Here is a 56779-nt window from a genome sequence, read left to right as displayed (position 1 = left end):
AGATCAAGAAACAGGGCTGACATTCAAGGACGCAAGCATCATGGAGGGATGTCCCTTCCCCACCCCCTCACCCCCACCATAAACTACTTCCCAAGGGCCACACATCATTCAGTGTCTCCAGGAGGATTTTCTCCTATTTTTAAATCTAGCTCTCAGGACTCCTGGCTCTCTCTGCCTCCCTGGCAAGCCTGTCTGCCCTCCAGGCCATAGCCAATCTCTTCCTTGCTCTTCACTTTCCAAGACTGCTGATGAATATCTCTATCTGTTACTGGTTGTCTGCAGAGGGTGTGTGGGAGGAAGAGCCCCAATCCTGGGTCCAGCTCTGCCCTATCTGAAGAATGGGCAAGGATGGGCTCAGGGCTCGTGTGCAGAGATCAGGCACCAACACGGCCCAGGGATTCACCCACACTAAGCTGGGCAAAGATCCTGGAAACATTTGCGCTGTCCATGGTCCTGAAAGGTTCTCCTACTGGGCTGTAGGGCCTGAAGACCCTGAAGTCTCCTGAATGCACAGACTTGCTGGGGGCTTTCCCAAGGTCCCCTAGCATTGACGGTGTCTGACCACATTGCCAGGATGTGAGGTTATCCTTGTGACTGGTCTCTAGGAAATGCAGCTGGTCAGCCTTATAGGAAGCGGAGTTTCATCACAGTGGCTCTGCTCTGACTTGTCTAAATAGTATTGTCTTTTCTTCTCCAATGTCTGAGGCATCATATTACTTTTGAGCTTGTCCTTTGAAAGCAAAATGAAATTTTACTTTGAATAAAAAGAGAAGATGATTAAATAAGGGGAGGGGGGGAATGAAATGACTGCCAGTCATGGAGAATGTTCTCATAGTATTTGGATAACCACCCTCCTCTCTCCCTGCTGAAATGAATTGCAAATTACCTTCTGTATCACAGGCATTCACAAGGTTGTTACAACTCTGATTTCTGGATCTAAACCCAAGTGAATCCAGGGAGAGACCCACAATGTGATTTCTGGCTTCCCAACTGATGCCAATCCTGCTAGTACAGGCACCAGACACGGAGAAGTGAATCCTGGGGCATCAGCCAGATGGAACTCAAGGATAGAAAGTTCCAGGTCATCACCCAGTACCAATTCCAAACTTGCCCCTCCACCATCCTCTTAAAGAATGTTTTCACCTTCCAATCTCTGTCACTGTCAACCACACACATGGTGATACCCCCAAATCCACCAATATTCAGACAAAGAGATCACAGGGTTCTTTGAATCCCAAGACATTACATCTTCACTTCTACCCCCAACTCCCTTCTTCACTCAAGTATTCCCCTGCACCATACTCTCATCACCAAGCTCCTTTTTCCCACTATAAATAACCATTTTCACTCCCTGACTCTCTTCCTCCCCTCCTCCTAACCCTCTCTCCCCTATCTCACTTAATGATCGATGCTTCTTAGAAATTGGTTCTGTTCTCACATCTGTTCTACATCTTCACCTTTTTCCAGGCAATCCCCTCCATTTCCCTGGCTTCAGTAACATTCATGAACTAGAAATGCTCACAGATTCATCCATTGGCTTCAGCCTCAAGACCCGAATATCCATCTGCCCACCCACCACATCAGTCATAATATTTGTGACTCAACTCTCACTGAGCAGATCCCAAGTTGAACCAATTAGTTTTCCAAATACACCACCCATATCTCAGTGTCCCCTAAACTCACTTTTCGGTATTAATATCCTATGCCACTGAGTGTCATTCTGGATTCCCTGCCACTCCATGCTTCTATCAGTTAACCCTCCATTTTCCTTTTTGAGGGGTTCCCTGGATAACTTAAAGTGATTTTACAAAAGGGAAAAAAAAAGGTACAAAGGATCACTCTTGACATCAATATGGATTCCTCACTCACCAGAAGAGGCTGGCTTGGAACACTTGTTGGTGTGGCTCAGTAGGTAAAGAATCTGCCTGCCATGTGGGAGACCCAGATTCAATCCCTGGGCAGGGAAGATCCCCCTGAGAAGGGAACAGCTACCCACTTCAGTATTCATGCCTGGAGAATTTCATGGACAGAGGAGCCTGGCAACTACAGTCCAAGGGTTAACAAGGAATCAGACATGACTGAGTGACTAACACTTTCACTTTTCCTTTCTGAATCCACCTAAACGTTGCAGCTTTTCAAATAATTCTTGAGTATCTTTCAATTTTCATCATAATACCATTTCCACTGAGTGAACTTTTCCATTTTTAAATCTTATGTACTATTATTTTGTGTGTGTGTGTAGATTTTCTTACTAAGTTGGATACTCAATAATGAGATGAATAATGGGAACTTTAATGTTTAATACTTATTGCTTTGCTCTTTGAAAGTGTTCAGATATCTTTTTTGAAAGAAATTCTGCAAACTCAACTGAAAAAAAAACTTTTTTTTTAATTTTAATTTTTAAATTAAACTTTTTTTTTAATTTTTCGAATAAATTTACCCAACTACAAAGCATAAAATGACATAATCTCTTTTGTGGTAAACTGCAATAAATTGTCACTAAGATTTTAAATTCTCTATGCCTGTAATCCATTTTAAGACTCTACTCACAATAATCTTTTTAAACTGTAAACCTAATAAGTGCACAGTTCCTCACAAATCTCTCATTTCTCTCCTCAGAAGATTTTTTAAGGAAAAACAAGCTTCATTTCATTCTTTTTGTCATGCCATAATTATTAATACTACTCCTCTTATAAGCCAAAATGTCCCAATTTGGTGGGGAGATCACTGCTGCTGCTGCCATTTAGTCACTAAGTCATGTCTGATTCTTTGTGACCCCATAGACTGTAACCTGCCACGCCCCTCTGTCCATGGGGTTCTCCAGGCAAGAATGCTGGAGTAGGTTGTCATTTATTATGCCAGAAGATTTTCCTGACCCAGGGATTGAACCCATGTCTCCTGCTTGGCAGGCAGAATCTTAACTACTGAGCCACCTGGGAAGCCCAGGGAAATTATTAGATCCTCCAATTTACAGAGCACTTATTATATATCAAGCTGTGTATTCAAACTCCTGACTCAGAATTTCAAACAATTTCACTTCTCTAGTTTATTTTAATCTTGGTAAGAGGGAAAAATTAATAGAGCAATGAGCGTTTAATGCAGTGTTGGGTATAATTTGGTCCTGTGATAAACAATAAGACCAACTCAAGAGACAGAGAGAAAAAGTAGATGGGATGGAGGAAGAGAGATCAGAAGGAATAAACAGAGAAAGAAATTAACTGTAGTGATGAATGATGAGATTAGAGAACTAAGGACATATTTGAGTAAAGAATTGAATTTTAAAAAAAGAAGAAAAGACCAAATACATTATGCGTAAAGAATTTTCCAGAGCAGAGAACAGTTTAAACACTCTAAAGTCAAAAGGTATTTCCACTTCCTAGTAACTTTGGTCAAAAAGGAAAACACATTTTGTCTGTTATTCTAAGAAAACCTTATATACAAAAATATACAAAATCTTAAATATGTCTTAACAAACATTAACCCCAAGGAAATAACCTTCAAAAAATATCTTCTTGTGTTAACAATTACCATTTGCTAACAAAGTGATTTCACAAAAGGAAAAGAAAGATACAAATGGCCGCTTTTGACATCAATATGGACTTCTCACTCACCAGAAGAGGCTAGCTTGGAACACTCATTGGTGTGGCTTCTCCCATTTTGGAAATTGTCCTCTGACCCACTCACTACTCAGATGCAGGCAGTCTGTGATTTGCTGGAAAACATGCTTCTGGTCCCCCTTTTATGGAGAGTGAGTAATCCAATCAGTGCATAATCCGAAGAAGATATCCTATCTCACACCACTGGAATTGAAGAGATTTTTAAATCACATTCAACAATACACTAAAAAGATGATACACCACTATAAACTGGGACTTATTCTGAAGATGCAAACCACTCACAAATCATTCAATGTGATCCACCACATTATCAAAACAAATGATAAAAATCACATGATCACCTCAATAGATGCAGAAAAAGCATTTGATGAAATTTAACACCCATAGAGACCATTATACCAGCTCCTTAAAAAATCTAAGCCTAGAACCACTATATGACCTAACAATCCCACTCTTGGGTGTATACCCTGAGGAAATCACAATTCAAAAAGACACATGTACCCCAATGCTCATTGCATCACTATTTACAATAGCCAGGACATGGAAGCAGCCTGAATGTCCTTTGACAGATGAGTGGATAAAGATGATGTGGTACAATGGAATATTACTGAGACATAAAAGGGAACAAAACTGGGTCGTTTGGAGCAACATAGATGGGGACGACAGAGGATGAGATGCTTAGATAAAATCACCAACTCAATGGACAGGAGTTTGAGTAAACTCCGGGAGTTGGGGATGAACAGGGAGGCCTGGCATGCTGCAGTCCATGGGGTCACAAAGAGTCAGACACAACTGGGTGACTGACATGAACAGAACTGAACTGAGATGGACCTAGAGTCTGTCATACCGAGCGAAGAAAGAGAAAAACAAATATGTCAGAAAGAGAAAAACAAATATCATATCTGAATGAATATATGTGGGATCTAGAAAAATGTCACTGGTTTGCCATGCCTAGTCGCTCAGTGTTGTCTGATTTGCAGAGCAGGAATAGAGACGCAGATACAGAGGATGGACGTGGGAACACAGTGGGGGAAGAATGAAGGAGGGGGTGAGAAGTTGGGATAGTAGAAATGACATATAGACACTATAGTGTGTAAAACAGATAGCTAGTAGGAAGCTGCTGTGGCTTCCCTGGTAACTCAGCTGGTAAAGAATCTGCCTGCAATGCGGTAGACCCTGGTTCAATTCCTGTGTTGGAAAGATCCCCTGGAGAAGGAATAGGCTACCCACTCCAGTATTCTTGGGCTTCCCTAGTGGCTTAGCTGGTAAAGAATAAGTCCGCAGTGCAGCAGACCTAGGTTCAATCCCTGGGTTGGGAAGATCCCCCGGAGCAGGGCATGACAACCAACTACAGTATTCTTGCCTGGAGAATCCCCATGGACAGAGGAGCCTGGAAGGCTACAGAGCATGGGGTTGCAAAGGGTCAGACAACACTGAGCAATTAAGCATGGCAGAGGAAGCTGCTGCATAGCACAGGAAGCTCAGCTTGGTGCCCTGTGATGACAGAGGGGTGGGAGGGAAGCTCAGGAGGGAGGGGATATGTGTATATATATGTATATATATATAGCTGATTCACTTCATTGTACAGAAGAAACTAACACAACATTGTAGAGCAATTATACTCCATTTTTTTTAAGTTTGTAAAGAAAGATGTGCCTGCAGGCTCAGTCGTGTCCAACTCTTTGTGACCCCATGGACTGCAGTGCACCTGGCTTCCTTGTGCATAGGATTTCCCAAGGCAAGAATACTGGAGTGGGTTGCCATTCCCTTCTCCAGGGGATCTTCCCAACCCAGGAATCAAACCCGAGTCTCTTATGTCTCCCGCATTGGCAGGCAGGTTCTTTACCACTAGAGCTGTCTGAGATGCCCTTCTAAAGAAAGATAACAAAGAAAGTGTGTCATTAGAAAAATATTTTGAGAACATTTTTGATGAAACATGGTAGAAAAAAAAAAGAGATGACAACAGAAGGGAAATGTGGGATAAAGAACAAAGTTCTTTTTCATTGTGACACATTAAAAAGTTTGATGCTGAGTGCTTGATACCAGAATTATACTCAGCACAGAACATCAGGCTGAGTGCATGAATGCTAAGCCACTTCAGTCGTGTCCAATTATTTGTGACCCCATGGACTATAGGCTGCCAGCCTTCTCTGTCCATGGGATTCTTCAGGCAAAAATAATGGAGTGGATTGCCTCCTCCAGGGGATCTTCTCCATCCTGGAGAGAAACATGTAAAAGAGAAAAAGACACAACATTCTAATCTAAATCACAACCTAGAGACCTTAAAAGTAGCTGTTACATGAGATAGAAACTTGAAGACTTCTGTATCTCCAACATCATAAAATATAAAGTACAGAAGGGTTATAGTGCTTTTATTTGTTAAAATATAAACAATATTGAATGACTTGAATTCTTCCATCAATACTGCACAGTTCCAATCATCTTAACAGTAAGATTAATTAGGTTTCCATCATTTGGCAGATAAATAGGTAGGTATGAATAAGCTAACTTTAAAATAGACTTTTCTTGCTCATGAACTTACTGAAGGATTGCAACATCAAAGTAGTGTTTAAAACAAGAGAGAAATAAAGAACATGGGACTTGAGAACCCACAATAAAACATACATGCATTTGCAGGTACCAAGCTTGTCTCTGAAATGACAGAGAGAGAGAGAGGCCAGGAGCAGTTTTTGGCTCTAAGAAGAGAGAATGGATACCTGGGGAAATAAGTTCACAGGATTAAGAATCCACATCCTTGGTGACATCACTGAGCCAGCCTAGACCCACCATATGCTGAAGATTCAGGCTCCAGGCTGACTGTGTCTTGTCTTACCTGTAGCTGAAAGCATTCTTTCTATGTTATGAATACAGAATCTTAATCTTGTATCTGAGTATTACATCATAGGCAGTCTGTCTATACAGTGACCACAAAGGTGACCATGTTAAAAAAAAAAAAAAACAGGCCAAAAATGAAGAATTTCTGAAACTGAAACACCGAGTCTTTGCTTTTTCCCCAGCTGCAGAGCAGCCTAATGCTCTGTATCCAGTGCCCAGCCTAAGAGTATCCAAACAGTGAGAGAAATCACTGCCTCCCTCCCCAAGGACTTGACCTTCCTGGCCTTTGATGATTCTCTAGGGATGTCACTTACTTGTTCATCTCCCTCCTCCTGTGCTTTCTCTGCTCCTTACTCTTTATCAGTCGTCCCCACACAGCCACCTGCGTCCTCCGACAGACCACATTTGGAGCTGTGTTCACTGTGGCTGTGGCCACTGTTTGGGCCAAAATTGCAACTGTGATCTTGGCGTTCAAGGCCAGGAAACCAGGAAGAACCATGAGGCGATTGCTGGTAACAGGAGCTGCTATGTCTTTCCCGTGTGCTTCTGGATCCACGTGATTATCTGTAGAGTCTGGCTGGGAGTCTCTCCCCCTTTTCTTGAGATGGACACTCACTATGAGCCCAAGGAGCTCCTCATCATGTCCAACAAGGGCTTGGTCACTGCCTTCTACTGTGTCCTGGGCTACCTGGGCTCCTTAGCCCTGGGGACCTTGTCCTTGGCTTTCCTGGCCAGGAACCTGCCTGACACCTTCAGAGAAGCCAAGTTCCCGACCTTTCGCATGGTGGTGCTCCTCAGTGTCTGGGACACCTTCCTCCCCGTGTCTGCCACAGCACCAAGGGCAAGGTCACGGTGGCCATGGAGAACTTCTCCATCTTGGCCTCCAGGGCTGGGCTGCATCTTTGCCCCAAAGTACCACATTGTTCTTATAAGAACTGATTAAAAACTCTTCGAAAAGTTTAAAGAATAAGTTAAGTTCCAAGGGAAATAAACATCTCATGAGTCTCTATCACATTTTTAGGATTTTGAACAACAAAATGTTTAAATATTATATACAACGTATAATATCTGAGTGCATTAAATCAAATTTACCATTATATCAAATGTTCATTCAGATATCAAAAAACAACCGAAATTGCTTTACCTCTATTTGTCAGTGGATTCTACTCTCTCTTTTCCAGAGTGTCTGTGTATAACCGCACTGTCATCAAGACTTACACAGAGGTTTTCTCTCAGACTAACGGCAACCCACAGGTTTTCTGCCTCAGACTAATACAAAAACTATTGAATCTAACCATTTCTTCCATCCTTAAATATGCACAGCCTCTATTTTTCCAGCCTCTCCTCTATCCTAGTAAAAGGTATCTCATAACTAAGAACTTTTCAGAGCATTCTTTGTTGTATCTCCTCCTACTACTTCCTTTTTCTGGAAGAACACAGTGCCCCAAATTTCTTTCCTGTACCTTGTAAGAAATATCTGTGTATCTAAGGCCGAACAAATCCTCAGGCTCCTCAGGCCACCCAAATGGTGCGGGCCACAGAGACGAGGATGGGGGAGAGGTTCACCACTACCCCAAGGCCTGGGTCAAGGTCAGTGAGGGTTCTGGAGCTCTGTATGACACAGGCCCCAGCCTGATCCCTGGGCACCCACCCCCCACCCCCAGCTCACCAGCTGGCCAAAGGCTGGATGAGCTAGAGTGCCCCTGGGAGAAGGCCAAGCTCTGCCTGTTACCTCACTCTCCACCTCATGACCACCACTCCATCAACCGGTGGCTGAATGAGCCAAGTAAGAGTCACTGCTTGGGGGAAGGGCCCACTGTGGTGCCAACCAATGACTGAGCAGGACCACTAATGGCCCCACCTTAACCGTTGCTTGGTAACAGGGTGGGGCAAGTAATGGCACTGAGCAGCAGCTCCAGGCTAAGGGCTGCACTCAGCGAACTCTAATACAGTCTTAAATGGAGGAGGACCTCTCCCCATCCCCATGGCCTCTGTGACCTACTGGCAGCAGCAATGTGCATGGGTTGCAGGCCAGGGGACATGGCCCCTACTGTGTGGGAGGACCAAAGAACCTGAGGGCCAGCTGAGTCCTGGGTGACTGGCTCCTTCAGTATGACGGCTGGACAGCGGTCTGGGGACTTGGCCCTGAGGAAGCTGCCCACCAGAGATCTTCCTCTTCAGCCTGGCCTGGGTACTGGTAGGAGGATCCAGACTGGGTGCTGGACAAAGGATCTTGGGCAGGGTAACAGGCCCTTGCAGGGAACCCCACCTCTTAGCCACGACATGGACCTCAGAGGGTGAAAGCTGTGACTTGGGACAGCTTTGACTTATCCTTTCTTGTCAGAACAGAGAATAACATTTGTTTTGTGGCAATTTACAAGAACCCCTGGAGAAGGGAATGGCTACCCACTCCAGTACTCTTACCTGGAGAATTCCATGGATAGAAGAGCCTGATAGGCCACAGTTCATGGGGTCGCAAAGAGACACTACTAAGTGACTAACACTTTCACTTTACAAGAAAATCATTACCTAAATGTGACCCTGACGTTAAGATCTGACAACAAGAAGTTTGCAACAACTTACCACGCCCCTCCCTCACCTTTCCTAGAAAAGGGCTTTATTGAAAACTTTCAGGGAGTTTGGGGGGTTAAGGCATGAGCCACCCATCTCCTTGCATGCTTCTGCAATCAATCTTTCTCTGCTACAGACTCCCACATTTTGGTATTATTTGGCCTCACTGTGCTTACAGCGCGTGGACTTGTGGTCAGTACAGTTAGCACTGCTGTTGATATCTAGAAAAGATATTCAGAGAGTAATCTTAAGAATTCTCATCACACGCACAAAAATCTCTTTTTCTTTATCTTTTTAATACTATTTGAGATGATGGATGTTAAATAATATTATTATGGTAATCTCTGCATGATACAGATGTCATACCATTATGCTACACATTTTCAAAATATATAGTACTATATGTCAATATCCCTGAAAGTAGAGAAAATATTACAAGGTAAAAATTTAAAGTACAAAAAGCTATAAATGAAAGCAGACAAACTATAATTGTTTTTCTTTTAGAATTGTTTTATTAAATAAAAAATCTACAACTGCTTCTATACTCTAAAATTTAATGAATAACATTATTTCTTATTACAACATACTTCTGGCTAACAGCTTTTCAAAACTTGAGTAAAATCTTTAAAAAGTTTTCTCATGTCACCTGAAACTTGCAAATTTAATGTTATCAAAGAAGGAATGCTTCTACAATCTCACAAAGACCACGACAACAAAGAAACAGGAAGAAGCTGAGAAACTATCTCCAAGGCATTTTTTTCTTGGTAGAAAGCCTTCTAAGTTTAAATATAATTTCATTATATAATATAAAATTATTTTCTTTTACCCCTCCAGGAAGAGGACAAGTAACTTGTCTTTTACTAAAAAAAAAAAAAAAAGTCTATTTCATCAAAGTTTTCAAATTCACTTGCATAAAATTCACAAGTGTCTTTTTATACAGCCTTCCAATCCACCAACAGAAAAGCTCTCTGGACCTGTTCTGTTGTCTTCTGCCGCATCACTATCTATTCATGACTGAGATAAGAGTTTCCTTAATATCCTTAATTCAAAAGCCTGAAAGTGTTTATCTGGGCTCTCATCCTCTGCTATTTAGACAGTGAAGCCCAGGGCAAACAGGAAGAAGCTCAATACCCACTTCTCTCTCCATAACCCCCACGTCCTCCACTGCCTCCTGGGCCATAATTTCCTCCACAGTATGGGGCTGCCTTGTTCCTGCCAACGCCAAAGTTTCCACTTCTCATTGGACCATAGTTAGAAGGTTGCTCGTCATAATTTCCAAAATTGTCATAACCACCTCCAGAGAACCCACCACAGTTGCCAAACCCAGAGCCTCCACCACCATATTCTCCACCTCCTCCTCCATAACAAGGGTAACCTCCAAAATTCCCACCTTCAGGTCCTCCTCCATACCCATGACAGCCATCCCTAGATCTGGGGCCATCTCCATATCCATCAGCTTCTCCTCTAAATTTAGTTCCCAGCCCTTGTCCAAAATTTCCACCCCCACTACAAGAAACACTAAAATCAAAAGGGTCTCCTTTTCTACTTCTAGATCCTTGGACTTGCTGCATTTCCCATATTGACAAAGCCTTCCTGACTTCTGCGTGATGACCATTGATGGCATGGCATTTCTGCAACACTATCTTATCCACGGGATCATAGTCATCAAAAGTCACAAATCCAAAGCCTCTTTTCTTGCCTGACTGCCTATCAGTGATGATCTCAATGGCATCGATTTTTCCATATTTCTCAAAGTATTCTCTAAGATGATGCTCCTCAGTATCCTCCTTAATTCCACCAACGAACAGCTTCTTCAGGGCCCAGTGGGCCCCTCGCTGCCCAGATGCCTCTCTTGGGACAGCACGTCTGGGTTCAAGCACTCTGCCGTCAATGGAATGGGGTCTGGCCGCCATGGCAGCATCCACCTCGGTCATGGATGAAAAGGTGACAAAACCACATCCTCTTGATCTTTGACTGGCAAAGTCCCTCAGGACCACACAGTCTGTGAGTTCTCCCCACTGCTGGTAGTACTTCCTCAGACTTTCTTCTGTGGTTTGAAAGCTCAAGCCGCCAATGAACAGTTTACGGGTTTGTTCAGCCTCTTTCTTTTGCCTTCTCATAGGAACAGATTTCCAGGTTTTCTCCATCACGGAGTCGGTTGCTTCAGCCTGATTTCCCATAGCTGAGGGAGATGAGAGAGATCTCAGGGATGAATGCAGACCAGACATGTCCTGGCTCTGCGGTGAGAATCTCTGCTACCCCAGGAAAATGCCTCTAGGAGCACCTCCACGGGGACCCAGCAATGCTGCTATGACCTCTAGGCACGTTTCCGCCTTCCTGCAAAACACCATTTCCATGAGTGACCTTTCCAGACCCAGTCATCAAATTAACAATGCATTTTCTCTATTAGTTTCCAATTTTGAAATGTATGTTTTATCAGCTCTTCATTTTGTGTTGATTTTCTCACTAAGTTGGATATTCAATGGTTTACAATTAGTCACTGTTCACTTAGTCACTTTGCTCTTAGAAGGAGCTCGAATATATTTTTTTGAAAAAAACTATTCAAACTCCCAAAAACACTCTCTGAAGTTTTCTCAGAAAATCAACTTCAGTTGTACAATGATATCACCTTTATCGTTATCAATCAACTTTCAGTAGGATTTCAACTCCTTTCTCTGTTAATCCATGTAAGAATCTGATCATCACAATCTACTTAAAATGTAAACCTAATCAGGGTATCCTTTCTTTTACACCTAACACTTCTTTCCTCAGAAGATATTTTTAAAGAAGAAAATACAAATACCATTTCATTTCTGTAGTCCCGCCATAGTTATTCATATTACCCCTCTCAACATCTAAGATGCCACAGTTTGGAGGAAAAAGGCACTTGAACCTCCCATTTACAGAGCATCTATTATATGCCAAGTTGTGGACTAAAATCCACGATTTAAAATTTCACTTAACAAAATCATTGCCCCAGTTTATTTGAATCTTGATGCAAGAAAGGGGATCATAGACGAAAGAATGTTTATTACAGCGTTAGGTACAGTAAAGTGCTGTGATAATAAGGACAACACAGTAACAGAAAGAGAAAGATGAAGATGTGGGAGAAGAGAAATAAGAAAGAAAAATATTAATGACAAGTATTAATGACGAAGAGATTGGGAAGGGTCAAATTGATGATATGTGAAGCAGAGAAGTGAAGTTTTGAAGAGAAAAAGACCAAATACCTTGAGGGTAAAACATTTTTTTCAGAGAGAACTATTTAAACAGAGCCTAGGCAAACACTACATCTACCTCATACAGAAAGATTTTACAAAAGACAAAAGTAGACAGACAGACACTCTCTTGCCATCACTCACCAGAAGAGGCCAACTTGGAAATCTGGTCAGTGCAGGTTCCTCCAGTTCTAGGAGTTGTCCTCTGACCACTCCTGAGATGCAGTCAGGCTGTGGGTCCCTGGAAAGTCCACTGGACTCCGCCTCTGACTCTTCTTTTATAGGGGAAGAGAGTGGATAACCAAATCAGTAGACAACCCAATCAGCAGACAACCCAATCCAGAGGACATGGTCTCTCTCAAATCCAAGGTATTGGAGAGACTCCTAAATCTGTACTCTCAAACACAAGAATTTGAGGCTACTGACACCATCAGATACTATTGTAAATGAAAAACCTCAGGGCCCAGACAAATACCACTGCCACTTCATAGTGATCTTGTTTTTTAAAAATTAGCTTATTATCCCCAAGAAAACTTCATACACATAAATACACAAAACTTTTAATCTTTCTTTTTTTTACCTTTTCACTTGGTGCTTTTTATTCACTGTATTTTTTAATTTACTGTATTTTTAATATAAATGTATTTATTTTAATTGGAGGTTAATTACTTTATAATATTGTACTCGTTTTGCCATACATCAACATGAATCCACCACAGGTATACATGTGTTCCCCATCCTGAACCCCGTCCCTCCTCCTTCCCCGTACCATCCCTCTGGGTCGTCCCAGTGCACCAGCCCCGAGGATCCTGTATCATGCATCAAACCTGGACTGCCAATTTGTTTCATATATGATACTATACATGATTCTCCCAAATCATCCCACCCTCTCCTTCTCCCACAGAGTCCAAAAAACTGTTCTATGCATCTGTGTCTCTTTTGCTGTCTCGCATACAGGGTTATCGTTACCATCTTTCTAAATTTCATATATATGTGTTAGTATACTGTATTGGTGTTTTTCTTTCTGGCTTACTTCACTCTGTATAATAGGCTCCAGTTTCATCCACTTCATTAGAACTGATTCAAATGTATTCTTGAGGTACCATTTCATGCCAGTCAGAATGGCTGCGATCCAAAAGTCTACAAGCAATAAATGCTGGAGAGGGTGTGGAGAAAAGGGAACTCTCTTACACTGTTGGTGGGAATGCAAACTAGTACAGCCACTATGGAGAACAGGGTGGAGATTCCTTTAAAAACTGGAAATAGAACTGCCTTAATTTTTCTTAATACTAACACCAAAGAGTATAACTTCCAATTAGGTGACATCTTGTCTTAAGGGCTACTGTTTGCTAAATTAAAGAGATTTTACAAAAGGCAAAAGTAGACACACAAACACTCTCTTGCCTTCAATATGGATTCCACACTCGCCAGAAGAGGCTAGCTTGGAAATCTGGTCAGTACAAGATCCTCTATCTTCTAAGAGCTGTCCTCCGACCACTCCTGAGATGCAGACATCTTGTGACTTGCTGAAAAGTCCACTGACTTCTGCCTCTGATTCTCCTTTTATAGGGGAAGAGAATGGACAATCTAATGAGTGGACAATCCAATCCAGAGGACACTCTCTCAGGAGGAAGGCACGGGAGAGATTCCTAAATCTGTACCCACAAACATAAGAATTCGAGGTTACTGACTCCATCAGATACTATTGTAGAAATACAAAAAACCTTGAATAGCCAAAACAATCTTGAGAAAGAAGAATGGAACAGGAGGAATCAACCTGCCTGACTTCAGGCTCTACTACAAAGCCACAGTCATCAAGACAGTATGGTACTGGCACAAAGACAGAAATATAGATCAATGGAACAAAATAGAAAGCCCAGAGATAAATCCACACACCTATGGACAACTCATCTTTGACAAAGGAGGCAAGAGTATACATTGGCGAAAAGACAATCTCTTTAACAAGTGGTGCTGGGAAAACTGTTCAACCACTTGTAAAAGAATGAAACTAAAACACTTTCTAACACCATACACAAAAATAAACTCAAAATGGATTAAAGATCTAAACATAAGACCAGAAACTATAAAAACTCTTAGAGGAGAACATAGGCAAAACACTCTCCGACATAAATCACAGCAGGATCCTCTATGACCCACCTCCCAGAATACTGGAAATAAAAGCAAAAATAAACAAATGGGACCTAATTAAAATTAAAAGCTTCTGTACAACAAAGGAAACTATAAGCAAGGTGAAAAGACAGCCTTCAGAATGGGAGAAAATAATAGCAAATGAAGCAACTGACAAAGAACTAATCACAAAAATATACAAGCAACTCTTGCAGCTTGATACCAGAAAAATAAATGACCCAATCAAAAAATGGGCCAAAGAACTAAACAGACATTTCTCCAAAGAAGACATACAGATGGCTAACAAACACATGAAAAGATGCTCAACATCACTCATTACCAGAGAAATGCAAATCAAAACCACAGTGAGGTACCATTTTACGCCAGTCAGAATGGCTGCTATCCAAAAGTCTACAAGCAATAAATGCTGGAGAGGCTGTGGAGGAAAGGGAACCCTCTTACACTGTTGGTGGGAATGCAAACTAGTACAGCCACTATGGAGAACAGGGTGGGGATTCCTTTAAAAACTGGAAATAGAATTACCTTATGACCCAGCAATCCCACTACGGGGCATATACACCGAGGAAATCAGAATTGAAAGAGACATATGTACCCCAATGTTCATCACAGCACTGTTTATAATAGCCAGGACATGGAAGCAACCTAGATGTCCATCAGCAGATGAGTGGATAAGAAAGCTGTGGTACATATACACAATGGAGTATTACTCAGCCATTAAAACAAATACATTTGAATCAGTTCTAATGAGGTGGATTAAACTGGAGCCTATTATACAGAGTGAAGTAAGCCAGAAAGAAGAACACCAATACAGTACACTAACGCATATATATGGAATTTAGAAAGATGGTAATGATAACTCTGTATGCGAGACAGCAAAAGAGACACAGATGTATAGAACAGTCTTTTGGACTCTGTGGGAGAGAGGGTGGGATGATTTGGGAGAATGGCATGGAAACATGTATAATATCATATAAGAAATGAATCGCCTGTCCAGGTTCGACACAGGATCCTTGGGGCTGGTGCACTGGGATTACCCGGAGAGATGGTACAGGGAGGGAGGTGGGAGGGGGGTTCAGGATGGGGAACACGTGGCGTATTCATGTTGATGTGTGGCAGAACCAATACAATATTGTAAAGTAATTAGCCTCCAATTAAAATAAATAAATAATTTTTAAAAAAGGAAAAAGAAAAAACTCAATACGTTTGGAGGGGTGATATTTGTAGTTTCTACCAACATGTAATGTTTTTCTTTTACTCAGTTGGTAGCCAATATTTTATGTGAATAACCTTTAAAAAGGCATTTTTATACCATATTTCCTTCACAGTAAGGGGTGTGTGTGTGTGTGTGTGTGTGTGTGTGTGTGTGTGTGTGTGTTCAGTTGCTCAATCTTGTCGAACTCTTTGCGATCCTATGGACAAGTGACAGACTTTATTTTCTTGGGCTCCAAAATCACTGAAGATGGTGACTGCAGCCATGAAGTTAAAAGACACTTGCTCCTTGGAAGAAAAGCTATGAAAAACCTAGATAGCATATTAAAAAGCAGAGACATTACTCTGCGGACAAAGGTCCATATAGTCAAAGCGATGGTTTTTTTCCAGTAGTCATGTATGTATGTAAGAGCTGGACCATAAAGAAGGCTGAATGCTGAAGAATTGATGCTTTTGAACTGTGGTGTTGGAGAAGACTCTTAAGGGTCCCTCGGACTGCAAAGAGATCAAATCAGTCCATCCTAAAGGAAATCAATCCTGAATATTCATTGGAAGGACTGATGCTGAAGCTGAAGCTCCAGTACTTTGGCCACCTGATGATGAAAAGCTGAATCCTTAGAAAAGACCCTGATGCTGGGAAAGATTGAAGGTGGGAGAAGGGGACGACAGAGGATGAGGTGGTTGGATGGCATCACTGGCTCAATGGACATGAGTTTGAGCAAGTTTCGGGGAGATGGTGATGGACAGAGAAGCCTGGCATGCTGCAGTCCATGGAGTCACAAAGAGTCGGACACAACTGAGCAACTAAACAACAATGGACCATAGCCTACCAGGATCCTCTCTGTCCATGGGATTTCCCAGGCAAAATACTGGAGTGAGTTGCCATTTCCTACACTAGGGGATCTCCCTGAACCAAGGATCAAACTCGAGTCTCTGTATTGGTAGATGAATGAGTCACCTCATTCATCGGAGTCACCTGAGAAGCCCCCACAGTAAGGTAATATTCTTAAATAAGTTGATGGATTCACAAAATGACTCTCTGCAGCTGCTCTGGTGAATTGGGTAGATTGGTGTTTGTTACAGGACATTTCAGGCACAGTGTTCTTTCAGGGAAAGGAAGGTCTACTCTGTTGCTGAGGCAGCTCGTGAGTTGTAAAGCAGACCTGGAGCCCTGGTCCTTCCAAAGCTACTATGAAGTGCAGAGAGCAACTTCCATTCTTGTATTTGTAGATTGTATCCCAACCAAGGGAAAGAAAACATTACAATATCGGTAGACATTGCAAATACCTACCCAGGCACAAATGTTTGTTGTTGTTTTTTTTTTTTTTTTGATCTATGACAGTATCTGATGGTGTTAATGGCCTCAGAATCTTGTGTTTATGGGTATAGATTTAGGAATCTCTCCAATGCCTTGGATCTGAGAGAAAGCATGTCCTCTAGATTGTGTTGTCTAGTCTCTCCCCCTATAAAAGGAGAGTCAGAGGCAGAAGTCAGTAGACTTTTCAGGGAGTCACAAGCTGTCTACAACTCAGGCATAGTCAGAGGACAGCTCTTGGAACTGGGGGAAACTGCATAGACCTATTTCCAAGCTGGCCTCTTCTGATGAGTTTGGAATCCATATCGATGGCAAGAGAGTGTCCCATTTATCTACCCTTGTCCTATGTAAAATCTCTTTAATTGCCTGGAGAATCCCAGGGGTGGCGGAGCCTGGTGGGCTGCGATCTATGGGGTCGCACAGAGTCGGACACAACTGAAGCGACGCAGCAGCAGCAGCCCTTAAGACAAAAAGTTACCTTACTGAAAGTTTTTTCTGTGGTGTTAGTATTAACAAAGATTCAAGGGTTCTTACATCTGTATGTATGAAGTTTCCTTGGGGTAAAAAGCCAGATTTTTTTAAACAAAATCACTTTGAAGTAGAAGTAGTATTTGCCCGGGGTCTGTTTAAATATTTCTCTCTGAAAAATGTTTTACCCACAAGTTTCTTGGCTTTTTTTTTTTCAATTAATTTTAATTGGAGCTAATTACTTTACAATGTTGTGGGTTTTGCCATACATTGACATGAATCAGCCATGCTGTAGCCCGGCCATGTGTCCCCCCGCGCCCCAAACCCCCTCCCACCTCCCTCCACATCCCATCCCGCTGGGTCGTGCCAGTGTTGAGTGCCCTGTTTCATGCATCGAACTTGGACTGGTCACCTATTTCACATATGGTAATACACTTTCCAATGTTATTCTCTCAGATCATCCCACCCTCACCTTCTCCCACAGAGTCCAGAAGTCTGTTCTTTATATCTTTGTCTCTTTTGCTGTCATGCACATAGCGTCGTCATTACCATCTTTCTGAATTTCATATATATGCATTAATATACTATATTAGTGTTTTTCTTTAGTGTTTACAATAGGCTCCAGTCTTATCCACTTGTTAGAACTGACTCAAATGCGTTCTTTTTCATAGCTGAGTAATATTTCATTGTGTGCATGTACCACAGCTTCCTTATCCATTTGTCTGCTGATGGATATCTAGGTTGCTTCCATGTCTGAGCTATTGCAAACAGTGCTGCAATGAATGTTGGGGTACATGTGTCTCTTTTGACTCTGGTTTCCTTGGTGTGTATGCCCAGCAGTGGGATTTCTGGGTCGTATGGCAGTTCTAGTTCCAGTTCTTTTAAGGAATCTCCACACTGTTCTCCACAGTGGCTGTACTAGTTTGCATCCCCACCGACAGTGTAAGAGAGTTCCCTTTTCTCCACATCCTCTGCAGCATTTATTGTTTGTAGACGTTTGTCTGGAGAATCCCAGGGATGGGGGAGCCTGGTGGGCTGCCCTCTATGGGGTTGCACAGAGTCGGACACGACTGAAGTGACTTAGCAGCAGCAGCAGCAGCAGCAGCAGCAGACGTTTTGATGGCAGCCATTCTGACCAGTGAGACATAGTACCTCGTTGTGGTTTTGATTTGCATTTTTCTGATAATGAGTGATGTTGACCGTTTTTTCATGTGTTTGCTAGCCATCTGTATGTCTTCTTTGGAGAAATGTCTGTTTAGTTCTTTGGCCCATTTCTTTGATTGGGTCGGTTTTTTTTTTTTCTAGTATTTTCTTTCTTTCTTCCTTTTTAATTCAGCTCTCTGCTGCTCCATCCCAGAGTCTCTGATTCATCACATCTGGGAGCAAGGCCTGAGACTCTGCATTTCTAGTAGTAATTCCCCAGGCTTTGTTGCTGCTTATGGTCCAAGGATTCATTTTCTCACTCTGAAAATCACTGGTCTAGCCTGGTGAGGTGGAGAAGCTTTTTGAGACTTGACAGGAGGGTCCTTATTACAGATAGAGGCCTGGTTGACCCCTTGGCAGAATGCACAGGCGCTACCCCAGACTCTGCCATACTGGGTCTCAGATTTCTTTCTCTTCTTATTAATAGTGCTTATAATGTGGGCTGAAGAGGCAGTGCTCCCATGAAAGGCAGTTCTGAACTAAATGACACTACAAAGCCCAGACTATCCCATTTTTAAGCTGGAAGAAGACAGAATGTTCCAGCCATCTGCCTGATACATCTGGACAGGGTCTGCTTCTCGGGGTTTAGTTTCCCCTGTGGTGGCCCTGAGCTGCAACAAAGACAGCACAGATCGGAAGTCCATGGGCCCTGGGGGTGACAAGGCGGTGAGGTGCTAGGACTTGTGGTAAGGGTTTTGTCTGTGATTTGCCTATATCACTCACACCAGGGTCAAGGTGACTTTTATTTTACAGTGTCTTTTCTTTTTTTCTCGCTTTTTGATTCCTCTACCTGAGATATCCTCTGAGGCTATATCTAACTGTACCTTATTTCTCTTCCAAATTAATCCAGTACCTTTGTGCATTTTTATGTTTCTATAAAGCTCCTGATGTTCAAGCTGGTTTTAGAAAAGGCAGAGGAACCAGAGATCAAATTGCCAACATCTGCTGGATCATCGAAAAAGCAAGAGAGTTCCAGAAAAACATCTATTTCTGCTTTATTGACTATGCCAAAGCCTTTGGCTGTGTGGATCACAATGAACTGTGGAAAATTCTGAAAGAGATGGGAATACCAGACCACCTAACCTGCATCTTGAGAAATCTGTATGCAGGTCAGGAAGCAACAGTTAGAACTGGACATGGAACAGACTGGTTCCAAATAGGAAAAGGAGTACATCAAGGCTGTATATTGTCACCCTGCTTATTTAACTTCTATGCAGAGTACATCATGAGAAACGCTGGACTGCAAGAAACACAAGCTGGAATCAAGATTGCCGGGAGAAATATCAATAACCTCAGATATGCAGATGACACCACCCTATGGCAGAAAGTGGAGCTAAAAAGCCTCTTGATGAAAGTGAAAGAGGAGAGTGAAACAGTTGGCTTAAAGCTCAACAGTCAGAAAATGAAGATCATGGCATCCAGTCCCATCTCTTCATGGGAAATAGACGGGGAAAACAGTGGAAACAGTGTCAGACTTTATTTGGGGGGGGGGCTCTAAAATCACCACAGATGGTGACTGCAGCCATGAAATTAAAAGACGCTTACTCCTTGGAAGAAAAGTTATGACCAACCTAGATAGCATATTCAAAAGCAGGGACATTACTTTGCCGACTAAGGTCCGCCTAGTCAAGGCTATGGTTTTTCCTGTGGTCATGTATGGAGGTGAGAGTTGGAGTGTGAAGAAAGCTGAGCGCCAAAGAATTGATGCTTTTGAACTGTGGTGTTGAAGAAGACTCTTGAGAGTCCCTTGGACTGCAAAGAGATCCAACCAGTCCATTCTGAAGGAGATCAAACCTGGGATTTCTTTGGAGGGAATGATGCTGAAGCTGAAACTCCAGTACTTTGGCCACCTCATGCAAAGAGTTGACTCATTGGAAAAGACTCTGATGCTGGGAGGGATTGGGGGCAGGAGGAGAAGGTGACGACCAAGGATGGGATGGCTGGATGGCATCACGGACTCGATGGACATGAGTCTGAGTGAACTCCGGGAGATGGTGATGAACAGGGAGGCCTGGCGTGCTGCGATTCATGGGGTCGCAGAGTCGGACCCGACTGAGCGACTGAACTGAACTGAACTGATAAAGCTTTGTTTAATGTCTACTGCTTCCCAGGTGGCGCTACTGGGAAAGAACCTGTTTGCCAACGCAGATGTAAGAGACTCCGGTTCAATCCCTGGGTCTGGAAGATCCCCTCAAGTGGGGGAATGGCAAACCACTCCAGCGTTCTTCCCTGGAGAATCCCATGGACAGAGGAGCCCGGAGGGTTACAGTCCATAGGGTCGCAGAGTCGGAAACGACTGAAGTGACTCAGCACGCACACAACGTCTACTGCATTGCCAACAGATTCTTTAGCGTCTGAGCCACCAGGGAAGCCATCTTTGTACATTTAATGTTGTCTAAAACAACCTGGAACCTGCTTTGATGTTGGGCTAAAATCTAATACATCACTGGCTCTTGTATTTCTGGGAACATTTAGCAAACAACAGAATGTTTTTAAAAATTCAGCTCTCTGATCCATATGTGTCATCAGTTTGCCCTTCTCCAGTCTCTTTATCATCGATAATTGTCATTAATATTTTCTCTTTCTTCTTACATCTCTTCCTCCCTACCTCCCTCTTTCTCTGCCTCTGTGATGGCCGTACTGATGATCACAGCACTCTATCGTACCTAACACTGTAGGAAACATCTTTTAATCTATTAACCCCTCTCTCTCCTGAGGCTGAGGAGCGCGGAGGCGAGATGACTCCGTCTCCCATCCTACGCAAAGAGCGCTCTGACGAGCAGTCCGCGGATCGCTGTAAAGATACAGGCGCTGCCCAGCAGTCCGGCGAGAAGGACCGCGGCAGGGATAAAGCTCGGAAGCGGCGCAGGGCCTCGGGCGGTAGCAGCAGCTCGGGGGCTCGGTCCCGCGCGGGCTCCAGCCGCGGCTCCAGCTCGCTTTCAGCATCTGGCCGCTCCGGACGCTCCAGTGGGTCCCGCAGCTCCAGCTCCAGCAGCTCCTCCGACTTTCCGAGGCCTTGGTGCCCCCGAGACCACGGGCCGCGGTCCCGTTCCAAACCCAAACCACCCAGACGAGATGAGAAGAAAAGGAGACGGCACAGCCCCGCCCCTAAGCCCACCAAAGTGCACGTCGAGAGGCTCACCCGGAAGGTGACCAGGGAGCACATCCGGGAGATATTCTCCACCTTCGGGAGAGTTAGAGAGATCGACCTGCCCAGAGAAAGGATGCGCGCGCATCCGTCTCAAGGCCACGCCTACGTGGAGTTCAAGAATCCGGAAGAGGCTGCGAAAGCGCTCAGGCACATGGACAGAGGGCAAATTGACGGCCGGCAGATCACGGCCACAGCCGTGCTGGCCCCCTGGCCCCAGCCACCGCCAGGCGACTGAGCCCTCCCCGGAGAATGCTGCTACCACCCCCGGCATGGCACAGGCTAAGGAGGAGCAGGTCGCGTTCCCCTTGGGGCAGATCCCCCGAGCGCCGGCGAACCTGCTTCCCCGGCCGCCCCCGCCACTGGAGCGGCTCCAGCTCCAGCTCCTGCCAAAGGTGAGGGCAGCAGTTGACACGTGTCCCCGAGCAGTTAGAGCTCAGGCTGCGGGGGTGTTGCTGGTTTAGGGTTGTGATTGTAAAGATGCCCTCCAGTGTTCTGGCTGGAAAACTTCCAAGTTTCTATAGTTAGCAAATCCAGCAGGGATGAGCCAGGGGGCTCCAGGTGGAGGGACATCCCCAGCCTGGGAACACGTTTTCCCATGTCCCAAATGAGCTGGGCTGATCTGATGGCCCGGTCCTGCCGTAATGCCATTCCTGTTATCCTAGCCCTGCTCCCCTGCTAGGGTCCTCTTCTGACCTCTAGGGTCAAATGCCCCATGTTATCTGCCCCAAATAGTTCTTTTCACGTGTGTACACACACACACACACAGACACACACACACACACACTCCCCTCCCTTTCTCTGAAATTGGCAAGTTGTGAGCCAGATCTACCAGCTCATCACAGAACCACCCCTACCAGGGGCAGTTGTGTTGCTGTTCATGGTCCTGCAGGCTACCTTGGCAATATGTACATTGCTTTTTTGGTTTTTATTGTACAGTCAGTACTATTTATTTTCTGTTTGGGGTTTTGTAACTTTGTGTCATTTTAGATGATGTTGTGGTGGTTCTTTGTTGTGTAGAGTTAACCTAGGATTAGAACTTTTAAAAAAATCTTTTCTGTCACAAAGATTCAAATAAATTGGGGCAACGACTTTGTTCAGTGACATTTTGAATCATGGGTCTTAGTCCACAACTTGGCATATAATAGGTGTAAACTCTGTAAACATAAGGATCACATAATTTTCTTTCCAAACTGTGAAATACTGGGTGTTGAAAGGTATTGTGTTACTAATTATGGCAGGACAACAGGATTAAAATATTTTTATTTTCTCCCTCTAAAAGCATCCTCTGAAGACAGAAGTGATGGGTTGTAAAAGAAAGGGTGCACTGATTAGGTTTACATTTTAAGTAGATTATTATAGTTAGAGTCTTAAATGGATTAAGAGAGAAAGAATGTTAAAATCATAGTGACAGTTGACTGCAGTCTCCCACCAAAAAGGTGGTATCATGGTATAACTGAGGTTGAGTGACTTTCAGAGAAAACTTTAGAAAGTGTTTTTGGAGATTGAATACTTTCTTTCAACAAATTGTATCTGATCCCCTTCTAAAGGCCAAGTGAATAAGTAAGTATGAAGTATGTCAGTGTGAACCATTAAAGTCCACATTACTCTTCCCTTCATTGGGTATTCAACTAGGTGAGAAAATCAACATAAAAGGAAGAGATGATAATACATATGCAATTCACAATTTGAAAACTAATAGATAAATTGGAATCTTAATTTTGATGACTGAGTCTGGAAAGGTCACTCTCTTCAACTGGTATGTTTTGCAGGAAGATGGAAAATCACTCAGGATTGCTTCAAGGGAGACAGGAGCTGAGAGGCCATAGCAGCATCGCTGGGTCTTCGTGGAGATGCTCCTAGAGGTATTTTTCTGGAGCACCTTAGTTTCTCACCATAGAGCCAGGACAGTTCAGACCTGCATTCTTCGCTGAGATCTCTCTCATCTCCTTCAGCTATGGCGAATTGAGCTGAAGCAACTGAGTCTGAAACCACAGAAGAAAGTCTGAGGAACTACTGCCAGCAGTGGGGAAAACTTACAGACTGAAACTCTGGTCCAGGAGGCAGTGGAGGAAGTGAGGGTTGGGAGGGCAAAGCTGATATTGAGCTTTTTTTTTTTTTTTTTTTGCCATGGGCTTCCCTTGTGGCTCAGCTGGTAAAGAATCCGCCTGCAATTCGGGAAACCTGGATTCAGTCCCTGGGTTGGGAAGATCCCCTGGAGAAGGGAAAGGCTACCTACTCCAGTATTCTGGCCTGGAGAATTCCATGAATGATATAGTCCACGGGGTCGAAAAGAGTCAGACATAACTGAGCAGCTTTCACTCACTGTCTGAATACCAGAGGATGAGAGCCCAGAGGTAACAGGACAGCTTCAGGTGATGGAAACTCTTGTCTCAGTCATGAGTAAACATGCCGTGATGTGGCAGAAGACACCAGAGGAGCTGCAGAGAGCCATTGGTGAATGGAGTGGATTATTTAAGAACATTACCTGCCTGCAGAGGAAAAACTATATAGAAAATGCCTCTGAGACAGTTTCTTAGCTTAATTATTTTTTCCTAGTGGTCTTTGTCAGAGTGTAGAAGCATCCTTATTTTGATCATGTGAAAACTTTTGCAAGATTTTTCTCAGATATTGAAAAGCTGTTAGCCAGGAGTATGTTGTAATGAGGCATAACATTGTTCCTTAAATTTTAGAGTGTAGTTGTAAAGCAGGTGTACATTTATGATTCAATAAAATAATTCTGAAGAAAAACACAGTTGTTTGTCCTCTTTGATTTATACTTTTTTGTGCTTTTAACTTTTTCCATAACAATTTTTGTTCTGATTTCATGAGATATCATTGACATACAATTGACATACAGTACTATATATGTTTGGGCTTCCCCCATGGCTCAGCGGTAAAGAATCTGCCTGCAATGCAGGAGTTGCAGGAGACGCTGGTTCAATCCTAAGTCAGGAAGATCCCCTGGAGGAGGGCAGGCAACCCACTCCAGTATTCTTGCCTGGAGAATCCCACGGACAGAGGAGCCTGATGGGCTATAGTCCACAGAGAGTCCACAAAGAGTCTGAAGCGACTTAGCACATATGCACACAGTATAGACGTTTAAAGGGAATATAATAGTATAATGATATGACATCTATATCATGAAATGATTACCACAATAGCTTTGACATCCATTATCTCATTAAGGTACAGTACTATATATGTTTAAAGTTTAAGTGTTAAAAGCTTTATTTTTTTTAATATCTGTAAACTCATGTATTAACACAATACAGTAGAGACTGTTCACATGTTTACCAGTAATTAATGCCCAAACTGTATTAACAAATCTGGAATGTCTGCATCCCACAGCCATGCCAGAGAAATTAGTTTTGTTCATTTGTGTTTCACCTGCATGCATGCATGCTCAGTCGGTTCAGTCATGTCTGACTCTGCGACCCCATGGACTATACCCTGACAGGTTCCTCTGTCCATGGGATTCTCCAGTCAAGAATACTGGAGTGGTTTGCCATGTCCTCCTCCAGGGGATCTTCCCGACCCAAATCAAACCTGAGTCTCTTATGTCTCCTGCATTGACAGGCTGGTTCTTTACCACTTAGCGCCACCTGGGGAAATTACTAATAAATACGAAATTACTTCAACCATCTGACTCTTTCCCTACTCTTTGCACTAAACTCTCTTTACTTCACTGACTATGACTTAACTCTTTCATTATCACATTGTTCCCTGTATAAACTTGTTATTTTCGTATACACATATTTGTGGTTGCATTAAATTATGAATTTGTGAGTATTATAAAGTATGATTAAATTATGATTCTTTCATTTAATGTAGCCTGATACAGATAATTGATCTTCCCTACTGGCTCAGTGGTAAAGAATCCACCTGTCAAGCAGGTTTGGTTTCTGGATGGGGAAGATCCCCTGGAGAAAGAAACGGCAACCCTCTCCAGTATTCTTGCCTGGGAAATCCCATGAACAGAGGAACCTGGTGGGCTACAGTCCCTGAGGTCACAAAAGAGTTGGACAAAATTTAGTGACTAAACAACAAATACAGATAATCATTTTTACCACTTTTCTCAAAGCTAAAATCTTGGAATACTTTCAATTTCATTTTAACTTCCCTGGCTTTTCTATTACTGCTGTCATGCATTTTAATTCTACATATATTTTAATCTCCATGACATGTTTCTTGAACTGTTTATAAAGCAGAATTCATTGGTATTTATTTTAAATTCTCTTTTATTGACTCTATTCTTTCCTGCAACCCTAGTTTTCAATTTGGAATTATTGTCCTTTGGACTTAATAACACTGTCTAGTATTTTGTCTAATTCAAGGCTGCTAACAGTGAAATGCTTCATTTTAAGTTTTTCAGACATCTTTATTTGGGACCATTTTGATGCTGGGTATAGAATTTTGTCTTGACATGAGATTTATTTTAGCACTTTCGAAAGGTTCTTGGGACTTCCCTGGTGGTCCACTGGTTGAGAATCCATTTTCCAGGGACTTCCCTGGTGGCCCAGTGGTAAAGAATCCTCCTGCCAATGCAGAAGACATGGGTTTGATTCATGATCTAGGAAGATCCTACATGCCTCAGACTAACTAAGCCGGTGCACCACATCTATTAAGCCTGTGCCCTAGAGCCTATGCTCCAAAACGAGAAGCTACTGCCGTGAGAAGCACCACAACTAGATAGTAGCCCCCGTTCGCTGCATCTAGAGAAAAACCCACACAGCAATGAAGACCCAGCATAACCAAAAATAAATAAATATATAAGAAAGGGAATCCACCCTCCAACACAGGTTAGATCCCTGGTCAGGGAACTCAGATCCCATATACCACAGGTCAACCAAGCCTTTGGGCTGCAACTACTGCTCTTGCACTCCAGAGCTCGTGATCTGTGACAAGAGAATCCCATTGCACTGCAACAGGAAGCCCATGGACTGAGCAGGGGAAGCCCGCATGCTGCCCCTGGAGGTAAGCCCGTGTGAAGACCCAGCACAGCCAAAAAAAAAAAGAAAATATTTTCTACAATAAAAAAATTCTGTATTGCTATCTATCTTAGTTTTTATTTATGTCTAGGCATCACCAATTAGCCTCTGTATTCTCTAAAATGTCTAAAACCTTTTTACATTAACTTTGGCATTGAGACCATAGTGTATCTCACTCTTTCCTCTGTGTTTTTGTTTTTGTTTTGTTTTTTGCTCAAAGAACTTTGAGTTACTTACATCTGTGAGTTGATGTATTTCATCCATTTGGAACGTGCTTGTGTATATTTTCACTTGTGATATCAGTTCCTCCCCACCTTCTCTCTAGTCCACTCTTCATCACTTCCCACTTATCTTTTAACTCCGTTTTGTCTATTTTTCACTGTGTTTTTGTTTGAATATTTGCTCTTGAACTGTCTTGAAGCTTACTAAATCAGCCTTTTCTTGGAATCAGAACCTTCTTAGTTACTTAATTCCTTAATATCAGTTATCATTTAAATGCCTTCTTCCACAGGTTTAATATTTTTGAAAGAAAAAAGCACTTTTGTGATGAGAATTTATTCCTTCTGATACAATAAAAGTCAAATAGATAGCAGAACATTGTAATTTGGATCATATTAAGATATAATTGGAGTCAGAATTCATCAAACTGTAACGGAAAGTGGGGTCCAGATGTCCACTGCTCAAAAGCCAATAAAAAGGCAATATTGATGGAAAGGAAAATTTGCTTTATTTTGGATGCCAGTGACTAGGGCCATGTGGGAGGGCAGACTCCTGTCCAAAGGGCAACTCCCCCATTGACAATCATGGGGCAAGAGAGTGTATAGGCAGAAGAATGGGGCTACATGTAGAAAGAGCAGTCAGCTCTAACAGTAATCTTGAAATTGGCCACCAGTGGTCTGACCAACACCATCTTGATTGTTTTAAACACAGTTGATTCTAAGTTCCAGGGTTGGTTGGTTCCCATTTCCTTAAGGCCAGTGCTCACAACTGTGGGAGCTCTGTCATGGCTCCAGCCTGGCCATCATGCAGTTAACCTATTCCGGCTCAAAATATTATCTATAGCCCTTGAGAAGGAGCTAAAGTTCCTTGACTATGCTTAATGACTAAACTATTACTGTTTTGTCCTATTTGACTGCTTTTCTTTCCTTCTGCATTTTCTCACTTCTGTGATTAAACTTATTCTTCTAGCTAAGTTTCCCCCCACCCCCCCCCCCCACAGATAATAGGCAGGTTGAGGACATGGGGTAGGGGGATGGGAAGGACTATAGGGACTTGCTCTATTTCAACTCCACTTCTGGGTATATATCTGAACAAAACAAAAGTCATTATCCTGAATAGTCCATGTTCATTGCAGCATTACTTACAATAGCCAAGACATGGAAATGACCCTAAATATCTATCAAAAGATGAATGAATAACGAAAATGTGATTTTACATTTTATGCATATATACATGTATTTATACACATGCTCATATACATATATACATACACATACAATGATAGACTGTTTGACCATAAAAAAATAAGGAAATCATGCCATTTCCAACAACATGGATAATCTCTTGAGGGCACTATGCTAAGTGAAATAAGTCAGAGAAAAACAAATACTATAGCATCTCATTTATAGGATGAACTTAAAGTTTCCTTTTTAATCTCAAAGGAAAAGATACCACCAGAGGTGGGGAATTTGTGGGCAGAGAAATAGAATGAAGGTTGCCAAAACGTACAAACTTTTGGTTAAGAAGATAAATAAAGTACTAGGGCAACCAGCAGCAGTGGAAAAGCCAGGATATAGTCAGCTCCTGGGTGGGCTTGTCAGCTCCACTGGTGGACAGCAGCTCCCAGGCGGCAGATCAATTCCAGGGTAGCCAAAGGCAGCAGTGAGGTGGGGGTGCCCTCCACTCCTGGGCATCCTCCAACATCAGTTCCAGCCTTCCCGAGACCCTCTTTTCAGCCACTCCAACAGGGCCTTTGCCTCAAACTCTGGCCACATCTTGACTGACTCTTGATGGCCAGTGAAGGTTTAAATGCTCACTGAGGACCAGCAGTGGGAAAGCCAAAGCACAAGGCATTTCATCCAGCTACACTGAACAGCTGAAGGGCATGTCCCTGCTAAAAAACGTGGTACACTGTAGAAGGGAATGGTAGACCACTTCAGCATTCTTGCCTTGAGAACTCCATGAACAGTTTGAAAAGGCAAAAAGATATGACACTGAAAGACGAACCCCCAGGTCTGTAAATGCCCAATATTCTACTGAGGTAGAGTGGTGAAATAGCTATGGAAAGGATGAAGAGGCTGAGCCAAAGTGAAAACAACACCCAGGTGTGATTGTATCTGCTGATGAAAGGAAAGTCCAATGCTGTAAAGAACAATATAGCATAGGAGCCTGAAATGTTAGGTACATGAAACAAGGTAAATTGGATGTGCTCACACAGGAGATGTATATTGTCACCTTCGGAGAAGGCAATGGCAACCCACTCCAGTACTCTTGCCTGGAGAACCCCATGGATGGAGGAGCCTGGTAGGCTGCAGTCCCTGGGGTCGCTAAGAGTCAGACACGACTGAGCGACTTCACTTTCACTTTTCACTTTCATGCATTGGAGAAGGAAATGGCAACCCACTCCAGTGTTCTTGCCTGGAGAATCCCAGGGACAGAGGAGCCTGTTGGGCTGTTGTCTATGGGGTCGCACAGAGTCGGACACGACTGATGCGACTTAGCAGCAGCAGCAGCAGCATATTGTCACCTTGCTTATTTAACTTCTGTGCAGAGTACATCATGAGAAACACTGGGCTGGAAGAAGAACAAGCTGGAATCAAGATTGCCAGGAGAAATATCAATAACCTCAGATATGCAGATGACACCACCCTTATGGCAGAAAGTGAAGAGGACCTAAAAAGCCTCTTGATGAAAGTGGAGAGTGAAAAAGTTGACTTAAAGCTCAACATTCAGAAAACAAAGATCATGGCATCTGGTCCCATCACTTAATGGGAAGTACATGGGGAAACAGTGTCAGACTTTATTTTGGGGGGCTCCAAAATCACTGCAGATGGTAATTGCAGCCATGAAATGAAAAGATTTTTTACTCCTTGGAAGGAAAGTTATGACCAACCTAGATAGCATATTCAAAAGGAGAGACATTACTTTGCCAACAAAGGTCCATCTAGTCAAAGCTATGGTTTTTCCAGTAGTCATGTATGGATGTGAGAGTTGGACTGTGAAGAAAGCTGAGCGCCGAAGAATTGATGCTTTTGAACTGTGGTGTTGAAGAAGACGCTTGAGAGTCCCTTGGACTGCAAGGAGATCCAACCAGTCCATTCTGAAGGAGATCAGCCCTGGGATTTCTTTGGCAGGAATGATGCTGAAGCTGAAACTCCAGTACTCTGGCCACCTCATGCCAAAGAGTTGACTCATTGGAAAAGACTGATGCTGGGAGGGATTGGGGGCAGGAGGAGAAGGGGATGACAGAGGATGAGATGGCTGGATGGCATCACTGACTCCATGGATGTGAGTCTGAGTGAACTCCAGGAGTTGATGATGGACAGGGAGGCCTGGTGTGCTGCAATTCATGGGGTCACAAAGAGTCAGACACGACTGTGCGACTGAACTGAACTGAACTGATGCCACCTGGGAAGCTGCTAAAAATAAACAGTAAATTAAATAGTATATATCAATAATACCTCATAAAAGTGGAAAAAATTACTTAAAAGATAAAAATTTTAAAGTGGAAAAGTTATAAATGAAAAAGGACACATTACAACTGCTTTTCTTTTAGAATTATTTTATTAAATCATAAAAGCACAACTGCTTATTAAGTCTACAGACACAAAGTTTTAAAGGAACAACATTCTGTCTATTGTGCTGATTCTGGCTAATAGTTTTAAAACTTTGAGAAAAAACCATTTAAAAGGTTTCACATGTCACCTGAAACTTACACATTTAACATTATCAAAGAAGGAATACTTCCACACTCACTAGAAAGAAACAGTCAAGAAGTTAGGATACTGTCTCAAAGTCAGTCTTTTTTTTTTTTTTTTCAGTTTTTCCTCCACAGGAAGGTAATGTTCTTAAATAATCCAGTCCATTCACAAAAATGACTCTTTGAACCTGCTCTGAGGTCTTTCTGACACATCACTAAATATTTATTCATGGCTGAAATTAGAGTTTTCTTAATGTCTTTATTTCAATAACCTGAAACTCTTCTGTTATGTCTGGGCTCTCATCTTCTGCTATTCAGACAGTGAAGCCCAGGGCAAACAGGAAGAATCTCAATATCCATTTCCCCCTCCATAACCCCCACTTCTTCCATTGCCTCCTAGGCCATAATTTTCTCCACCGTATGGGGTCGCTATGTTCCTGCCAACACCAAAGATTCCATTCCTCATTGGACCATAATTAGAAGGTTGCTGGTAGTAATTTCCAAAATTATAGCCATAACCACCTCCAGAGAATTCCCACTGGTTGCCATACCCAGGACCTCGACCACCATATTCTCCACCTCCTCCTCCATAACAAGGGTAACCTCCAAAATTCCCACCTCCATAACAAGGGTAACCTCCAAAATTCCCACCTCCAGGTCCTCCTCCATACCCAAGGCAGCCATCCCTAGATCCGGGACCATTTCCATACCCATCAGCTTCTCCTCTAAATTTAGTTCCTGGCCCTCGTCCAAAATTTTCACCCCCACTAGAAGAAACACTAGAAGGGCCTCCTTTTCTACTTCTAGAACCTTGAATTTCCTGCATTTCCTGTCTCAACAAAGCCTTCCCGACTTCTGCACGATGACCGTTGATGGTATGGTATTTCTGCAACACAATCTTATCCACGGGATCATAGTCATCAAAAGTCACAAATCCAAAGCCTCTTTTCTTGCCTGACTGCCTATCAGTGATGATCTCAATGGCATCGATTTTTCCATATTTCTCAAAGTACTCTCTAAGATGATGCTCCTTGGTATCTTCCTTAAGTCCACCAACGAACAGCTTCTTCACAGTGACAAGCGACCCCTGTTTTTCAGATTTCTCTCTCGCAACAGCACGTTTGGGGTCAACCACTCTCCCATCAATGGAATGAGGTCTGGCCGCCATGGCTGCATCCACCTCAGCCACGGAGGAGAAAGTAACAAAACCAAATCCTCTTGATTTTTGACTGGCAAGGCCCCTTATGACCACACAGTCGGTGAGTTCTCCCCACTGCTGATAGTAGTTCTTCAGACTTTCTTCTGTGGTTTCAGAGCTCAAGCCACCAATGAAGAGTTTACGGATTTGTTCGTTTTCTTTCTTTTCCCTCTTCACAGAACCAGATTCCACAGTTTTCTCCATCGCGGGTTCACTCGCTGCAGCCATACTTCCAGTAGCCGAGGTTAACGCGAGATCTCGCGGGATGAACAGAGACCCAGCAGGTCTCTACTGCACGGTGAGGCCCTCTACTGCTCCAGGAACGTCAGGTCTAGGAACCTCCAAGGGAGTCGGTGATGCGGCTCAGACCTCCAGAGCCGCTGCGTCTGGAGCCCTCGAATCAGTCTTGAGCACCTTTCAATGTTCCTGCAAAACACCATTTAACAGTGACCTTTCCTGATCCAGTTATTAAGATTAATATTGCACTTTCCCTATTAATGTTTCCAATTTTGAATTGTATGTATACTATCCAGACTTCCCAGGTGGTGCTAGTGGTAAAGAACCTGCCTGCCAATGCAGGTGAGATGTGAGAGGCAAAGGTTCGATCCCTGGGTCGGGAAGATCCCCTGGAGAAGGGCATGGCAATCCATTCCAGTTTTCTTGCCTGGAGAATCCCATGGGCAGAGGAAGCTGGAAGGCTGCAGTCCATGGGTTCACAAATAGATATGACTGAAGCAACTTAGCACGCAGGCACATCATCTCTTTATCTTGATTTTCTCACTAAGTTGGATGCCCAATGAAGGGAAGAGTAATGTGGACTTTGGCGGTTTACACTGACAGACTCACTTATTCACTTTGCCCTTAGACTGGGCTCAGATATATTTTTTGAAAAAGACTGTTCAAACTCAAAAAAAAATACTTTCTAAACTTTTCTAATAAATTCACTCAACTTCAGTTATACGATGATAAAAATCTCTTTTGTAGTAGACTGTCTAATCGGCACTAGGGCTTCTAATCCTTTCTCTATGTAATCCATTTAACCTCTAATCACAATAATCTGATTAACATGTAAACCTAATCAGCACACCCTTTCATTTAAATCTATCATCTGTCTTCAGAAGATATTTTTAAAGGGAGAAACTAAAATTTTTATTTTATTTCTGTTGTCCTACCATAATTATTAACACTATCCCTGAACACTGATCTAGAAGTCCAAGTTTGGAGGGAAAATTATTTGATCATCCCATTTACAGAGCAGCTATTGGGAGGACTAATGCTGAAACTGAAGCTCCAATCCTTTGACCACCTAACCTGAAGAAAAATTGAAAAGACCCTGATGCTTGGAAAGATTGAAGGCAGGAGAGGAAGGGGATGACAGAGCATGAGATGGTTGAATGGCATCACCGACTCAGTGGACATGAATTAGAGCAAACTCTGGAAGATAGTGAAGGACAGGGGAGCCTGGCATGCTGCAGTCCATGGGATGGCAAAGAGTCAGACATGACTTAGTGACTAAACAACAATTATATGCCACATTGTACTAAAAGCCTTGAGTTTAACTTAAAGTCACTGCCCCAGTTCATTTGAATCCTAATGAGTAAAAAGGGTTATAGACTAAAGAATATCTGCTATTGTGCTTAGTCTGTCCGTGGGGATTCTCCAGGCAAGAATACTGGAGTGGGTTGCCATGCTCTCTTCCAGGTCATCTTCCCAACCCAGCGATTGAACTCAGGTCTCCCACATTGCAGGCAGGCTTTTTACAGTCTGAGCCACCAGGGTAGCCCAAGAATACTGGAGTGGGTAGCCTATCCCTTCACCAGGGGAACCTCCTGACCCAGGAATCTAACGGTGGTCTCCTGCATTACGGGTGGATTCTTTACCAGCCGAGCTACCTGAGAAGCCTTTATCTACTATAGTTTCAGGTACAGTTAAGTATTGTGATCATCAATAAGGCCAACAGAGAGACAGAGAAAGGAGATATGGAGGAAGAGAAGTAAGAAGGGAGAAAAAATTAATGACAATTGTTGATGAAGAAATTGCAGAAGGCCAAACTGATGACCTATTTGGAGCAATAGGTTCAAATAGTTCTTGAAGCAAAGAACTGATTTTTTTTTAAAGAAAGGAAGGAAAATTAAACATAGTGTGTAAAACAACTTCTCAGAGAGAACTATTTAAAGAACACAGCCAAATACTTCTACTTCATAGTGATTTTGTGTTTTAAAAATATATGTACTACCTGGGATTTCCCTGGTGGTCCAGTGGTTAAGACTCCAAGCTTCCACTGCATGGAGTTTGATCCCTGGTCTAGGAACTAAGATCCCACATGCCAAGAAAAAAATCTGGGCTGCTATCCTAAGAAAGCTTCAGACTCAAAAATATACAAAATCTTCAGTATTTCTTAACACTAACACCAAGGAAATAACTTTCAACAAGGTAACCTCTTTAAGAGCTATTGTCTGCCGACTTAAAAAGATTTTGAAAAAAAAAAAAAGTATATACATGAACACTCTCTTGCAATCAAGAGAGATTCCACACTCACCAGAAGAGGCCTGCTTGGAACTCTGGTCTATGCAGGATTCCCTGTCTTCCAAGTGCTGTCCTCTGACCACTCTGGAGATGCAGAAAGCCTGTGACTTGCTGGAAAGGACAGGAACTTCTGCTTCTGATTCTTCTTTTATAGGGGAAGAGAGTGGACAACCCAATCAGGGGACAACCCAATCCAGAGGACACACCCCTCCCTCAGATCAAAGGCTTTGAAGAGATTTATGAAACTTTATCCACAAAGTTGAGAATTTTAGGCTATTGACACTGTCAGATACTCTTGTAAATGAAAAAAAAAATGTAATACATTTGTGTCTGGGAGTGGTGTTGGCAGTTTCTACCAACATTTTAATGTTTACTCTCAGTCAGGATACATTCTACCAAAAAAATTATTTCTATACACAGAAATATCCATAAGCTTACGTTTTAACACAATAAAGTAGAGGCTGTTTAAATGTTTATCACTAAAAGTCCAAATCTTTATTAAAAATCTATAAAGTCTATGCCAATAGCCATTCCAAAGAAATCAGTGTTTTGTGCATTTGCTAAGTCACTGCAGTCATGTCTGACTCTTTGGGACCCTATGAACTGCAGCCCACCAGGCTCCTCTGTCCATGGGATTCTCTAGGCGAGAACCCTGGAGTGGACTCCCATGCCTTCCTCCAGGGGATTTACCCCACCCAGGGATCAAACCTGCCTCTCTTACATTTCCTGAAAGGCAGGTTCTTCCCACTAGAGCCACCTGGGAAGCCCTTTAAATAGTCTCTTAACTGTCTTTATTTCACTGACTGTGATTTAACTTTTTCTTCATTCTGATGTGGACTACATTTTGAAATAATTTCAATTTCTTTGGTAAATAGAAATAGTATAGAAACCAATTTCCTCTCTGTTTACTTTATTTAATGTGTGTTTTAAAATATTTAAAATTACAGACCTACGTACACCACTATGTGTAAAATAGACAGCCAGTGGGAAGTTGCTGTATCGCCCAGGGAGCTCAGCCTGGTGCTCTATGAGATAGTGGAGGACAGAGGAGACTGGTGTGCTACACCCCATGGGGTGGCAAAGAGTTGGACACGACTTAGCGACTGAACAACAACAACAAGACCTTGCTCCAAGGTTGCTCTTGACCGTTTCTCCCTGGTCTTGCATTCCCACCCTTCCCTAATTAACAGCTGCTTGAATCTGCCCACTGGAGCTCAGGGAAGGTCATGGGGGCTGAATGAAGGCTGTTTCCTGTAATCGAAGAAATGGGAGACATGGAAAGTCTTTGTGCCCTGGAGGCCCATAGACCTCTGCTCAGTATCAGACCCAGAAATCAGACTGCAAGGTTTCTCGCTTTCATAACCATGTGAGTGAATTCCTAAATAAATCTCCTCTTCAATATACTTTATATCTTACTGGTAGTCCGGTGGCTAACAGTCCACACTCCCAATGCAGGGGCCCTGGGTTCGATCTCTGGTCGGGGAACTAGATCCCACATGCTGCAACCAAGAACCCCTGTGCCACAACTAAGCCCCAGTACAGCCAAATAAATTTAAAAAACAAGATAAAGTCCAAAAAAAAGTGCACCTGGAAGGAATTTACAATGCATAGGAGCTTCCCTCAAACCCCAGAAGGAGACAATCCACTCCCCCACAAGAGTTTACATACATGAACACATGAAAAAACACTTAAATGTTAATAAATGCTCATATTTAAACTATCTCCCTCCCTTCATCTCTCTCTGTCTTACTGTTGATCACAGCATTTATTTCTATATGATGTTATGAACTCTTTGCTCTACTTACCATTTCCTTTTACTAAGGAAATGGGAGCAGCACTGTTTAATTCTGGACCACAAATTCTATACCAGCACTTTGCACATAATAGGTGCTTTGCAAAAAAGGTGACTAAATTTTTTTCTCCAAATTGAGACACATTGGGGAATAAAGAAGGCAGTGTTATTACGGCAGGACAACAGGATAAATATCTGCCAAAGACAAAAATGAAAAGGACCCAAAAGTTCAAGTAAATGATCAGGTTTGCATTTTAAACAGATCATTGTGATTAGAATCTCGAAATTGGATTATGTGGAAAAAGGATTTGAAATCTAAGCTGTAATTCCTAGTTTATTGCAGTATATCATTCAAAAAGTGGTATCTTTACCTAAGTGTATGCTGTATTATGTCTCAGCTGGTAAAGAATCCACTTGCCAATGCAGGAGACACAGGAAACGTGGGTTCCATCCCTGAGTTGGGAAGATCTCTGGAGAAGGGCATGGCAACCCACTCCAGTATTCTTGCCTGGAGAATCCCACGGACAGGGGAGCCTCGTGGGCTACAGTCCAGAGGGTCACAAAGAGACATGACTGAGTGACTAACATTTTCACTTTAGGATGCTGCAGGTGGGTAATGGTGTGCTCAAAAGTTCAGTAGTGTCAGACTCTTTACGACCTCGTGGACTGTGGCCCCCCAGGCTCCTCTCTCCATGGGATTCTCTGGGTAAGAATACTGGAGTGGGTTGCCATTTCCTTCTCCAGAGGATATTCTTGACCCAGGGATGGAATCCGAGTCTCTTATGTCTCCTGCATTGGCAGGCAGATTTTTTACCACTAGTGCTATCTGGGAAGCCTGCAATATGAAGGTCAGAGAACTAGCTGGTCTAGATCAGGATGTTCATGGCAACATTTGCTATGGAGCTTGGTGAATTCCAGAGATTCTTGTCCTGTGACCTCGGTACACAGTTCTACACCTGTGACTGTGGTATAGGGCTCCACACCAACTTCACAGAGGAAGCAATGAGACCATGAAACAGGCCAAGCAGAAAACTGGCTGAAGCTCTAGACACTCAAGAAGACTGACCAGAGCTTCCCTGGTGGCCCGGTGGTAACAAATCCATCTGCCAATGCATGAGACGTGGGTTCAATCCCTGGTCCAGGAAGACCTCACATACCTCAGAGCAACTAAGCCCATGCACCACAACTACTGAGCTTGTGCTCTAGATCCTGTGCTCCGCAAGAGAAACCAGCACAGTGAGAAACCAAGCACTGCAACTAGAGAGTAGCCCCGGCCCTTCGCAACCGGAGAAGAGCCTGAGCAGCAACAAAGACCCAGTACAGCCAAAAGTAAATAGATTAAATTACTGTTTTACAAAAAGGAGAAGAAGACTGATCAGCTGCATATTCCAGAGATCAGTAACTAGAATAGCTTTGCAGGCTGACAGTGAATTCAGGTGACAGCCAAAGGGAGGAGACCTTGGAGAACAAGAGAACGCAGGGACTCCTACTGGCAGCCATGAAGAAGGTGAAAGTCCTTTGGATTTTACAAATGCCTTAACAGCAATTCCACCAAATAGTTCAGGTGAAAGTCTGGACCAACCTAAGGATGGGAAATATGTGCACACCAGCCCTGACACCCCCGGTGGAGTCCATATCAGCTATAGAGGAGTCCAGGAACCAGCTGGGATCTCTCACAGCCTGTCTGCAAGAAACATGTAACCTCTGGAGATGGCAAGAGTCAGATGCATATGGTGAAGAAGTAAGAGGAGAGACTGACTCTGGCCTTGAGGGCCAATAGGATTGCCAAGGAGGCAGAGAGAGGAACCAAGAAAGAGCCCTGAAAACACAGTGAGACAGGCTACATTGGTGTCAAAGAAAAGGAGAGTGAGGTGCTCCTTGAGAAAGACAGACTTGACTTTCACCCGCATCTCTTTGCAACATCTATCATGATCTTTCCTTTTCATGATAAAGCTCAATATTTATTTACCATAATCTTTCTTCATTTTATGTTAAAGTCTACAGGACAATTGGGCTCAGGAATTACTTAGTGTTTTGAACCTACATTCTAAATGTCTTATCAATAGAAAAATGGAGGAGGGATGGGAGGGAGGCTTAAGAGGGAGAGGATATATGTATGCTTATGGCTATTGTGTGGCATGCTGTTGCATGGCAGAAACCAACACAACATTGTAAAGCAATTATACTCCAATTGAAAATCTAAAAATATTTTTTAAATAGATGAATGGATAAAGAGGATGTGGTATGTACATAATACGGAATATTACTCAGCAACAAAAAAAATGAAATCTTGCCATTTGCAACAATACAGATGAATCAGGACAGTATTATGCTAAGTGAAATAAGTCAGACAGAGAAAGACAAATACTGTATAATCTGACTGATATGTGGAATCTAAAAACAAAACAAACAGAAACAGAGCAAACTGGCGGTTGCCAGAGGGAGGGGGTTGGGGGTTGGGCAAACTAGGTGAAGGGGATTAGGAAAGGCAGACTTCTATTTATCAAATAAATAGGTCATGGGGATGTAATATACAGCACAAGAGATACAGTCAATAACACTTATAATTTTGGAGAGTGAGAGAACTTACTGAACTTCTCATGGTGATGATTTTGCAGTGTATTTGATGGTTGGATCACTATATTGTACACCTAAAACTAACATACTATTATACATGATCTATAGTTCAATTTTTAAAGTATGCATATATATGGAATCTAGAAAGGTGGTAGTGACGAATCCATTTGCAGGGCAGCAATGGAGTCGTAGACATAGAGAACAGGCTTGTGAACACAGTGGGGGAAGGAGAGGGTGGGAAAAATTGAGAGAAGAGCATTACCAAACGTAAAATAGATAGCCAGTGGGAATTTTCTGTGTGCTGCAGGGAGTTCAACCCAGTGCTCTGTGACTGCCTAGAGGGGTGGGATGGGGTAGGAGATGGGAGGGACCTTCCAGAGGGAGAGGATGTGTTTCTACCTATGACTAATCATGTTGATGTAGGGCAGAAACCAGTACAACATTGTAAAGCAATTATCCTCCAATTGAAAGTAATTTAAAAAAATACATTAATGGACTTCCCTGGCAGTCCAGTGGTTAAGACTTTGCTTTCCAATGCAGGGGCTCAGATTCTATCCCTGGTTGGGAAGCTAAGATCCCACATGCTTCATGGCCTAAAAAAGTAAAATGTAAAACAGAAGCAGTATTGTAACAAATTCAGTAAAGACTTTAAAGATGGTCCACATCAAATGAATAAATAAAGTATATTAAAATAATAAACCAGTTTTCACCAACAAGTCTTTTAATGCTTCTTAAACACTCTGAAAAAAATGCCCCCCGCCCCAAATACATAGAATTATCATATTGAAATCACTGGAAAATACATAATACATTAATTGAGAAGAAATATTTCACCAAAAGCATTTTTTAACTCATGAAAAGTATTTAACTTAATTTTTAAAATGAAGAAACTTTTTAAAAGAACAAAAGAATATCAAGGAAAGCAGGAAGGAAGGACAAGCAAATATTATTTCTTTAGGAAATATATAGTTTTTAATCTATTTTTAAAAATCAAGCACTTGTTTTAGTTCTCTAACCAAGGACAAAATAAAGTTTGAATGTCTAATGAACATGAAGCAGACTAATGATTTATGTTCAATATTTACATTTTGGCTCTTTTTGTTTCAGTTGCTCTTGTTTACAACTGTTTTCAAGGCTGGACTTAAAGGCAGAGATGGAGTTTCTTTTTAAGCGTCCAAATGAAACACTCCATATTTCATTTTTTAAGGAGATATGCATGGTTTTCCATCTTTATACGAACACACATACACACACACCTATGGCACACACACACACTTCTGGCACAATAGTTTGGCATCAGAACATCATGGGTTCAAGCCCCAGCTGTGCCACTTTCTGGAAGTGTGACCACTGATGACTTATTTTCCCTTTTTGAGTCTTTTTTCTTACACATAACACATGCTAGTCACTACATCTCAAAAGCTGTCATGGGGGGAAAATAACATTTACTCAGTAGATCAGTTGGTCAAAAATGTTAATTATTACTAGTATAATTATCAATTCAATAACAAGGAAGTCTCAAGTTTACAAAGTAGGGTCTTCCATTCATGCATGTGTGTTAGTCACTCAGTCATGTCAGACTCTTTGTGACCCCATGAACTGTAGCCTGCCAGGCTTCTCTGTCCATGGAAGTCTGGCAGGCAAGAATGCTGGAGTGTGTAACCATTCTCTTCTCCCAGGGGATCTTCCTGACCCAGAGATGGAACCTGAGTCTCCTGCATTGCAGGCAATTTCTTTACCATCTGAGCCACCAGGGAAGTCCCCCTTCCATTCATGTAAATGATGCTAAAAATAGGGCAAGAATCCACTAAAAGTATATTTCTTTTTAATACAGGACTGCTACTCTTGCTTTCCACAAGTCCATGGGAGAAAACATGAACCCAACACCTCAAGGGATGGGAAGAAGCTGGGCAGATACTTAGCCTTGGATCTAAGGTCTTAGCAGCTGCACCATAAATTGATACTTTGGTGAGACGGGTGGAATGGAGAACCACTAAGACCACACCCGCAGCTCCCTCTGTGATTATCGCTTTGCCCTGCGCCCAGCTCTGCGGAGAACTTTGACCAAGGCCATCCACACTTCCCGGTTCCTCAGGCTATATATGAGGGGGTTGAGTGTGGGGGTGATAAGGCTGTAGAACAGGGAGACCGTGTTGTCCTGGTGTGGGCTGTGGTAGGCTCCCGGGACCATGTACATGAACGCGGCTGCGCCATAGAAGAGTCCCACTGCTGCGATGTGTGAAGAGCAGGTGGTGAAGGCTTTGCGGCGGGCCTCCTCCGAGCGCATACGTAGAACAGCCCCCAACACGTGGCCATAGGAGGTGACAATGAGGGAAAGGGGAAGCACCAGGATCAGCACTCCCGAGGTGGACAGCGCCAGTTCATAGGCGGACGTGTCCGCACAGGAGAGCTCCAGCAGCGCGGGCACCTCACAAAAGAAGTGGTCCACGGTGTGCGAGGCACAGTAGGGGAAGTGCAGAGTGATGGAGGTCTGGATGCAGGCATTGAGCACACCCGCCAGCCAGGAGGAGATCACCATGAGCAGGCACACCTGGTACCTCATGAGCAGAGAATACTGCAGCGGATGGCACACAGCCACATAACGGTCATAGGACATGAGGGCCAACAGGATGCCCTCAGCCACACCCATCAGCGTGAGGAAGAATATCTGAGCTGCACAACCCCCAAAGGAGATGGAGCCTTCTCCTTGCAGAAAGTCTGAGGCCATCTTGGGGATGGTGACCAGGGGGAAGCCAACATCAAACAGGGAGAGCTGACCGAGCAGGAAATACATCGGTGTGTGGAGCCGGGAGTCCACGAAGATCAGGAAGAGCAGAGTGGTGTTGCCCAGAAGCCCCATGATAAACATGACAGCCACCAGGAAGAACAGTAGCTGAGGTGACCCTGAGCGGCTGAAGAGGCCCACCAGAATGAAGTCAGAGGCCACTGACTGATTCACATCTGTCATATTTTACACAACATACCTTTGCTGCAAGAAGAACTGGAGACCCATGGCAAGAAGCCCAAGTCGGGGCTGGTATATACGTCTCATCCCACGTGCCAATGGCTATTGATTGGTAAAAGCTGCCTGGAGTGCCATCTTGAGAAGAGCTATGAGGTCACAGCTAAGATTAATAGGTAAAAAAAAGCCATGATTGATTAGTGATGTCTGTCACATGTATGGAATGGGAAAACTGTAACTGGAACCTCTGAATGAGACACTTGGCCACACGCTGGTCAAAAGCTACCCACCTACTTTTTTTTTTAATAATAGCAATATTTAGTTTTTCCCCTTTTTTAAACAATAATTTTTATTGGAATATAGTTGCTTTCAGCAGTAAAAGAATCTGCCTGCCTCGCAGGAGACATGTAGAAGACCTGGGTTCAACTCCTGGGTTGGGAAGATTCCCTAAGAAGGAATGGCAACCCTCTCCAGTATTCTCGCCTGGAGCATTCATGGACTGAGGAGCCTGGTGGGCTCTGGTTCATGGGATCAAAAAGAGTTGGACATGACTGAGTGACTCACACACACACACACATAGTTGCTTTACAAAGTCGGGTTCCCACTGACTCTTGCAGTCCCAATTTCATGGTTCAAGTCAAAGACAGGAACACAATCCCTGTAGAACAATTCAATACCCCTCATCCCAGTGGTGCTGGGGCCAAAGCAGAAGCGATGTTCCAAAAGGACTGGTGAATAGCTGGAGTTCAATCAACAAACCAAGCAAGAAAACAGAGAAAGATCTGGGTCCAGTGGCCTGGATGAGAATCTGGATCAAAGAGAAATCTGATGGGCAAGCACTGGGATCAAATTGATGGTCTGGGGACTTCCTTGGTAGTCCAGTCAAAAATTGTATTAAATAAATCCTGGGAATATCTCACTATTTCCACGGCTTCATAAAGAAAAACTTAAAAACTAATTCCTAACAATTTTCTGCCAATGTGGAACCAATCGATTACCTTAGCCACCAAGTTTCCCAGCTGGTAAAATAACTTTTACTGCATACTCATATCAAGGGCTATTTAAAAGTCAAAATGAACCTAGTCTTGCTCTGTTCACTCACTATGCTCATCTTGAGGGGAGCTGACACCAAATGAGCACTAACTGTATAGTGGGTATCTGGTTATTTCACAGTTAACGCTTCAATATTCCAATACTTTGGCCAGCTGATTCAAAGAGCCGACTCATTGGAAAAGACTCTGATGCTGGGAAAGATCAAAGGCAAAAGGAGAAGAGGGTGGCAGAGGATGAGATGAGATGGTTAGATAGCATTACCGACTCAATGGACATGAATCTGATCAAACTCTGGGAGACAGTGAAGGACAGGGGAGCCTGGAGTGCTGCAGTCCATGGGGTCACAAAGAATCAAACATGGCTTCAGTCCAGTTCAGTTCAGTTGCTCAGTTGTGTTCGACTCTTTGTGACCCCATGAACCACAGCACACCAGGCCTCCCTGTCCATCACCAATTCCTGGAGTCCACCCAAACCCATGTCCATTGAGTCGGTGATGCCATCCAACCATCTCATCCTCTGTCGTCCGTTCTCCTCCTGCCCCCAATCCCTCCCAGCATCAGAGTCTTTTCAAATGAGTCAGCTCTCTGCATCAGGTGGCCAAAGTATTAGAGTTTCAGCTGCAGCACAGTCCTTCCAATGAACACTTAACTGATCTCCTTTAGGATGGACTGGTTTGATCTCCTTGCAGTCCAAGGGACTCTCAAGAGTCTTCTCCAACACCACAGTTCAAAAGCATCAATTCTTCAGTGCTCAGCTTTCTTCATAGTCCAACTCTTACATCCATACATTACCACTGGAAAAACCATAGCCTTGACTAGATGGACTTTTGTCAACAAAGTAATGTCTCTGCTTTTTAATATGCTGTCTAGGTTGGTCATAACTTTCCTTCCAAGGAGTAAGTGTCTTTTAATTTCATGGCTGCAATCACCATCTGCAGTGATTTTGGAGCCCAGAAAAATAAAGTCAGTCACTGTTTCCACTGTTTCCCCATCTATTTGCCAATTGCCAAAAGTGATGGGACCAGATGCCATGATCTTAGTTTTCTGAATGTTGAGCTTTAAGCCAACTTTTTTACTCTCCACTTTCACTTTCATCAAGAGGCTTTTTAGTTCCTCTTCACTTTCTGCCATAAGGGTGGTGTCATCTGCATATCTGAGGTTATTGATATTTATCCCAGAAATCTTGATTCCAGCTTGTGCTTCCTCCAGCCCAGCATTCCTCATGATAAACTCTTATAGAAGTTAAATAAGTAGGGTGACAATATACACCCTTGATGCATTCCTTTTCCTATTTGAAACCAATCTGTTGTTCCATGTCCAGTTCTAACTGGTGCTTCCTGACCTGTATACAGGTTTCTCAAGAGGCAGGTCAGGTAGTCTGGTATTCCAATCTCTTTCAGAATTTTCCAGTTTATTGTGATCCACACAGTCAAAGGTTTTGGCATAGTCAATAAAGCAGAAATAGATGTTTTTCTGGACTGCTCTTGCTTTTTCCATGATCCAGCAGATGTTGGCAATTTGATTTCTGGTTCATCTGCCTTTTCTAAAACCAGCTTGCACAATAAATGCTGGAGAGGGTGTGGAGAAAAGGGAACCCTCCTACACTGTTGGTGGGAATGCAAACTAGTACAACCACTATGGAGAACAGTGTGGAGATTCCTTAAAAAGTTGCAAATAGAACTGCCATATGAATACACACCGAGGAAACCAGAATTGAAAGAGACACATGTACCCCAATGTTCATTGCAGCACTGTTTATAATAGCCAGGACATGGAAACAACCTAGATGTCCATCAGCAGATGAATGGATAAGAAAGCTGTGGTATATATACACAATGGAGTATTACTCAGCCATTAAAAAGAATACATTTGAATCAGTTCTGATGAGATGGATGAAACTGGAGCCAATTATACAGAGTGAAGTAAGCCAGAAAAAAAACACCAATACAGTATACTAACACATATATATATGAAGTTTAGAAAGATGGCAATGATGACCCTGTATGCAAGACAGCCAAAAAGACACAGATGTGTATAGCAGACTTTTGGACTCAGAGGGAGAGGGAGAGGGTGGGATGATTTGGGAGAATGGCATTGAAACATGTATACTATCATGTAAGAATCGAATCACCAGTCTATGTCCGATGCAGGATACAGCATTCTTGGGGCTGGTGCACAGGGATGACCCAGAGGGATGTTGTGGGGAGGGAGGTGAGAGGGGGGTTCATGTTTGGGATCGCATGTACACCCGTGGTGGATTCATGTCAATGTATGGCAAAACCAATACAGTATTATAAAGTAAAATAAAGTAAAAATAAAAAGTTTTTTTAATTAATTAATTAATTTTAAAAAATAAAATAAAATAATAAAACCAGCTTGCACATCTTGAAGTTCACAGTTCACATACTATTGAAGACTGGCTTGGAGAATTTTGAGCATTACTTCACTAGCATGTGAGATGAGTGCAATTGTGCGGTAGTTTGAGCATTCTTTGGCATTGCCTTTCTTTGGGATTGGAATGAAAACTTACCTTTTCCAGCCCTATGGCCACTGCTGAGTATTTGCTGACATATTGAATGCAGCACTTTCACAACATTATCTTTCAGGATTTGAAATAGCTCACCTGGAATTCCATCACCTCCACTAGCTTTGTTCATAGTGATGCCTCCTAAGGCCCACTTGACTTCACATTCTAGGATGTCTGGTTCTAGGTGAGTGATTACACCATGTTGATTATCTGGGTTGTTAAGATCTTTTTTGTACAGTTCTTCTGTGTATTCTTGCCACTTCTTCTTAATATCTTCTACTTCCGTTAGGTCCCTACCATTTCTGTCCTTTATTGAGCCCATGTTTGCATGAAATGTTCCCTTGGTATCTCTAATTTTCTTGCGCTTTGCTGGAGCAGCCATGCAAAGATACCCCACGTCCAAGGTAAGAGAAACCCAAGTAAGACGGTAGACACTGAGAGAGGGCATGAGAAGGCAGACAGACTGAAACCACAATCACAGACAACTAGCCAATCTGATCACATGGGCCACAGACTTTTCTAACTCAGTGAAACAAAGCCATGCCGTGTGGGGCCACCCAGGATGGTCGGGTCATGGTAGAGAGGTCTGACAGAATGTGGTCCACTGGAAAAGGAAATGGAAAACCACTTCAGTATTCCTACCTTGAGAACCCCATGAATAGTATGAAAAGGCAAAAAGATAGGACACTGAAAGATGAGCTCCCAAGGTTGTTATGTGCCCAATATGCTACTGGAGATCAGTGGAGAAATAACTTCAGAAAGAATGAAGGGATGGAGCCAAAGCAAAAACAACACCCAGTTGTGGATGAGACTGGTAATAGAAGCAAGTTTTGATGCTGTAAAGAGCAATATTACATAGAAACCTGGAATGTTAGGTCCATGAATCAAGGTAAATTGAAAGTGGCAAGAGTGAACATCGACATTCTAGGAATCAGCTAACTAAGATGGACTGGAATGGGTGAATTTAACTCAGATGACCATTATATCTACTACTGTGAGCAGGAATCCCTTAGAAGAAATAGAGTAACCATCATAGTCAACAAAAGAGTCCGAAATGCAGTATTTGGATGCAATCTCAAAAATGACAGAATGATCTCTGTTCATTTCCAAAGCAAACCATTCAATATGACAGTGATCCAAGTCTATGCCCCAACCAGTAACATTGAAGAAGCTGAAGTTGAATGGTTCTATGAAGACCTACAAGACCTTATAGAACTAACACCCAAAAAAGATGTCCTTTCCATTATAGGGGACTGGAATGCAAAAGTAGGAAGTCAAGAAACACCTGGAGTAACAGGCAAATTTGGCCTTGGAGCACAGAATGAAGCAGGGCAAAAGCTAATAGAGTTCTGCGAAGAGAACACACTGGTCATAGCAAACACCGTTTTCCAACAACACAAGAGAAGACTCTACACATGGACATCACCAGATGGTCAACACTGAAATCAGATTGATTATGTTCTCTGCAGCCAAAGATGGAGAAGCACTATACAGTCAGCAAAAACAAGACCGGGAGCTGACTGTGGCTCAGATCATGAACCCCTTATTGCCAAATTCAGACTGAAATTGAAGAAAGTGGGGGAAACCATTAGATCATTCAGATATGACCTAAATCAAATCCCTTATGACTATACAGTGGAAGTGAGAAATAGATTTAAGGGTCTAGATCTGATAGACAGAGTGCCTGATGAACTATGGACAGAGGTTCATGACACAGTACAGGAGACAGGAATCAAGACCATCCCCAAGAAAAACAAATGCAAAAAAGCAAAATAGCTGCCTGAGGAGGCCTTACAAGTAGCTGTGAAAAGAAGAGAAGCAAAAAGCAAAGGAGAAAAGGAAAGATATACCCATTTGAATGGAGAGTTCCAAAGAATAGCAAGGAGGGATAAGGAAACCTTCCTCAGGGATCAATGCAAAGAAATAGAGGAAAACAATAGACATGGCTTAGCAACTGAACAAAAACAAGCTTCAACCTTCAAGTCCTGGTGAGGGATAGTGTGGGTGGTTACACAAAAATTTGAATATACTTAATGCCATTAACAGTACACTACAGTGGTCTAAATGGTAATTTTTATGTATTAAAAGTATGTATTGGAAAAATCCTGATGCTGGGAAAGATTAAAGGCAGGAGGAGGAGGGGACAACAGAGGATGAGATGATTAGATAGCATCACGGACTCAATGGGTATGAATTGGAGCTAACTCCAGAAGACTGTGAAAGACAGAGAAGGAAGCCTGGTGTGCTGCAGTCCATAGGGCCTCAAAGAATCGGACACAATTGAGCAACTGAACAACAACAATACATATTTTATAACAATAAAAAGAGAAACACTGACTCTGGGTCTTGCTGTTTTTCTGTATTTTTTGGATGAGAAACAGATATTCAGAGAAGTCTGGTGACTTGTCCAGCAAGAAGTAACCGAATCAAGATTTGAACAAAATAAGGATCTGATTCCAAAGTTCCCATTTTTCCCTTTGCATTCTACGCACTCCTCCCAAGCACTGTAGTTATGCATTTCAGATTTGTTATACACATTCACACACTCAGTCCTGTGTGCCTGCAAACTCACCCTTCCTTCCAGGATTCCCAGGTGGTCCCACTGTTGATGCATCTTTAAAGAGATGGGTTCTAAACCTCTGGGGTTTTGGAATCTCTAGCCTGAAGTTCTTTGGTGGCTAGAGACTCTGATTGTGATTCCCTTGTGTCCTAAGCTTTCGATAAACTCTATCTCCTACAAAATCTCTCTTGGAAAAAAAATTTCCAACCTCCTCCAAGAGCTGGGCCCAGATAGCCAGGATTCACTCAAATCTGGGCTGGATTATCTTACTGTGACTCACAACAATGCTTCTCATTTGGGTCGAAGAGGATCCCCTTTGGCAAGTTTCTAAACTGTATATTACCTCTTCCTTTCCCCATTTTCCTGCATAATGCCAAAATTTGCATCTGGGGGGCCTTCTGCTGATGCTGAGTGACCTGGGGAAAGAGACTGACATTATTCACTTTCTGGTTGCCCTTAAAACTCTCACATCTCTCCACCATGACCAGATAAGATCTGGACTCTTCATCCTCTTAATAATCAGAACCCTGTCACTGACATTGTTGATTTAATCTTCACATTCAATTACCCCGTCTCAATGATCCACAACAGATCTTGTTCAATAAACAGTAGGCAAACGAACACATTCTGTGAGGGAAACACTATTGTGTTGAAACTAATGTTATTGACAAATGGGTTGAGAGAGAGTGAGTGACTTAACTAATGTCACACAGCTGTTAAGAAAGCAGGCTAGGATTTGGAATCTGTCTAAAGAAGTCCAAATTCTGAGCACTCGCAACTCTGCATGCTGCCTCTTTCTTAAAGAAAAAGCTCCACTCTTCCGCCCAGGAGCTCAGAACTGAGAATTCCTCAAAGAATTCTTGTGGATGGCCAGTCCTCAGAAAGTGAGCTAAAGGTGCCCCCAACCCATGCCAGACAAGCTGTTCTGGCACTGGCTCCGAGACCATGGTCAGGTACCAGTGCTTGGCAGCTTCCAAGAGCTTCTCTAGAAAGTCAGCATGGGTTGACATTCAACATGGATTGCACATCAATAAAGATGACTTTCTGCTGTCTGGAGGACTGACCTTCTTGGGTTCATAACAACAAAGACAGACAGGGAATTAATAAGTATTCAATGTAATAAGATAGCTGCCTTCCAGTTGGCGAATATCAAAGAAATAGACAAGAACCCATCTTTCCATTCAAATATCTACATTGACTCAAGCCAGTATATCCATGGAAAACTTAGTCAGTTCTTTGGCTCCATCCCACCACTAATGCCTAACTTCTAAATCAGGCCTGCATCCCCAAGACCCCCAGAAGGCTGGCTGAGTTCCAAGTCCTCTGCCCCACTTACCAAGGTCTGTGTGTAGACTGAAGAACCTTTCTCATCACCCCATTTGCATGTCAACACCCTTCTTCTAGGATTGTCCCTGATAAAACCTCCCTGGATTCCAGTGCCATGGGTTTCACCAGGGTTTCCCCTGTCTCTGCAGACTTAGATGTCATCATCTAGGAGCTGAGGCTCCAGAGAGCACTGTTGCCTCAGCAATCCCTCTGGGTCTTTCTGCTAGAGGGACAATGAGTTGCAGCAGAAGCCAAGAAGCCTGGCTATGTGGATTGTCCCTGGAGGATAATGGAAAAACATTCACTCAGCTCAACCAAAGGCAGGATGGGCATCACTGGTGTGGATCTTTGTGTGTGACAGATATCCAAGCCCTTCTTTGGGCATCTAATTAGGAGGAAGGGGTGTGGCAATGCATTACTGCCAATGGGCCCCATGCTCAAAAGAAAAAAAGCAATTCTGAAGTCCAGGATATTTCCTCTGCATTAAATAATGAGACAATGATGGTAGGGGAACAGTCAGGAGACAGTTTTCCTGGGTCAGGAAATTCCTTCCTCTAAACTCCATTCTTGAGGGGCCTTTAAGATTCAGGAGATACAATGGTCTAGACACAGATGTTTCTAGTGTTGAGAGTTTATTTTGTGCCCATGGCCAGAGCTTAGGGTAAGGACAGAGATCAGAGAGCCAGGCTACTCGGATCACGGATGCTCACGGCAAGAATTCACAGGAGCGGCCAAGACAGAGTGAGTTACTGTTAGGGGACACACACTGACTGAAACTGCCCTCCCTGGCCAGGCACCATAGTAACCATTTGCATGAGTTGTTTTACGACAGGAGGTCCTGGTAAGGAACACAGAACTAATAAGCCACCATCAACTGGAAGAGTTCAGGGAATGTCAAAAGGAGACACCACATGTCCAACCACCTCCCAGAATCCTTCTCATTGGCATCCATCTTGGCTGAACAAGGCGTGCACCACCAGAAAGGACTCTGAGACAGAATGATTGGCTGAAGACACCCCAGAAACGAATCCCATCACCATAAAAGCATTCCCTTAACCCTACTGTTCTCTGCCCAGGCGCCCTTTCCCAATAAAATCTCTTGCTTTGTCAGCACATGTGTCTCCTTGGACAATTCATTTCCAAGTGTCAGACAAGAGCCCAGTTTCGGGCCCTGGAAGGGGTCCTCCTTCCTACAACATTACCAAGAGTGCTGCTCGAAACAAAGCTGAAAGGGATCAAAAGGTTCATTCTTCCAGGAATGAAATAAACAAGTCAGGGGGGTGCAATGTACAGAGTGGTGACTATGGTTGATAATATTGTGTTGCATGTTTGAAAGTTGCTTAGAGAGCAGATCTTTTAATTTTTTTTAATTTATTTGGCTGTGCTGAGTCTTATTGTGGCATACGGGATCAAGCTCCCTGACCGGGGATCTAGCTGCCCTGTATTGGGAGCAATCTTAGCCACTGGACCACCAGGGAAGTCCCTAAGAGAGTGTCTCTTAAAAGTTCTCATCATGAGGGGGAAAAAAAAGTGTAACTATGTATGGGGACAGATATGAATTAGATTCATTGTGGTGAATATTTTGCAATATATACAAATAATGAATCATATTGAACACTTGAAGCAATATTTTGCCAAAAGTTTTCACTTTGTCTCAGGTTCAAAGGATTTGTTAACAAATAAGCCTCTTACTATATACAAATAAATAATACAGGTATTTATTAGAGAATTATCTAGCTTACTTTCAACATACTAACATTAAAAGAAAAGAGAAATAGAAAGAGCAGAGAATACATCACCAAATTGGGTTTTGACCGACATCCAGACTTCCAACAATGCTGGGAAGTTTTGTGTCACAGGAAAGGATCCCAGGCAGCGTGTCATACCACCTTACTCCATGGCCTACTTTAGCATTGATCTCACTGCTTTCTACCTAAGTCTTTTAAAGCTTCACGATTCAGCATAAGGTACAACCAAATTTTACAAACTGGATTTGACATTCATCATGAAATGATCTTTTCAAACTCTAGACCAGTACTCAAAGCAGTGGTGACAGTCCGCATGGAGATAAAGAGCTTGCACCAGAAAGTTATATAGTACACTGCTTCCTTCATTGAGAAATGCTTGCTGTGTAAGAAATATCAGTAGAATGAAAGCTTAGTGATATTGACTTATTATCACAATATTATCAACCATAGTCACCACTCTGTATATTGCAGCCCCCTGACTTGTTTATTTTATTCCTGGAAGAATGAACCTTTTGATCCCTTTCAGCTTTGTTTCTTCTAGAGCTCCTTTCTCTTCAAGAAACGGTAACAGTTCATGAACCACAATTTGAGTAAAACTGTCGTAGACCATAGACACGTGCTGGTAAGGTACCTGTTATTAGCCATTTCTGTGTAGCTGGTACCCAAGGCGCATGGACACATCAATATTTATTGATGCAGACAGGAGGTTGGAAAGAGAAAATGAGATATGGAGAAGTGGCTGGTGGGTCTCGGATTCTCAACACCTACCACACTGATGTGCATCAAAGACGGATGGGTGGGGGAGTGACCGAGATGACAGAGTAGGAAGACCTGAGTTTGCCTCTTCCCAAAGGCATATTAAGATTGCAACTATTTACAGAGCAGCTATAGATGAGGAAGGCCTGAAGACTAACAGAGAAGATCTTCTACATCTAAAGATATAAAGAAGGAACCACAGGGGAATTCCCTAGTGGTACAGTGGTTAACATTCCACACTTTTGACATAGGGGATGTGGATTCCATCCCTGGTCAGGGAACTAAGATCCCATGTGCCGCATGGCCAAAAAAAAAAACAAAAAGTATGCCAATATCATCATCATAATTTTTTTTGAAAAAAAGAAGGAACCACAATGAAATGGGTAGGAAGGGCAAAGATGTGGTACAGTCAAGACCCATACACCTGGATAGATGACCCACAAATGGGAGAATAATTACAGTTACAGATGTTCTCCCCCAAGAAGCAATGGGTTTGAGATCCACATTGGAGGTAGGGGGTGAGGGGGGAGATGGGATGCTTTTTTTCCCCAGCTTTACTGAGATATAATTGACATATAACACTGTCAGTTTAAGTGTATGTATTGATTTGATTGCCCAGTAGGACCCGAAACTCCAGTACTTTGGCCACCTCATACGAAGAGCTGACTCACTGGAAAAGACTCTGATGCTGGGAGGGATTGGGGGCAGGAGGAGAAGGGGACGACAGAGGATGAGATGGCTGGATGGCATCACTGACTCGATGGACATAAGTCTGGCTGAACTCCGGGAGTTGGTGATGGACAGGGAGGCCTGGCGTGCTGCAATTCATGGGGTCGCAAAGAGTCAGACACGACTGAGCGACTGGACTGAACTGAACTGATTGATTTGATACAATTACATATTGCAAAATGCTTCCCTGGTGGCTCAGAGGTTAAAGCGTCTGCCTCCAATGCGGGAGACCCGGGTTCGATCCCTGGGTCGAGAAGATCCCCTGGAGAAGGAAATGGCAATCCACTTCAGTATTCTTGCCTGGAGAATCCCGTGGATGGAGAAGCTTAGTAGGTTACAGTGCACGGGGTCGCAGAGTCGGACACGACTGAGCCACTTCACCGACTTCACCTTACCACCATCTACTATCTTGCATAATTATCATTTCTTTTTTGAGGTGAAACACCAGCATGAGTGCTAAGTCACTTCAGTCATGTTCGACTCTATGCAACCCTATGTAGTGTAGCCAGCCAGGCTCCTCTGTCCAGGAGGTTCTCCAGGCAACGATATTGGAGTGGGTTGCCATGCCCTCCTCCAGGGGATCTTCTCAACCCAGAGAGTGAATGCACGTCTCCTGTGTCTCCTGCATCGATAGGGAAATTCTTTACCACTGAGCCATCTGGATCTATTTTACTGTTGATGTTTTTCAGTCGTTTAGTTGTGTCTAACTCTTTGTGACCCCAGGGACGGTAGCCTGCCAGGCTCCCCTGTCCATAGGATTATCCAGGGAAGAATACTGAAGTGGGTTGCCATTTCCTACTTCAGGGGATCTTGCCTCACAGACCTGCATTGGCAGGTGGATTCTTTACTGTTGTGCCACCTGGGAAGCCCTATCTATCCTAAAAGCTCCCTTCTGTATCCCCCAGTCACTCCCTTCCACCAAGAGAAAGCAGATAAAGTCCCTGCAGTGAAGGCAGACAGCTCCTACCACCACCAGGCAGGAAAGAGAGGGAGAGGGAATCAAGGAAGACTTACAGGAGGAGGTGTTTTCCTGCTGTGAATTGAAGAGCAAATTCCTGCCCTGCAGGAATGGAAAGGGAGGCTGTTTCAGGCAGTAGGAAGAGCGGAAATGTCAAAGAATCTAGTGTAGGGGATGTCTGTGTCTCTCTTTGCCTCCCATCCCAGGCTGGTTTCTGTTTCCCCTGGGAAAACAAAAAGCTGAGACTTCCCTGGTGGTGCAGTGGCTAAGGCTCTACGTTCCCAATGCCCAGGGCCCAGGTTCAATCCCTGGTCAGGGAACTAGATCCCACATGCTGCAATGAAAGACCCCACACAGCTAAATAAATAGATATGTGCTTTAAAAGTACTTAAAGAAATCAAAGTCACCCTAACGCCAACCACTTTCTGATTAGTATTCTAAGGATCGATATTTTAATATTCTAAGGAGAACTGTGAGCAGCTCTTAGAGACCACACTATAAATAACTTCAAGACAAGGCACCAAGAGAAGGATTTCTGGGTCTTACTGAATCAGGGCGCTGGGTCAGAGGTTCCTCTTTGGACGCCTTCTAGTTTATTCCTTCTCCAAATTTGGCACTGGGGTGGGTGCTTGAGGGTAGGGAGAATTCAGAATAGATGAATACACTGGGGATTTTCTGCAGAAAGGAAGGGTCCACCCCTACCCCCACCCCCCACTTCTGAATTGTGAGCAACAGAATGATGTCACAGACCCCTGGCCCAGCCCCTTCTCCCTCTCTCTGCCTGTGCTTGCCCCAGGCCCAGCCTCTCCACTCCCACCCCCACCCCTACCCACACCCCAGAGAAAAGTAGTAGCTTTGCCAAGCAGCCCAGGCAACTACTCACAGCTATGGATCCAAATCAGAGCAACCTCTCGGAACCCCAAGCCTCCCCGGAGATCCCCAAGCCTTGCCTGAACCTTGGCTCAATCCTGGCAAACAGCACCCTCCCTCAGGAACCCCCCAGCATGGTGGGCGACAGACTGCCCCCAAAGACCGGGGCGGTGGTCATCGACATGGGCACAGGTACGTGTAAGGTGGGCTTCGCCGGGCAGGCCCGGCCCACCTACACCGTGGCCACCATCGTCGGCTGCCAGCCCCAGAAACCGGCCACCTCAGGGCAGCCGGTGATGGAAACCTTCATCGGCGAAGCAGCCCGCAAACGCCCGGAGCTGACGCTGGTGCAGCCCGTGCACAGCGGCATCGTGGTGGACTGGGATGCGGCCGAGCTCATCTGGCGCCACATGCTGGAGCATGACCTCCGCGTGGCCACCCGCGACCACCCGCTGCTGTTCTCCGACCCGCCCTTCAGCCCCTCCACCAACCGCGAGAAGCTGGTGGAGGTGGCTTTCGAGTCGCTGAGCTCCCCGGCCATGTACGTGGCTTCTCAATCAGTGCTGTCGGTCTACGCACACGGGCGGGTCAGCGGGTTGGTGGTGGACACGGGCCACGGAGTCACCTACACCGTGCCCGTCTTCCAAGGCTACAACCTGCCCCACGCCACAGAGCGCCTGGATCTGGCGGGCACCCACCTGACCGCCTTCCTGGCAGAGATGCTGCTCGGCTCCGGGCTACCCCTGGGGCAGCAGGACCTGGACACAGTGGAGAACATCAAGCACAGATATTGCTACGTGGCCCCGGACTTCCTGAAGGAACAGGCCCGGCCAGAGCTGGAATGCCGCCGGACCCTGAAGCTGCCAGACGGACGGATGGTCACGCTGGGCAAAGAGCTGTTCCAGTGCCCCGAGTTGCTGTTCAGTCCTCCAGAGATCCCAGGGCTGTCCCCCGTGGGCGTCCCCACCATGGCCCATCAGAGCCTCTCCAAGGTGGCCGCGGAGCTGCGGACCGACTTGGCCCAGAACGTGCTCCTGTGCGGGGGCTCTTCGCTGTTCACCGGGTTCAAGGCGCGCTTCCAAACGGAACTGCTCCGCAATCTGCCACCAGAGGCACACGTGGTGGTGATGGCCCAGCCAAGCAGAAATTTCTCTGTGTGGATCGGGGGCTCCATCCTGGCCTCGCTGCGCACCTTCCAGTCCTGCTGGGTCCTGCGGGAGCAATACGAGGAACAGGGGCCCTACATCGTGTACCGCAAATGCTACTGACTGGGGGCGGGGGTGGGTGTGGGCGAGGTGGGGTGGCGGGGAGGAAGTCCTGAGCAGTAAAGTTTCTGCTACCCAAGCTGGTTCCGTCCTGCCTTCGCCCAGGTCCACTGCTGGACCCATCCCGAGGCACCTGGTTCCCACGCCACAGACTTACCTTCCCCCACTCCAGGTGGTCTGCCTCTCAAGATATCTCTGGTTCTGCCCTGCCTGCACTCACCTCCCATGAAAGTGAAAATTTTTAATCGCTCAGTCGTGTCCGATTCTTTGCGACCCTACGGACTGTATCCTTCCAGGCTCTTCTCTGTCCATGGGATTCTCCAGGCAAGAATAGTGGAGTGAATAACCATTTCCTTCTCCAGGGGATCTTCCTGACCCAGGGATCGAGCCCGTGTCTCCCACATTGCAGGCTGAGATTCTGGTCTCAGCCACCAGGGAAGCCCCATGAGACACCCCAATTCTAACTTGCAGAACCCCTTCCCCCACAATCAGTCCACACTGCACACACACATACCATCATGTCTTAACTCTGTGAAACCCAGCTTCCATGATCCTAGTCTCCTCCAACACTCAGGTTGGGGTCTACTTCCCAGGCCCATCCACAAAGACATATCTGGTTCTGGGCACCTCAAATCCACCCTCTCATTGGTCTCTCAGTTCTCATCATCCAAAATTTTCGGACACCCTGATGTCCTGAACATCCCCCCAAGGACTGAACCACCACACCCATTACAAAGATCCCAAGTCTGACCCACAGGGTCTCTCCCTACAGTGACTCACTAAAGGATGCCATGTTCAAAGCTCATCCCCTAAGTTCCACCTCTGCCCACCCTGCATGATCTGTTTTCCCAAACTTCTTTCATCCAGATGCTCCCACAACCCCACCCCATCTGTACTCCCAAAGGACACCATGCTCTGAGACCACCACATCCCCCCCACCCCAAGGATGGTGCCCTCTGCTCTCAGCCCTCCCCCTTGCTCTGCAACTCCCCCAGAAACCCTCCCACATGGTTTCTCAGTGTACTTCCAGATCCCATTCTTCAGCCCCTAGAATGATCCCAGGAAAGCTCCGGTCTCCAGGACCATCCTGTGATGATCCCATTAACACCCTAGGCTGACCCTTGTGTTCTGATTCTCCAGCTGCCTCCCCAAAGACACTTTCCCAGGGCTGCCCTATGGTGAGCCCCAGAACACCCACCCTGGGGTTCTCAGACACCCCAGAACTCACCCACAGGACCACCCCCCAAGGTCCCATCCCTTTAATTGAGACACCAATGGCCAGTGACATTCA

General features: G+C 43.9%; 2 protein-coding genes and 3 pseudogenes across 2 annotated transcripts; 2 read left to right on the top strand and 3 right to left on the bottom strand.

The window, feature by feature from the left end:
• Positions 1-10147: 10147 nt before the first annotated feature.
• LOC138441737 (heterogeneous nuclear ribonucleoproteins A2/B1 pseudogene) lies at positions 10148-11170 on the bottom strand (annotated as a pseudogene).
• Positions 11171-21322: 10152 nt separating this feature from the next.
• On the top strand, positions 21323-24461 carry LOC138441735 (RNA-binding protein with serine-rich domain 1-like; annotated as a pseudogene).
• Positions 24462-30487: 6026 nt separating this feature from the next.
• LOC138441734 (heterogeneous nuclear ribonucleoproteins A2/B1 pseudogene) lies at positions 30488-34511 on the bottom strand (annotated as a pseudogene).
• A 6247-nt stretch (positions 34512-40758) lies between these two features.
• Positions 40759-41703, bottom strand: OR2Z1 (olfactory receptor family 2 subfamily Z member 1). Its single transcript, XM_069590311.1, has one exon. It carries the CDS (start codon positions 41701-41703, stop codon positions 40759-40761), a length of 945 nt encoding a protein of 314 aa, XP_069446412.1.
• A 12537-nt stretch (positions 41704-54240) lies between these two features.
• On the top strand, positions 54241-55491 carry ACTL9 (actin like 9). Its single transcript, XM_069592818.1, has one exon. It carries the CDS (start codon positions 54241-54243, stop codon positions 55489-55491), a length of 1251 nt encoding a protein of 416 aa, XP_069448919.1.
• The last annotated feature ends 1288 nt before the right edge of the window (positions 55492-56779 follow it).

This window comes from Ovis canadensis, chromosome 5 (genome assembly GCF_042477335.2).
Source record: "Ovis canadensis isolate MfBH-ARS-UI-01 breed Bighorn chromosome 5, ARS-UI_OviCan_v2, whole genome shotgun sequence".
NCBI classification, from domain to species: domain Eukaryota; kingdom Metazoa; phylum Chordata; class Mammalia; order Artiodactyla; family Bovidae; genus Ovis; species Ovis canadensis.
This window is presented reverse-complemented; position numbering and strand designations above follow the sequence as displayed.

Excerpts from the sequence above, each read along its gene's own strand:
- ACTL9 (XM_069592818.1), top strand. The coding sequence starts at position 54,241 with ATGGATCCAAATCAGAGCAACCTCTCGGAACCCCAAGCCTCCCCGGAG.
- OR2Z1 (XM_069590311.1), bottom strand. The coding sequence starts at position 41,703 with ATGACAGATGTGAATCAGTCAGTGGCCTCTGACTTCATTCTGGTGGGC.